This window comes from Leucopleurus acutus, assembly GCF_964270905.1.
Source record: "Leucopleurus acutus genome assembly, chromosome: 7".
NCBI lineage: Eukaryota > Metazoa > Chordata > Mammalia > Artiodactyla > Delphinidae > Leucopleurus > Leucopleurus acutus.
The window spans coordinates 44,640,674-44,712,762 of NC_139150.1; positions in this window are offsets into that span (position 1 = coordinate 44,640,674).

Below are 72,089 nucleotides of genomic sequence, written 5' to 3' on the forward strand. Positions count from 1 at the left end.
TTTTATCCTCCATGGTGCATTCTACATCATGAGTTTTCATCACAAAGTGGCAGAATGAAGTACAATGGCAAATTTGTAAACCTGTTACCAGTGAAAGCTCAGAAACTAGAGTTTAAAATTTCAAGCTAGCCCATAAACTTCCAGTCTCAAATATTTTGAATACCAGTGAGATAAGTGTTCATCTTTCAACCAAACTCTTACAACAAAATGCCTCTTTTCCTGTCAGCTACTGAGGTTTCCAGATAGGAATGAGTGTCCACACAAGTAAAGCATGGAGAAATAAAAGGTTTCCTTAATGTTGAAATTATATAAATATGTAAAAATATACATTGAATAGCAAGATGAACTCCTCTGGAGAGAAGCCATATCTTATCTCTTTGGTCCCAGTGTAGAAGCTGGTACTACACAGTTAATTTACAGTAAAAATCTCATTTCACCATTATTTGATAATGAATCCTGTAGTACTCAGAGTAAACAAGCTTCCATTATGTCAATGTGGAATACAGGTGGACATGTAATACATGCCATCCACATTTGTACGTCATCATGAGCCTGTTTCTCTGACATTTAAAAAATATACCAGCCTGCAATCCCTATCAAATTACCAATGGCATTTTTCACAGAACTAGAACAGAAAATTTTACAATTTGTATGGAAACACAAAAGACCCCAAATAGCCAAGCAATCCTGAGAAAGAAAAATGGAGCTGGAGGAATCAGGATTCCTGACTTCAGACTATACATCAAGGCTACAGTAATCAAGAGAGTATGGTACTGGCACAAAAACAGAAATATAGATCAATGGAACAGGATAGAAAGCCCAGAGATAAACCCATGTACCTATGGTCACCTTATCATTGACAAAGGAGGCAAGAATATACAATGGAGAAAAGACAGGCTCTTCAATAAGTGGTGCTGGGAAAACTGGACAGCTACATGTAAAAGAATGAAATTAGAACACTCCCTAACACCATACACGAAAATAAACTCCAACGGATTAAAGACCTGAATGTAAGGCCAGACACTATTAAACTCTTAGAGGAAAACGTAGGCAGAACACACTTTGACATAAATCACAGCAGGATCTTTTTTGACCCACCTCCTAGAGTAATGAAAATAAAAACAAAAATTAACAAATGGGACCTAATTAAACTTAAAAGCTTTTGCATAGCAAAGGAAACCATAAACAAGATGAAAAGACAACCCTCAGAATGGGAGAAAATATTTGCAAATGAATCAACAGGCAAAGGATTCATCTCCAAAATATACAAACAGCTCATGCAGCTCAATATCAAAAAAACAAACAACCCAATCCAAAAATGGGCAGAAGACCTAAATAGACATTTCTCCAAAGAAGACATACAGATGGTCAACAAATACATGAAAAGATTCTCAACATCACTAATTATTAGAAAAATGCAAATCAAAACTACAATCAGGTGTCACCTCACACCACTCAGAATGGTCATCATTAAAAAATCTACAAACAATAAATGCTGGAGAGGGCGTGGAGAAAAGGGAACCCTCTTGCACTGTTGATGGGAATGTAAATTGATATAGCCACTCTGGAAAACAGTATGGAGGTTCCTTAAAAAACTAAAAATAGAACTACTATATGACCCAGCAATCCCACTACTGGGCATATACCCAGAGAAAACCATAATTCAAAAAGACACATGCACCCAATGTTCATTGCAGCACCATTTACAATAGCCAGGACATGGAAGCAACCTAAATGTCCATCAACAGAGGAATGGATAAAGAAGTTGTGGCACATATATACAATGGAACATTACTCAGCCATAAAAAGAAATGAAATTGGGTAATTTGTAGAGATGTGGATGGACCTAGAGTCTGTCATACAGAGTGAAGTAAGTCAGAAAGAAAAAACAAATATCGTATATTAATGTACATATGTGGAATTCTAGAAAAATGGTATAGATGATCTTATTTGCAAAGCAGAAATAGAGACAGATGTAGAGAACAAAAGTATGGACACCATGGGGGGAAAGCGGGTGGGTGGGATGAATTGGGAGACCAGGATTGACATATATATACTACTGATACTATGTATAAAATAGGTAACTAATAAGAACCTACTGTATAGCTCAGGGAACTCTACTCAGTGCTCTGTGGTGACCTAAACAGGAAGGAAATCCAAAAGAAGTGGGAAGATATATATATATATATAGCTGATTCACTTTGCTGTACAGTAGAAAGTAACACAATATTGTAAAGCAACTATACTCCAATAAAAATTAATTTAAAAAAAAGAAAAACCCTAAAAAATACACACACACACACACACACACACACACACACACACACACACGAGCTTGCCTCTGCCTAAATTTACATGTAACGTTGCTTTACGAGAGCATGCTTGGCATTTTTCTTGGGGAAAATACATATGAACAGATGATCTTTCTTCTTCAGGCCTTCTTGACCATTGTTTTTCAACTAATTAGCCATCTTGATTTTCACTTGCCATGACCACCCTCTCTGCTAATCATTGTTATCCATTCATCATTGCTTTCTCTCTCTAATCTTCCTCTATTCTTTCTCCTAATCTCCATAACTATCTTTTCTTCCTTCTACCACTACCTCCAGCCTCTTTTCCGTTTTCCTTTTTCCTTCTGCCCAGCCTACTTTGATCCTTCCTTCTCCCATTCTTTGCTCAAAAACCACACTCCTTCACATCACTGAGATCAGATGAACTTGACCTTACCTCATATATATGTAAATCCATATACACACATACATACACACCCTATCACTCTGTCTCCTCATTATGAGCTGAATTGCATCCCCTCCCCCAAATTCATATGCGGAAGTCCATTACAACCCCCAGTATCTTAGAATGTGACTATATTTAGAGGTAGAATCTTTAAATAGGTAATTAAGTTAAAATGAAGTCATTAGCATGGGCCCTAACCAAATATGACTGGTAATCTTATAAGAAGAAGAGATTAGGACACAGATGTGCACAGAGAGAAGACCTTGGGAAGACACAGGGTAAAAAAGACAGCCATCTAAAAGCCAAGTAGAGAAGCTTCAGAAGAAACTAACCCTGCCAACACCTTGATCTCAGACTTCCAGCCTCCAGAACTATGAGAAATAAATTTATGTTGCTTAAGCCACACAGCCTGTGGTACTTTGTTATGACAGCTGTACCAAACTAATATACTTCCCAATCCTAACCCACAATAATCTCACTATGCTGTCAATGTATAGCTAAATTGGCTTGCACTGCTCTATCCCTGCATTGTTCAATTCTAGCCTCACTTTTTTGTTATGCTGCAAGAGCTCATGCTGAGATTAAGTCCCAAACACGTGGGACTGGGCATTTGACCCAGTTTTTGTGTAAGCAGCTATCTATCCAGTACCATTGGATGGGCACCAGAAATTCTATCTTCCCACGCCCAATATTCTCCTCTAGCTCTGTTGCTTCCTTCATGTTAAAACATGGGTTTAAACGCAAATGTTACCTAATAAAAGAGCAAGTCATTTGGGACATTTTAGCTTGACTAGAATTAGTCTATCATAGAGTCAGCAAAATACAGCCTATGGGCCAAATCCAGCTGGCCATCTGTTTTTTAAATAAAGTATTATTAGAACACAGCCATACTCATTCATATACATACCATCTATGGCTGATTTCACACTACAATGGCAGAGTTGAGTAGTAGCAAAAGAAACCATATGGCCCACGAAGCCTAATATATTTACTATCTAGTCCTTTACAGAAAAAGTTTGTAGGCCCCTGATCTAGACAAGTAAAAGCTCCCCTAGTCAGATGGTAGGGAACTTGTTTGGGAACGGGTGATACCTTGGTGATATTTCTCTATGAGTGAGTGAAACAGCTGAGGATTTCCCTATGAGTGGAGCTGTAATGGACCCACTTTGCAATTGTTACATTTTGTCCCAACTTTTAGGAACTTTTCATCTTCTTAATATAAAGCATTTCAGAAAGATTTATTTCTGCCTTTCAACCTTATCTACCATTGTTCCCTACTTCTGTGTAATCAGAATAAGAGCTGTCCTCTCATCATACTTTGTATTTTCCAACCTACTGTCTGTGTTGACAATGTTTCCTCTGCAGAATTACATATCCTTCAGGCTCTGCCTTGCAAAGTTCCTCACCAGAATTCTTCTGATCTGTTGGGCTGGCCAAAAAGTTCATTTGGGTTTTCTGTAAGATAGTACAGAAAAACCAGAACGAACTTTGTGGCCAACCCAATACTTTGGAGCCCCATATAGCACATTTCTTTTAGCTTGAAAAGTGCTGACCCCCATTTTAATGTATTCATATATGCACTTCTCTCTACTACTATATTCTGAGCTCTTGAGGGATGGAGACAAATATCCTGTTCAACTTAGTGTCCTCCATAAGGACTTCATCGCTTTTCATACAGTAAACGTGCTATAAATGACCATTAAATTGCTAGCCACATTTCTGTATAGTGACTCACAAAATGCATGCTTCCAATTGCAAGATGGTTGTCTGGAAATGCAAACATGTTAAAAACTAAAGTTGTGGGCTTCCCTGGTGGCGCAGTGGTTGAGAGTCCGCCTGCCGATGCAGGGGACGCGGGTTCGTGCCCCGGTCTGGGAAGATCCCACATGCCGCAGAGCGGCTGGGCCCGTGAGCCATGGCCGCTGAGCCTGCGCGTCTGGAGCCTGTGCTCCATGATGGGAGAGGCCACAATAGTGAGAGGCCCGCATACTGCAAAAACAACAACAAAAAAAACTAAAGTTGGAAGCTTAGAAAAGCAATTTAATAAAACAATATTTTAAAATATCCATACTTTTAGTATACAAGGTAATCAAAAGACAATAATAAAACGTATGCTTTAGGAAAGGAAATAACCTTTTTCCAACTTACTTCCATTTCAAAATAGAGTGCATGCTCCCTCATTTAGAAATCGAGTTCAGAACACTTGTAAAGCTTTTGCGAACTTTTGTTTCCTATCTGTCTTGTTTTGGATTGTCTGGAAGGAGACCCTGAGGCAAGGTTTTAAGTGCAAGTGGTTTACTGGGGAAGTAAGAGGAAAACAGCAAGGGAGTTGGAAAGTGAAGCAAAGAAAGAATGAAGAACAGCTTATAATAAAGGGTGCAGAGTTGAGGCAGCTAGCACATTCAGTGACTGAAGCTTGAGTTTACTTCAGCAGCTCTGGGAGCCAGTGTGAAAATGCTTCAGAGTCATCCCACCCAAAGGACAAGGGAGCTAGGATACCTATACACCAACTCCAATCTGTCTGTGATTGAGGGCTGCTTCCAGGGGTATGCACACTTCCAGGAACTTTCATCCTGCTGTGAGTAGAAAGAAAGATTCAGTGGCATAAAAAAAAAAAAAAAACCCACCCTCAGGTAATTAAGTGCAGATATTGGCAGCTGAAGAGAGCTGGTGTACCCTGCAGTGGCAAGGGCAAGGAGTTATGGGCACAGCATCAACATCGTCTGTTAGACTAACTTGGAGTATTTCATAAATGCTCATTCATTCATTGAACAAGTTACCATTGTGGCCTCTGTTTGTGTCTCCAGCCACCAGGCTGGGTCCTGCAGAAGAGTAGTGAGCCAAAGCAGACACTGTAGCCACACTGATACAGTCTTCCTTCTAGTGGAGAAAGCAGATAATAAACACATAAACCACCAAATAAGATAATTACAGACTGGAATAGATAATTTAAAGGAAAGAAACAGGTTGCTATAATAAAGAATAATCAGGGTACAAACAAACTTAGATAATGTGGTCAAAAAAGACAGACCCAAAGTAAGGGGGCTATAGCAGACTAAGTAAGAACTAATTTCCTTGTTTCAAAGAAAACTAGTGCAGATCCTTTCTCTCTAGGTAAATGGGAGTTTACAGAGACTTAGACTCCCTGGGCGTTATCATCAAAAGTGACTCATGTGACTCCCTGTCTTAGTCCATTGGGGCTGCTCTAACAAAAATACCATAGACTGGGTGGCTTAAACAGCCTCACAGTTCTGGATACTGGGAAATACAAGATCAAGGCCCTGCTAGATTCAGTGTCTGATGAGAGCCTGCTCCCTGGCTCATAGACAGCCATCCTCTTACAGTGTCCTCACATGGCAGAAGGGGCTAGGGAGCTCTCCAGAGATTCTTTTATATAAAGGGCCCTAATCCTATTCATGAGGGCTTGGTCTTCATGATCTAATCACCTCCCAAAGGCCCCACCTCCAAATACTGTCACATTGGAAACTGGGTTTCAACATATGAATTTTGGAGGGTCACAAACATTCAGTCTACAGCACTTTCATTCCCCTAAGACCCAGTGGGGAGGAAAAAAACATCTCAATCAAAGATGAGGGTAGTAATATCAACGCAGATAAAGTGGATATGAAATGACAGGATTACTGAATAAAGCCCCATAAAAAGAACTCATTATCTATCTAGAACAAGCAGCTTCCTGTAGACCCCCAAGATCATATCTCTTCAAAAATCTTTTGAGCAGGCCAGAACTATTCCTCACTAGTCCTAAGTGAAGGGTCTAACCACACTTCTGAATCTCTTAAAACCCAGTATCAACTCTGAAAGAAAACTAAAAGCTGATCCCAAGTGAATCAGACCCAACTGCACCTGACATCTTGAGACACTGAAGTGTGTATAATAGTTTAACACCCATCATGATTATCAAATTGAATCAGCATTCTGAAGGTCTACACAACTACACATAATTTAAGCACGTAACTATTACTGCTTAAAAGATGTATCTTCAGTGACCAAGCAGTGACTTTTAAGCCAGATAAAACACTACCAGGTTACTGAGAGCAATTTTTGCCTTTAAAAATTGCCTTAAAAATGTAGCTGACTTGCCGTCTAAGCATATTCCTCTTTACTGGGAAAGAGGAAGTGGGGAGTGCTGCAAAGGAAGAACTCGGTGATGTTCTCCTTCTGGCTGGATAAAAACCCAACCTTATTACTAAGATGGTCAAGGTATGCTGAAAGCATCAAACTTTCTTCTTTCTCAAAAACAGATTCTGTTGCTCTGTGGTTAAAACCTAATTTCTACCTATATCCTCAAAAGGTCCTTTTAACTTTCCCAGTAGGATGAATAGAAGGTTGGAGATCAGCTTCAAAGTATTGTTCTCACGATGTGATTACGTATAAGGTTCAGTTCTGCCTTTTATTATCCCCAACATGACAATCTGGCACTCCTGGAACTTCAGTCAATGAAGGCCTGTGTGTGATGGGACACAACACAGAACAGTGGCATAGGCCCAGTGATGAAACTCAACTCTACCACTTCTGAGTTAAGTAGCCTTGGGCCTGTCCCTTAATCTCAACAAGGCTCAGTTTCTTCATCTGTAAAATATAAATAATAATGCAAATGTTGTGGGAGTTAAGTAAATTTGCCTAGTTCATTGTCTAGTGCAAAAAGTAACACTACAAGCATTTCTCAAATAAATGTTGAGATTGAAGGACAACCATTTTGGACAAACATTTACAAAAGAATTCTAACCATATTTATTTTACTGCTATAAAATAGACAAAGTTATTCAGTTTTTATGTGAGTAGGGATCCATCTATCTGTGTTTACTCAAACCCAGCAGATCTTCAGTGTTGTTTATTGATTCCTGCATCCACTGTCTGCCTGGATACTACATATCCAAGTGTGGTAACCAGACTCTTAAGATGATGTCCAATGATTCTTGTCTACTGATATTCATGCCCTTCTGCAGTTTCCTCCCATGTTGAAAGGATATTGTGGAAATAATAGTGTGACTTCCAAAGACGGTTCATAAAAGACATTGCAGTTTCAGCCTTGTTTCCTCTTGAGTCACTTATTCTAGAGCAAGCCAGCTGCCATGTTAGGATGACAACTCAGCAGTCCTATGGGGAGGTTCACATGCTGAGGAACTGAAGCCTCTAACCAGCACTAACTTGCCAGCAATGTGAGTGATTTACCTTGAAAGCAGATTCTCTAGTCCCAGTCAAGTCTCCTGGTAACTACAACCACTGCCAACTTTTTGACTGAAATCTCTCTCTGGACCAGAATTAGCTAAGCCACTCTTAAACTTCTAACCCACAGAAACTGTGAAAAAAAAAAAGTTTATTGTTCTAACCCAACTTTTGAGGGAATCTGTCACTCAGCAATAGATAATTATAAACGATGCAAAATCTCATTCCTTCATCCCACAAAATCAATGCTTGTTTTCTATCAGTAGTGAGTGATATGTATCAGTGGTACAAAGCAGTTCATAACATACTTGGTATTTGAAGTGACATGAAAGTCATGTCAGAGTACAAAGATCACAGTTGCTCCATCCTGTTCCTCAAAGCGTCATCAGAAGGTACAAAGCATTTAGCTTTCATCATCACTCAATAGGGGATTTATTTCCAAATATTGATAGCCCTATTAATAATATTAATATCACTATGTTCAAAGAATAATATAACATTTACCCATCTTTACTATGATTTTGCACAAAATTCTGCCTTCAACTGTCTATAGGAGTAACATAGATACCAGTTTGAATACTAGATAAGCCACTGAAATAATAACTAACATTTCTGAATCTCATATTCCTCTTTTGTATAATGTAATTCAATTCACATCATATAGAACTGATGTGAAAATCAGGGATATAATTCATAACACAAGTTGTATGCTCCATGAGTGAAAGCAAGTAACCACGATCACCTCCAAAACCAACATAAGTAATCTCACTGTCAGTGAGCTTTGAGAAATGGGCCTCCTTTACCTGCGATGTCTGGGAATATAATTGGTACAACATTTCTGAAGGATAATGTGTCAAAAGCCAAAGAAACAATGCCCTTCAATTCAGGAATTCTATATCTAAAAATGTATCCTAAAGAAATAGTTGGAAATGTGTCCCAAAATGTATGTAAAAGGTGTTCTTCACAGGATTGTACAAAATAATAACAACTAGAAATAACTTAAATATTCACCAATGTGGAATTGATTAATTTGACCAAAATTGAATCTAACTCAAAAGGGAGCCCTTATATGGGCTATCCAGTAATGCAAGACTTACATGACCTGATTTATGACTTGGACACAGAGACTTCTGGCTAAGGTTTGGTTTTTCTTCTTTCTTACCCAAAGACCCATTAAAATAATAGTCAAAAAATTAAAGTGTATAATCCCACAACAGAAACGAAAATAAGGTTATGGCTAAACAGATGAAAGATTTCAACAAATTTCTGGTAGATATAAGCATGATGTTGAAGCTAGACTCTAACACATATGAAAACTGGAAGTGAGGAGAAAAGAATCTCTGGAAAGTTTCTGGACTCAGAGATTAAAGACAATAAAGTGTGAATGTAAGAAGTGAAGATAAAAACAAGGGGAGTACTTTAAGATCTGGATGCACCATAGTAGCCTACCTACTCACAAACTACAATCTTAACACAGGTTCCCTGGCATACACCTACAGGCAAAAAAATTCTTCTGATCAGAACTGCTGTTGAGGATGAGTGTGTTAGCACCCCAGCAAATGTCCCCTTCATTCACACAATGGGAGCTCCTCTGACAGTGTAACAGTTAGATCCCTGACCACTCAACCCAAAGGAAACTTCTTAGGTTGAACCTACCAGATCACTCTTTAGGTCTCTGTCTTAAATATAAGACTAACTGGATTTTCAAGAAAAATATGCATCAAAGAGAATGATAAAGACAAATATACCGAAAAATTGATTCCAGATGAACAGATATTTCAGAAAAGAAAAGAAAATTTTTGAAGTCCCTAATTGATATCCCTCTAAGAGATACAAGAAGTTATTACTTTCATGAAATGACAACATAATATTATGGAAAGGAAATATCATAGAAAATGAAAGAATTCTTCAATATTAAAACCATAGTTTTGAAGGAGACCTTCAAGATGGCAGAGGAGTAAGACGTGGAGATCACCTTCCTCCCCCCAAATAGGTCAAAAATACATCTACATGTGGAACAACTCTTATAGAACACCTACTGAACGCTGGCAGAAGACTGCAGACTTCTCAAAAGGTAAAAAGTACCCACATACCTGGGTAGGACAAAAGAAAAAAGAAAAAACAGAGAGAAAAAATAGGGACAGGACCTGCACCTCTGGGAGAGAGCTGTGAAGGAGGAAAAGTTTCCACACACTAGGAAGCGCCTTCACTGGTGGGGATGTGGGGTGGGCAGGGGGGAAGCTTCAGAACCACAGAGGAGAGTGCAGCGACAGGGGCGCAGAGGGCAAAGCAGAGAGATTACTGCACAGAGGACCGGTGCCGACCAGCCCGAGAGGCTTGTCTGCTCACCCACTAGGGCGGGCGGGGGCTGGGAGCTGAGGCTCGGGCTTCGGAGGTCAGACCCCAGGGAGAGGACTGGGGTTGGCTGCGTGAAGACAGCCTGAAGGGGGCTACTGCGCCACAGCTAGCCAGGAGGAAGTCAGGGAAAAAGTCAGGACCTGCTGAAGAGGCAAGAGACCATTGTTTCCGGGTGCATGAGGAGAAGGGATTCCTGCTCCATGTGCCCACAGAAGGTAGAGCACTGCCTAAGTATGCTCCAGAGACAGGCGCGAGTGGCGGCTATCAGCTCGAACCCCAGAGACAGGCATAAAACACTAGCGCTGCCGCCACTGCCACCAAGACTCCTGTGTGCAAGCGCAGGTCACTACCACACCAGGAGCCCGTGCAGCCCGCCACCGTCAGGGTCCCGAGATCCAGGACAACTTCCCCAGGAGAACACATGGCACGCCTCAGGCTGTTGCAATGTCACACTGGCCTCTGCCACCGCAGGCTTACCCTGCATTCCAGTTGTGACTACTGTACCCCTCCCTCTCCCCAGCCTGAGTGAGCAAGAGAGCCCTAATCAGCCACTGCTTTAACCAACCTCCTGTCTCGGCGGGGAACAGACACCTGAGGGTGACCAACATGGAGAGGCGGGGCCAAAACCAAAGCTGAACCCCAGGAGCTGTGCAATCAAAGAAGAGAAAGGGAAATTTCTCTGTGCAGCCTCAGGAGCAGTGGATTAAATCCCCACCCACAATCAATTTGATGAACCCCGCATCTGTGGAATACCTGAATAGACAATGAATGTTCCCAAACTTGAAGTAGTGGACTTTGGGACCAACTGTAGACTTGGGGTTTGCTTTCTGCATCTGATTTCTTTCTGGTTTTCATGTTTATCTTAGATTAGTGTTTAGTTCTTGTTATCATTGGTGGATTTGTTTACTGGTTTTGTTGCTCTCTTTTTTGTTTTAATTTTTTTACTTTTTTATTATTTTTTAATATATATATATTTTTTAGTTTTTTTCCTTTTTTCTCTTTTTGTGAGTGTGTATGTGTATGTTTCTTTGTGTGATTTTGTCTGTTTAGTTTTGCTTTTACCATTTGGTTTGGGGTTCTATCTGTTCGTTTTTGGGTTTTTTTTTTTTTTTCCTTTATTTTCTTCCTTTTCTTCTGAGCCACGTGGCTGGCAGGGTCTTGGTGCTCCAGCCAAATGTCAGGCCTGAGCTTCCGAGGTGGGAGAGCCAAGTCCAGGACATTGGACCACCAGAGACCTCCTGGCCCCACGGAATATCAATTGGCAAGAGCTCTCCCAGATATGTCCGTGTCAACACTAAGACACAGCTCCACCCAAGGGCCAGCAAGCTCCAGTGCTGGAGGTCCCATGCCAAACAACTAGGAACACAGGAACACCACAACACCCATTAGCAGAGAGGCTGCCTAAAATCATAATAAGTTCACAGACACCCCAAAACACACCACTGGACGCAGCCCTGCCCACCAGAGGGACAAGTACCAGCCCACCCACCAGAACAAATGCACCAGTCCCTCCCACCAGGAAGCCTACACAAGCCACTGAACCAACATCACCCACTGGGGGCAGACACCAGAAATAAGAGGAACTACAAACCTGTAGCCTGAGAAAAGGAGACCCCAAACACAGTTGGTTAAACAAAATGAGAAGACAAAACTATGCAGCAGATGAAAGAGCAAGGTAAAAACCCACCAGACCAAACAAATGAAGCTGAAATAGGCAGTCTACCTGAAAAAAAATTCAGAGTAATGATAGTAAAGATGACCCAAAATCTTGGAAATAGAATGGAGAAAATACAAGAAACGTTTAACAAGGACCTAGAAGAACTAAAGAGCAAACAAACAATGATGAACACCACAATAAATGAAATTAAAAATTCTCTAGAGGCAATCAATAGCAGAATAACTGAGGCAGAAGAATGGATAAGTGACCCGGAAAATAAAATAGTGGAAATAACTGCCACAGAGCAGAATAAAGAAAAAAGAATGAAAAGAATTAAGGACAGTCTCAGAGACCTCTGGGACAGCATTTAACACACCAACATTCGAATAATAGGGGTCCCAGAAGAAGAAGGGAAAAATAAATTTTCTGAGAAAATATTTGAACACATTACAGTCAAAAACTTCCTTAACATGGGAAAGGAAATAGTCAATCAACTCCAGGAAGTGCAGAGAGTCCCATACAGGACCAAACCCAGGAGAAACATGCCAAGACACATATTAATCAAAGAATTAAAAATTAAATACAAAGAAAAAATATTAAAAACAGCAAGGGAAAAGCAACAAATAACATACAAGGGAATCCCTATAAGGTTAACAGCTGAACTTTCAGCATAAACTCTGCAAGCCAGAAGGAACTGGTAGGACATAGTTAAAGTGATGAAAGGGAAAAACCTACAACCAAGATTACTCTACCCAGCAAGAATCTCATTCGGAATCGATGGAGAAATTAAAACCTTTACAGACAAGAACAGTTAAGAGAATTCAGCACCACCAAACCAGCTTTACAACAAATGCTAAAGGAACTTCTCTAGGCAGGAAACAGAAGAGAAAGAAAAGACTTACAAAAACAAACCCAAAACAATTATAGAAATGGTAATAGGAACATACATATCAATAATTACCTTAATGGTTATTAGATTAAATGCTCCACCCAGACACAGACTAGCTGAATGGATAGAAAAACAATATCAGTATATATACTGTCTAAAAGAAACACACTTCAAACCTAGGGACACATACAGAATGAAAGTGAGGGGATGGAAAAAGATATTCCATGCAAAAAGAAATCAAAAGCTGGAGTAGCAATACTCATATCAGACAAAAGAGACTTTAAAATAAAGACTATTGAGCTTCCCTGGTGGCGCAGTGCTTGAGAGTCCGCCTGCCGATGCAGGGGACATGGGTTCATTCCCCAGTCCGGGAAGATCCCACATGCCGTGGAGCGGCTGGGCCCGTGAGCCATGGCCGCTGAGCCTGTGCGTCCAGAGCCTGTGCTCCACAACGGGAGAGGCCACAACAGTGAGAGGCCCGCGTTCCACAAAAAAATATATAAATAAATAAATAAATAAAGACTATTACAAGAGACAATGAAGGACACTACATAATGATCAAGGGATCAATCCAAGAAGAAGATGTAACAATTGTAAATATTTATGCACCCAACATAGGAGCACCTCTATACATAAGGCAAATGCTAACAGCCATAAAAGGGGAAATGGCCAATAACACAATCATAGTAGGGGATGTTAATACCCACTTTCACCAATGGACAGATCATCCCAAATGAAAATAAATGAGGAAACAGAAGCTTTAAATGACACAATAGACCAGATAGATTTAATTGATATTTATAGGACATTCTATCCAAAAACAACAGATTACACTTTCTTCTAAAGTGCTCATGGAACATTTTCCAGAATAGACCATATCTTGAGTCACAAATCAAGCCTTGGTAAATTTAAGAAAATTGAAATCATATCAAGTATCTTTTCTGACCACCACACTATGAGACTAAATATCAATTACATGAAAAAAAACTGTAAAAAATACAAACACATGGAGGCTAAACAATACACTACTAAATAACCAAGAGATCAAAGAGGAAATCAAAAAATACCTAGAAACAGGGCTTCCCCGGTGGCTCAGTGGTTGAGAGTCCGCCTGCCGATGCAGGTGACATGGGTTCCTGCCCTGGTCTGGGAAGATCCCACATGCCGCGGAGCGGCTGGGCCCGTGAGTCATGGTCGCTGAGCCTGCACGTCTGGAGCCTGTGCTCCGCAACGGGAGAAGCCACAACAGTGAGATGCTTGCGTACTGCAAAAAAAAAAAAAACCTAGAAACAAATGACAATGAAAACACAACGACCCAAAACCTATGCAGTGCACCAAAAGCAGTTCTAAGAGGGAAGTTTATAGCAATACAATCCTACCTTAAGAAACAAGAAACATCTCAAATAAACAACCTAACCTTACACCTGAAGCAATTAGAGAAAAAAGAACAACAACAAAGAAAACCCCACAAAGTTAGCAGAAAGAAAGAAATCATAAAGATCAGATCAGAAATAACTGAAAAAGAAATAAAGGAAACAGTAGCAAAGATCAATAAAACTAAAAGCTGGATCTTTGAGAAGATAAACAAAATTGATAAACAGAATCATAATACAGAATCATTAAGATAGAATCATTAAGAAGAAAAGGGAGAAGACTCAAATCAATAGAATTAGAACTGAAAAAGGTGAAGTAAAAACTGACACTGCAGAAATACAAAGGATCATGAGAGACTACTATAAGCAACTCTATGACAATAAAATGGACAATGTGGAAGAAATGGACAAATTCTTAGACTAATACAACCTTCCAAGACTGAACCAGAAAGAGATAGAAAATATTAACTGACCAATCACAAGCACTGAAATTGTAACTGTGATTCAAAACCTTCCAACAAACAAAAGACCAGGACCAGATGGCTACACAGGCGAATTCTATCAAACATTTAGAGAAGAGCTAACACCCCCAAACTCTTCCAAAATATAGCAGAGGAAGGAACACTCCCAAACTCCTTCTACAAGTCCACCATCACCCTGATACCAAAACCAGACAAAGGTGTCACAAAAAAAGAAAACTACAGGCCAGTATCACTAATGAACACAGATGCAAAAATCCTCAACACAATACTAGCAAACAGAATCCGACAGCACATTAAAAGGATCATACATACATCCTGATCAAGTGGGATTTATCACAGGAATGCAAGGATTCTTCAATATATATAAATCAATCAATGTGATATACCATATTAACAAACTGAAGGTTAAAAACTGTACGATAATCTCATTAGAGGCAAAAAAGCTTTCAACAAAATTCAACACCCATTTATGATAAAAACTCTCCAGAAAGTAGGCATAGAGGGAAGCTACCTCAACATAATAAAGGCCATATATGACAAACTCACAGCCAACATTGTCCTCAATGGTGAAAAACTAAAACCATTTCCTCTAAGATCAGGAACAAGACAAGGATGTCCACTCTGACCACTATTATTCAACATAGTTTTGGAAGTTTTAGCCACAGCAATCAGAGAAGAAAAAGAAATAAAAGGAATCCAAATCAGAAAAGAAGAAGTAAAACTGCCACCGTTTGCAGATGACAAGATACTATATACAGGGAATCCTAAGGAGGCTACCAGAAAACTACTAATCAATGAATTTTGTAAAGTAGAAGGATACAAAATTAATGCACTGAAATCTCTTGCATTCCTATACACTAGCAATGAAAAATCTGAAAGAGAAATTAAGGAAACACTCCCATTTACCACTGCAACAGAAAGAATAAAGTACCTAGGAATAAACCTACCTAAGAAGACAAAAGACCTGTATGCAGAAATCTATAAGACACTGATGAAATTAAAGTCAATACAAACAGATGGAGAGATATACCATGTTCCTGGATTGGAAGAATCAACATCGTGAAAATGACTATATTACCGAAAGCAATCTACATATTCAATGCAACTACCAGTGGCATTTTTCACAGAACTACAACAAAAATTTTTACAATTTGTATGGAAACACAAAAGATCCCGAAGAGCCAAAGCGATCCTGAGGGGAAAAAAAGGAGCTGAAGGAATGAGGCTCCCTGACTTCAGACTATACTACAAAGCTACAGTAATCAAGACAATATGGTACTGGCACAAAAACAGAAATACAGATCAATGGAACAGGATAGAAAACCCAGAGATAAACCCACACACCTATGGTCAATTAATCTAAAACAAAGGAGACAAGAACATATGATGGAGAAAAGACAGCCTCTTCAATAAGTGGTGCTGGGAAAACTGGACAGCTACACGTACAAGAATAAAATCAGAACACTTCCTAACACCATACACAAAAATAAACTCAAAATGGATTAAAGACCTAAATGCAAGGCCAGACACTATAAAACTCATAGAGGAAAACATAGGCAGAACACTCTATAACATAAATTACAGCAAGCTCCTTTTTGACCCACCTCCTAGAGAAATGGAAATAAAAACAAAAATAAACAAATGGAACCTAATTAAACTCAAAAGCTTTTGCACAGCAAGGAAACCATAAACAAGACGAAAAGACAACCCTCAGAATGTGAGAAAATATTTGCAAATGAAGCAACTGACAAGGGATTAATCTCCAAAATATACAAGCAGCTCATGCAGCTCAATATCAAAAAACAAACAACTCAATACAAAAATTGACAGAAGACCTAAATAGACATTTCTCCAAAGAAGATGTACAGATTGCCAACAAACACATGAAAGGATGCTCAACATCACTAATCATTAGAGAAGTGCAAATCAAAACCACAGTGAGGTATCACCTCACACAGGTCAGAATGGCCAGCATCAAAAAATCTACAAAAAATAAATGCTGGAGAGGGTGTGGAGAAAAGGGAACCCTCTTGCACTGTTGGTGGGAATGTAAATTGATAAAACCAGGGCTTCCTTCATGGCGCAGTGGTTAAGAATCTGCCTGCCAATGCAGGGGACACGGGTTTGAGCCCTGGTCCTGAAAGATCCCACATGCCGCGGAGCAACTAAGTCCATGCACCACAACTACTGAGCCTGCGCTCTAGAGCCCATGAGCCACAACTACTGAAGTCCGTGTGCCACAACTACTGAAGCCTGCACACCTAGAGCCTGTGCTCCGCAACAACAGAAGCCGCCGCAATTAGAAGCCCTTGAACCGCAACAAAGAGTAGCCCCCGCTCGCAGCAACTTGAGGAAGCCCACGCTCAGCAACAGAAGACCCAATGCAGCCAATAAGTAAATAAATAAATAAAATCTATTAAAACAAAAAAGAAAAAAAATTTTAAATAAATAAATAAAATTGATACAACCACTACGGAGAACAGTATGGAGGTTTCTTAAAAAACTAAAAATAGAATTACAATATGACCCAGCAATCCCACTACTGGGCATATACCCTGAGAAAACCATAATTCAGAAAGAGACATCTACCACAATGTTCACTGCAGCACTACTTACAATTGCCAGGACATGGAACCAACCTAAGTGTTTATGAACAGATGAATGGATAAAGAAGTTGTGGCACATATATACAATGGAATATTACTCAGCCATAAAAAGAAACTAAATTGAGTTATTTGCAGTGAGGTGGATGGTTACCTAGAGTCTGTCAGACAGAGTGAAGTAAGTCAGAAAGAGAAAAACAAATACCATATGCTAACACATATATATGGAATCCAAAACAAAAAATGGTTCTGATGTACCTAGGAGCAGGACAGGAATAAAGACGCTGACATAGAGAACTGACTTGAGGACACGGGGAGGGGGAATGGTAAGCTGGGACGAAGTGAGAGAGTAGCATTGACATATATACATGACCAAATGTAAAATAGATAGCTAGTGGGAAGCAGCCGCATAGCACAGGGAGATCAGCTCAGTGCTTTGTGACCACCTAGAGGGGTGGGATAGGGAGGGTGGGAGGGAGGCGCAAAAGGGAGGAGATATGGGGATATATATATACATATAGCTCATTCACTTTGTTATACAGCAGGAACTAACACAACATTGTAAAGCAATTACACTCTAATAAAGATGTTAAAATAAATAAAGGACTTAGTGAAAAAAATAAAATTAAACCATAGTTTCAAGTACTACAAGATACTATGACTTTTGTTCAAAACCCAAAAGCAGTCAAAAGATGGATTAAAAATTTGACTATGTAAAAATTTTTAAATATTTGCATGAAGAAAGCATTATAAGCAAAGTCAAAATTAAAATTCCAAACTGGGCGATAATATTTGCAACAGATATAACAAACAAGCTAATCTCGCTAGTATATAAACCACTTTTAACAATCAAGAAGAAAAAGACCAAAATCCCAATAGAAAAATGGGATAAAGAGAAAGCCCATAGAAAGAGAAAGGCAAATGACCATGACACATATGAAAAGAACCTCAATTTCAGTACAGTAAAAGAAATGCAAATTAAAACAACACTGAGATGACATTTCTTACCTATGCAAATGGTAAAAATCCAAAAAGTTGACAATACAGTCAGTTGTTAAAATTGAAGAGAAACAAAAACTTTCATACATTCCTGATGAGAACAGAAAATGGTACCATCCTACAGAGGAATATTTGATAAAAATATAATAAAGTTATATATGGGTTTACCCTTTGGCTCAGCAATCTCACTTTTAGGATTCCACCTGTAGATACACCAACTCAAATACAAAACAACAGGTGCTCAAAATTGTGATTCATTGTAGCATTACTGGCAAAAACAAAATACTATTAGAATCAATTCAAATGCTCATCAGTCAAACACTGGTGCAACAATTATGGTGCATCTACCCCAAAGAAAATAATCTCTAAGAACTGATATGGAATGATTCCAGGATATATTATATTTAGTGAACAAGCAAGGCACAGAACAGTATATATGTTACACTACCTTTCATACTAAAAAGAGAGACAGACATCTAAAAATAGGCAGAAGACTTAAGCAGACATTTCTCCAAAAAAGACATACAGATAGCCAACAGGCACATGACAAGATGTTCAATATCACTAATTATTAGAGAAATGTAAATCAAAACTACAATGAGGTGGGAATTCTCTGGAGGTCCTGTGGTTAAGACTCTGTGCTTCCACTGCAGGGGGCATGGGTTCGATCCCTGGGTGGTGAACTAAGATCCTACATGCCACTTGGCCAAATAAAAGAAAAAAATCTGCAATGAGGTATCACCTCATAACAGTCAGAATGGCAATCGTTAAAATGTCTACAAATAATAGATGCTGGAGCAGGTGTGAACCAAAGGGAACTCTCATACACTGTTGGTGGGAATGTAAACTGGTGTAGCCCCTATGGAGAACAGTATGGATGTTCCTTAAAAAACTAAAAATAGAATTACCATAGGATCCAGCAAATCCAGGATCCGGCATATATCTGGAGAAAACCATAATTTGAAAAGATACATGCACCCCAGTGTTCATAGCAGCACAACTTACAATAGCCAAGACATGAAAACAACTTAAATGTCCATTGACAGAGGAATGGATAAAGAAGATGTGGCATATGTGTGTGTATATATATATATATATATATATATATATATATATACACACACACACACACACATACACACACACACACACACACACACACACACACTGGAATGTTACTCAGCCTTAGAAAAGAATGAAATAATGCTATTTGCAGCAACATGGATGGACCTAGAGATTGTCATACTGAATGAAGTAAGTCAGACAGAGAAAGACAAATATCATATGATAGTGCTTATATGTGGAATTTTAAAAAAATGGTACAAATGAACTTATTTACAAAACAGAAATAAAGTCACAGATGTAGAAAGAAGATATGGTGTATACACACACACACACACACACACACACACACACACACACACACACAATGGAATATTACTCAGCCATAAAAAAGAATGAAATAATGCCATTTGCAGCAACATGGATAGATCTAGAGATTAACATATTAAGTGAAGTAAATCAGACAGAGAAAGACAAATATCATATGACAGTGCTTATATATGGAATCTAAAAAAAAATGATACAAATGAACTTATTTAGAAAACATAAATAGATTCACAAACAGAAAACTAACTTATGGTTACCAAAGGGGATAGCGAGGGGCACGGGGGAGATAAGGTAGGAGTTTGGGATGAACATATATACACTACTATATATAAAATAGGTAAGCAACAAGGTCCTACTGTATAGCACAGGGAACTATACTCAATATCTGGTAATAACCTATAATGGAAAAGAATCTGAAAAAGAATATATATATATGTATATATATAACTGAATCACTTTGCTGTACACTTGAAGTTAACACAAATTGTAAATTAACTATACTTCAACTTAAAAAAAAACTTTATAAAAGAGAGAGAAAATAAGAATATCTATGTAGGTATGCACACGCATGTGCGAGTGTGTTTGATTAATTTTGTCAAAACAAACACAGTCAAGAATACAGTGACTAATGAATGATTACCTCAAGGGGTTAGATAGGAATGCGGTAGGAAGGCTAAGGATGGAAGAAAGGTTTCTCTGAGTAATGATTTTTACGTATGAACCATGTTTATCAGTTAAGGTTTAGTCAGGAGACCAAAGCACACTAGTTATTTGAACAGAGGGAATTTAATATGACAAATTGTTAACTATATGACTGAAAGGGTAAAAAAAGAACACAAATGTATCAGGACAACAATAATTGCAGGAAGCAGCTACCACCTTTATGGCAGAAGAATAATTAGAGACGTTGGAACTATTAAGATTTAGAAATTATTTAAAATTTAGAATTGCTCTGCTGGGCTGAAACTCAGAACTTCTAGGAAGGGTCACTGTTCAGGTGGTGCTGAGGTCTATGAGTTCAAAGGAAGGGCCCATGAGCTGGGGGAGGCTGGTTCTATGAGTATTTGAAAAACTGCAAACTGCCTTCAACTGCTTCTATGGAAGGAACTTATGCTGCAGGCGGGGGAAAGCATGGCTAGAGTGGTATGCACAGGACAAAGAGCTGACAAATAGCCCCACAAGGTAAAAATAGGAAGGAGCAAAGTTCCTTTTAACTCTTCTAGTTCTGCGGTCTCCCTCTAGCATCACCTTTGGAAGATCACAGCAGAGAACCAGCTGGAAAAACAGAAATGTGGTTTGCAGAATCCCAGGCCCAGCATCACAAAGCTGGGTGCAGAAGGCTGAGAATCAGTAGCTTAATAACTGACGCAACATGTGAATGTTTTATATATTCAAAACTTAAATTAAATAAAAAAGAGAAAGCAAACCATAAAATTGAACACCAATACAAACAAATGAACCTAACTGTATAAAATCAATAACCGCACAGAGGAAGAATTATTTCGAGTACAATAAACTGACTGTTTGTTCTTACTGTGATATAGTCCAAGGACAAAAAGAATTGCAAAGATATGTAAAACTTTACTCAGTATGTTTACTGTTGGTAGTAACAGTGCGCTTTAGAAATTATTTTGTGCATATTACAGGATAAAGCAGATGAGTACGTGAATGGTATTGAGAACCAAGATCCTCAGTGTTACAGAAAAGGTGTAACAATATAAAATAAGCTTTTAAAAATCTTATAATGTTAAATTTCAACTGGAAAAAGTATGAATTTTTTTAAAGATTTCTCCCAGTTCTACTTATAGGAAGGGCCTAGATCCAGTGACAACTAGTAGCAATGAACAAGCACCCAGATCTTGGTTTCTAAATACCATATCCCAGTAAAAGCAACCAGGGATCCTTGGAGAGACGGTTGATTCCATATCTGACGTACAGAAAGTACTAGGCAATGTGGGATATGTTGTGTCAAAAAGTAAGAAAGTGCCCAAAGACAAGCTGAGTCATGAGAAAAGGACACAGGGAGCTAGCTTGAATCAGCTCCCAGTGATCAAATTCAGGACAATCTGGCCATTGAAAAGAATAGTGATTATTATTGATTATAACATTTTAAATAAAAAGTCCTTGAAATACACAGTGAAATTCAAAATGAGAGAGAAAGGAGATAAAAACAAAGCTCTTCTCTATAAAAGAACGTCTACTAATAAATGTATAAGGAATTACAGAAGTAGATAATCACCATTTTGTAACTTTTAATATAATTGACTTAGGCCAACATAATCTTTGTTAAAACCATCAGGTGAAAGATCTTTGGAAAAACCTAATCACCTCATAGATAACTTACTGATTGCGAAGGGGAAAATATACCATTTCAGTGGGGAGATCTGAAGGGTATCACCTTAACAAAATGAGCAGACCTAGTAACACTATTACTGGAACAACCTGATATAATATGCCTTCTTATGTGACATAATATGAAATACACAACTTAACCTACAAAATTCTTGTGGCAAACTTTTTAACCTGAATATAATCAATTCTCTGGATCCAATTTAGAGAAAATAAATTGGAAATTTAGCATGGAAAACATGCTAAATGATATCATGAGGATACAATCAGAAAAATCCAGACTGTGGGACACTATACAAGAAAAAAAAATTGGTAGCAATGTGGGGATGAGAAGGTCGGTATACTTTTTCAGGCTAAAAAGAGTCAATCATAGCAACTAAATGCAGTGAATGAATCTAGATTATGTTTTTTAAAATGTATAAAAGATATTCTTTGGACAATTGAGGAAACTGAATATGGGTGGAATATTATACGATGTTATTGAATAATTGTAAATTTTCTTAGTTGTAAAAATGGTATTGTGATATTAGAAACAAATATCCTTATTCTTATGATACTCATTCTAAAATATTCAGGGGTAAGCGCAATTTACTTTCAAATGGTCCACAGCAAAGATATACATGTATATGTAAAGAGAGGGGGAAATGTGGCAAAAAGTTAACACTTATTGAAATTAGGTAGACATTATTAGAATATTTGTTAAATTATTCTTTCAACTTTTCAAGATGTTTAAAATTTTTCATAATAGGGACTTCCCTGGTGGTCCACTGGTTAAGACTCTGTGCTTCCACTGCAGGGGGCATGGGTTCAATTCCTGGTCAGTGAACTAAGATCCTGCATGCCGTGCACATGGCATGGCCAAAAAAAAATTTTAATTTAATTTAATTTAAAAATTTTCTCAAGATAAAATGTTGGGTGGATAAATGTATTGCTACAGAAAAAAACAGAGTTGCAAAATTTTTTAAACTTTAGATTAATGTACAAGCAGAATTCAAGAAATTAGAGGGGAAAAAAAGAGAAAATATAAAGACCAAAAAGATCAGACCAAGAGTTTTAACATCTAACTAACAGGTACAGCAGAAATAGAAAAATGGAAAATGTTGAGTAAAAACCTGTCAAAGAAATAATGGGAAAGTTTTCACAAAGTTGAAAAATATGTCTTCAAACTGAATGGTTCCAATGATTGCTAAGTGGAAGGAATGAAAAGAGACAAACATCTGGACTTATTCTGGTGACATTTCAGACCCCCAAGAATCAACAGAAGAGCCTAAAGTCTTCTGCAGAAAGAAACAACCATCAGACCAGCATCAGTCATAAGACTGAACAACAATGAATGCTAGAAGACCATGGAATAAGTCTTCCAAGTCCAAAGGGAAAATAATTTTGTATTTTTTTTTTTTTTTTTTCCCGGTACGCGGGCCTCTCACTGTTGTGGCCTTTCCCGTTGCAGAGCACAGGCTCTGGACGCGCAGGCTCAGCGGCCATGGCTCACGGGCCCAGCCGCGCCGCGGCATGTGGGATCTTCCCGGACCGGGGCACGAACCCGCGTCCCCTGCATCAGCAGGCGGACTCTCAACCACTGCGCCACCAGGGAAGCCCCGGAAAATAATTTTGAGTATAAAATTCTACAGGCAGCCAACCTATCAGTTCAAGTAATAATGCAAAGTAAAATCATTTGCATCATATGCATATTGCATACATTGTTGTGGGGAGAATTAAGTAGTACCCATGCAAAAGTAGGAGAGGACAACTAGAAGCCTGCACTTGGTTTTTCCTGAAATCTGCTCTAAGCATCCTTTTTCCTTTGCAGATTTTAATTTGTAATAAGCCTTTCTGTAATAAACTATAACCATGAATATAACAGCTTTTATGCGTCCTGTGAATCCTTGAGCAAATCATCAAACCTGAGAGTGGTCTTGGGAACCCTTGACAAGCAAAAAAGAAAAGAAAAAGAATTTACACTTTGCCTTATACTCACCAAAAAATTAATTCAAATGGATCATGAACTTGAATATAAAAGGTAAAGTATAAAACTTCTAGATGAACATTGGAGAATATCTTAGTAACCTCGGTTTAGGCAAAGATTTCTTAAATGTTAACAATAAAATAATGATTCATAGGAGAAAAAACTGATAAACTGAACTTCATCAAATTTAAACACTTTAGCTCTTCAAAATCACAACTAAAAAAAACTTTTTTAAAAATCCACAGACTTTTATATGAACATATGAAAATATAAAAAATATTAAAATGTCTTCAAATCATATATCTAATAAAAACTTGTATCTAGAATATATTAAAAACTCTTACAACTTAATTATAAGAAAACAATCCAATTTAAAAATGGGCAAAACATTTGAATAGACTATTTCACCAAAGAAGGTATACAAATGGCTACTAAGATAAAAAGATACTCAACATCACTAGTCATTAGGAATATGCAAATTAAAACCATATATGATATTGCTGCATGCCCACTAGAATTGCTTTAATCCAAAAGAATTACAATACCAAGTATTGGTAAGGATATGGAGAAATTGCAACTCTTATGCATGACTAGCGGGAATGTAAAATGGTACGGCTACTTTGGAAAACAGTTTGGCTGTTTCTTTCAAAAGTTAAATATATACTTACCATATGACACAGTGATTCTACTCTTTAATTTTCTACCCAAAAGAAATGAAAACATGTCCACACAAAGACTTGTATGCAAATGTTACAGCAGTATTACTACTCATGCTAGCCAAAAACTGGAAGCTGTTCAAATGTCCCTCAACTGGTAGTGAAATGGATAAACGAAACATGGTATATCTGTACAATGGAATACAGTACTACTCAGCAATAGAAAGGTTAGAACTACAACATGGGTGAACCCCAAAAACATTCTAAGTAAAAGAAGCCAGACACAAAAGACTACATATTGTGTGAGTCCAAGAATACTGAAAACGCAAATCTATAGAGACAGAAAGTAGATTAACGCTTGCCTGGAGCTGGTGACAGGGACAGGGATTTACTACAGAGAAACACAAGGGAACTTTTGGGGGGTGATGAAAATGTTCAAAATCTACATGTGGTGATGGTCTCACAACTCTGTAAATTTCCTAAAAAATCATGGAATGTACACTTATAACAGATGAATTTTATGGTATATAAGTTATATCTGAATAAGGCTGTTTTTTAAAAACTCTAGGAAAACCAGAATTCCACATGAGGATATCATGGGCCATATGTGAAATAACTAGGATGAGGTATGATTGTGATTAATTGGTGCAGTGTATGAAAGGAAACTCTTCACCTTGAGAGGAACAGGATTTATAATATTGCAATATAGAAAGAGAACTATAATCAGAGCTTTTTGTTCAGCAATTAACAAATTTAACATTATCATAAAAATGCAAACATTTTTGTATATTAGTTTTCAATTTTTAGAATCAACCTATAGATACAGCATGGAAGACTTTAATCACAGCTACAAAAAATATATTAAAGTTATCTCCCTTATGATATTAAGCCATGTAATGGCTGACCAGAATTGAGGGAGGCTGAAGAAAGGCAAGTGGTGCCAACAGGTCATGTCTAAGAAGAGAGGGATGCTGGGAGTTTGGAGATACAGTTGAAAGTTGATAGAGCCAGAGATAGTGGTTTAATTCTAATACTGGAAATTACAGAGGTAACTAATAGAGAAACTAAAAATAGCGACTTCATCATCAAAACTTAAAGAATATGCTGGGATGATGTAAGTAACCTCTATTCTCATATATAATTATGAGATACCAGAGAGTGACCAAATTTTCCCCGAATTTGCCTCAATTCTTCTCCTTTATAAGCTAAAATAGTTGGGGTTCTCCTGGATTACTGCAGACTCTTCTACTTCTTTAATATAACCATCGTCTCGGTCGCTGTTTAGCTTACACTAATTTTTAAATGTTGTATTCCATTCAATCAAAAGGACACACAGTAAAACACTATGTGAAGATGGACATGTTATATTAAGGGATCTAATTAATTATACCGAGTCTATCTAATAATAAGTCTCAGTATTAGGAAGTCCTCCTGACTGCAGCCATAAAACACCCTCCAATCTTAAGGTTTTATCAGTAATTAATGTGATATTTTGACCTTCATTTGCATTAAACCTTTGTTGACAATTCTCATTTCAAAAATGGTGGGGAAGTGGGGTGCTATTTATTTAGTTCGCGTAAAGATCACATACCACCTACACTATGTTCCCGCTTTTGAAAAATGTATGTGTGTGAGAACACACCAAAAAAGACTTGGAAACAGATATGCTAACATACAATCAGTAATTATTGCTGAGTGATAGCATAATGGGCAAGATTTATTTTCTTCCTTTACTCTCATGGGCTTGAATTATTTTCCCCCAAAAAACTGTATTGATTAAAAATGAGAAAAAAAAATTATTTCCATTTTGGAAATTTGAAAAGCTTGGGCCTCATATCACGGAAAGGCATGATGGCCCAAGGAAGGACAGAGAAGAGGCGCATCTGCTGTTCATCAGCAACCAACTTAATTACAACTCTAAAGCAGTCTTGTATGAGGTAAACCCTGTCTCGGGGCTGGCCAAAATCATCTTTTATGCTCAAAATGCTTATAAGGAAACCTATGCCTAGATTAAATCACATACTTCTCTAGCCATGGTTAGAAACTTTCTGATAATTTTTTCGTAGTAAAATCTTGAAAAACTTTAGCGAGGATCATCACACTTCATTATTTGGAGATCAATAAAGAGAACTAGGAATAGCACATAATATGGCCCTAGTAGAGTCTACCCTGCTGCTAAGTAAAGTTGCTTTCTCTTTTCTTTGGCCAACAGTATGGCTTGCACCCAACCAGTCACTGCTTGGGGCCAGCGTTAGAAAATATTCTCTTCCTAATTTATGTTCCATTGACATTTTACAGTGGCAGGTATTGATCTTGCCTTGTGCTATCAGATCAGATGCTGCAACCCAATTCAGGGCCAGGATCATGACTGTAGGTGATCGGCCTTTAATGTGCAGGAGAAATGGAGGTGGAAAGCTGATTTATTTTGCTTTTGTAGTGTCTTGTATTACAGACACAGAGGTTGGGAGCTTTCCCAGCTAGAATCAGCCATAGAGTAGGGCAGGTGAGCTGCCCCGCTTTCCCAGAGTGCCACAACCATAAAACAAAGTGAACATTCCAGGAGTTACTCGTTTGATCAGAGAGCCAAAAATAGCACTGAGAGCAAAAGAAGAAGGATAATTTTTCTACAGGGTTACTGATGGACTCTAGGAATGGACAAAAAAAAGGATGGAGGAATGACTGACTGATTATATAAAATTAGATAAACTCAAACATCCTTGATATCTTTGTTCCAGAGCTGATAGTAAGAGTGGCTTGACTTGGCTTGACTTAGGCAATGTTCTTCTGTCATATATATTCCTTTATTGTTTTTTTTCTCTGAGTATTTTCTACAGAGACTGACTTCATTGTTAGAGCAGAGGCACATAAGTCAAATCCCACACAACATGTTCCAAGAGGCTGACAACATTATTCTGTTGGGCTGGAATGCTATTGCATTAGATATGCTGGCTATAGGAAGTATGCGAACCACCTGAGCCCTGGAGATCTTATAGTTATAGATAACTTTTTGTGGTATTGGAATTTCTAGAGTAAACTCCCACTGCCTTGTTATACAAATGTGGAAGATAAAAGAGAGGATGTGACGTTTTAGAAACTGTGCATCCCTGCAGAAGAGGAGTAAGTAAGGGGAAATTTAGGTTGGTTTGATTTCCATCCAGAACATGAGAAAAGGGAAATATGGATGACACAATAATGTTGGGTTAGGAATATATGTGTGTCTTTGTGTGTCTTTAAAGCTTTAAATGGATGCAAACTATTATATATAGGATGGATAAACAACAAGGTCCTACTGTATAGCACAGGGAACTATATTCAATTTCCCGGGATAAACCATAATGAAAAAGAATGTAAAAAGAATGTATATATATGTATAACTGAATCACTTTGCTGTACAGCAGAAATTAACACAACATTGTAAATCAACTATGCTTCCATTTAAAAAAAAAAAAGTTTTAAATGACTCTCTAAGTGATTCTAGTGTGCAGCCATAGCTGACAACCGTGGCTCTAGGTCCATCCCTTCCCAGTGTTCTGAATTGAACACAGCAGCTGCTTCAAAGACAATGGTCACTGACATGCTAAACATTTAAATAGAAATATTTTGTTTTTCTACAGAGAAAATAAGTTCTTGGAGAGCAAGAACTGTTTTCTCTTTCCTTTAAATAATTTACCAGCACCTGGCTAAGCAAATAATAAGTCCTCCAGAAATATTTGTTGAAGTAAATTACTATTCTTACTCTGAGAATGGGGTCACTCTGTGACTTAAAATGTAAATAAGATTTTCTCAAATCACCAGTCCCCATACTGCGCAAGGTCCACTGCCTTTACTAATATTTGTATAAATGTTCAGGAGATTCACATTCCCAAAGTCACCTTTGGTGTTAATTTCATGCCCCTGCTCAATTTTTATTTCCTCATCCCCAAAGCATCAAGACCTTCAGCAGAAAGGTATTCCATTCTACATCACACAGCAAACATAAAATCCCACTATAAACTTCCCTATTCTTCAAGTCCTTTCTGTCATCCTAACACGAGAGACTTCTCACCTGTTCTGTCACCCTAGGTAACCTCCTATCATCTTGATGGCTGATGGCTCCTCCCCTCACCACCTCCCCCAACTCACTTCCTCAATGTCTACCTCCTCCCAGCTACCAAGTCTTTCCACTCATGGGGCAGATCTGCTCTCCTGGCCCTACTGCCAAATAGCTTCAAGCCCCACTTTACACCTACCCATTAAGTGTGCCAGTTAACGGAATGGGTATCTATTTTTAGCAACACAAACCAACTGGGAGAGTCCCTGAGATTAGTGGGGGTTTTTTAATAAATTTTATTTATTTATTCATTTGTTTGTTTATTTTTGGCTGCGTTGGGTCTTCATTGCTGCACGCAGGCTTTCTCTAGTTGCTACTAGCAGGGGCTACTCTCTTCATAACAGTGCATGGGCTTCTCATTGCGGTGGCTTCTCCTGTTGCAGAGCACAGGCTCTAGGTGTGCAGGCTTCAGTAATTATGGCACGCGGGCTCAGGAGATGTGGCCTGCAGGCTCTAGAGCACAGGCTCAGTAGTTATGGCGCACGGGCCTAGTTGCTCCACAGCATGTGGGATCTTCCCCGATCAGGGCTCGAACCCATGTCCCCTAAATTGGCAGGCAGATTCTTAACCACTGTGCCACCAGGGAGCCCTGAGATTAGTTTTTAGCAGTAGTTCTTAATTAGGGGTAATACTGCCCCCCTGCAGGAAAAGGCAGAAGGCTGGAGATATGTAATGGAACTGTGGCTTCCCCAGTACTACTCCTTCAGACTTCAAATATAGTTAAACTACATGAGACCTGGGACTTCCCTGGTGGTGCAGTGGTTAAGAATCTGCCTGCCAATGAAGGGGACACGGGTTCGAGCCCTGGTCCCGAAAGATCCTACATGCCGCAGAGCAACTAAGTCTGTTCGTCACAACTACTGAGCCTGCGCTCTAGAGCCCACGAGCCACAACTACTGAGCCCACGCGCCACAACTACTGAAGCCTGTGTGCCTAGAGCCCATGCTCCGCAACAAGAGAAGTTACCGCAATGAAAAGCCCGCACACCACAACAAAGAGTAGCTCCGCTCGTCGCAACTAGAGAAAGCCCGCACGCAGCAACAAAGACCCAATGCAGCCAAAAATAAAAATAAAATTAATTAATTAATTTTAAAAAAATACATGAGACCTAAAACTTGGTTGGAAACTGCAGTACTATTCTATCTTTAATTCAGGACTCTGAATTGGATTGCTAAGGTGCTTCTAAACTTTGAGGCCAACCCCCATTAGGTAAAAAAGAAACATTGGTCGTGTGCTAATGCTGGCTGTGTGGTAGTTTATTTCAAAATAGACTGTGTCTAGAGGCATCTGTTTAGTATTTGAAATACACTTACCAAGAATACCAGCCTCCAAAGGATTTTAGTAAGAACTTCAAATATGGTTATCGAAATCAACACCAGATGGTTTCTTTATTAGCATAAGGATTGTTAGAAATCATTTTTCTCTGGTAAAGTAAATGGAAATCAGATCGACTGTTAAGGCCTCACCAATGTTTCTTGAACCAGAAGAATAAAGTCGGCAATATCCTAAGTATCCTAATGCTTGGGACAGTCTAGAGCTTTGTTTGGTCCTATGTTCTTCCCACTTCACAGAGGACTGTCATCTGACCCAAAAAGAGAGTTAGCATCTAGTCATCAGAGAGGTATTGAATCGGCATCACTAGAACCTCTCATTTAAGATGTCACAGAAATGCCAAAAGTCAGAGAAATAAGGACCTTCTAGGCTTACAAGAACAGGTAGTATGGCTATTTTGATGTCTCCTTACTAATGAAGCTGGGAATGTTTGGCAGAATTTGGCCTAAGGCTGTTTTCAACAGAAAATACCACCTATAGAAAGATTGTGGGGGAAATGGACATATGAGGATTTTGTGGAGTTTTAACAAATGGACCCGAATATTGCTGAAAGGTCAAATTGGCTAAGATCACTTCACCAACCTGAGCCCTCCTGTGTCTAAACAGAAAAACTTGAGCAGCATTGTTCAGACGGCAGTGGCTCCCAATTTGAAGAATCACTGGCTCTTTGTGCCAACCTCACAACCTTAGTGGGTTCAGACACTTGCCCAGGCTCAGGCAGCCAGTTAGGGGTTCAGTTGGGCTGAAAGCCTATGACCTTTTAACCTCTGCTTCACAAAAATTTTAAGCTCTTGGGCATTTCTTTCTCACCACTCCTCAGGAGTTGTTCTGCTGTGTTTTGTTTTGCAGAAGTACAGTGTACAGAAGTACCGTGTTCTACATTATTACAGCAGCACTTTAAGCTCCTCAGCCTTCAGTGTGCATAAGAATCAGTTCAAGGCTTTCTAAAAATGCATGTGCGATTCCCCAACTTTACTGCCTATATTTCACTGCATTTGAGGTGGAACCCCAAAATCTGCAATTTTTTACTTGCATGTTCAGGGGACTTGAATGGAAACGCCCTGGAACTATAGTTGAATAAACATCTTTAGAATTTCACTTGGGCTTCATTAAGGGTAAGGAGGGTTATTCCAGTAGAGAAGGCTAATAAGAATGCTTCTGAACACCCACCTCTGAAAGTTTAGGTGTTAATTTTCAGAGGATGAAGTGACCATTCAAATCATGAAGTCCTTAGAAACATTTATTAAATCTGGGATATATTATTTATTGAATATTATCTGTATTTGCTTTCCTCCCAGTATCTTATCTATTTCTTTTCATATTACTATTCCACTTAGGATGTTGCTTTTCTAAGTCCAGACACTAAAATCTATATATTCCTTCCTCTCAGGCACTTGGTTAGGAAATTTTAAATCTAATTCTGATGTTCCGTTCAAGAAATGGTTCTCAAATATTAATATACAAAAAAGTTGCATAGGAAAAAGAAAGATGCTTCCAGAAGTGATGCTTCTGGAAGCCTCTGTGAAGGCTACAAAAATAACTGGCCTAAGATAACCATGAGTGCAACCCATGCCCCAGGACAGAGGGAGCAAACTGAGCCATAAGGGGATCATACAGTACCAGGCCCTGGTCACACAGGACCATATCCCACCCACAGAGTCATTAAATAACACCCTACAGCAAGAGTATTCTCTTGCATCAGAATCACTTGGGATTGCTGGTAGAAATACAGAGTCCTAGAACATACCCCAGATGTGATGAATCAGAATCCCTGCGAAATAGGCCCCAAAGATGTATTTTAACAAACATCTTTGGTGATCTTATTGACACTAAAGTTTGACTACAACCCCAGAAGGGAACTTTTGCAATCAGATTCATGCCATTTACAAAAATCTCTCAACTGAGTGCCTGCAGTTGTGCCTATGGGCCTTTTTTAAAGAGTTTTGGAACAGAGAAGTGACACTTAAGCAGAAAGAAATGAAACAATAGTAAACATGTGATACTGGGGAGAAATGCAAATACTACAGGAGGTTCTGAGCCAGGAAGATTTAAAGATAAACAAGTGATTTATATCTAAGATAAGGTACTATGGATAAAAGCACTACATTCTAACTAGCTACTTTAAAAAGATAATTAGGGTGTTAAAAAGTGCCAAATGCAGTTCATTTTATTTATTATCATAATGTATATTTTTGACAAAATAAATGATGCCATAAAAATATAGATTCATGACAAGCAAAAGGCGTCAATAATCTGTCTGACGTGCAGAAACTAACCATGGGCTATTTAACAGGAACACGAATGCTAATCACCAAGTATAAAAAGCAGAGGATAAATACTGTGCTCTGCTGAGGGCCATGAACCAGAGCCAGAAACTCCTTTGAACGAGGCAAGATTTCCCATGAGGAGGAGGGTTTGCAAAGCACAGTTTAGGCTGGTATGACTAGTAAAGGAGTCGAATGATCAGAACTGGAAGTGCAGGAGCACGAATCACAGGTTGGTCTCCCCAGCTGAGTTCACCCATGTGTATCACAGGCAGCAGCACAATCGACAACAGCATAGATCATGGATACCTGTGGAATGCTCCAGTTTGAAAGGGAGCTCAGATCATCAAGGTGAACCTCCTCATCTTATAGATAAGAAATGTAGGCAAATAATTTAGTCTCTCTGGCCTGTGATGTCATACCAACTCATCTGGGCCAAGGTAAGACTGCGGCCCAGATGATAAGGCTTCTCATTCAGGGCCCTTTCCTCCATTCAATCTCCTAAAATGTGGCCACTCTGCCAAGTCATAATAGACAATAGAATTTTATATAATGTCTGCCTCAAATTTTTAAAATAAGAATTTTACATAAATCATGTGTAAGTTAAGCCTCAATTATTTATTTAATAACTCCGATGTGTGAAATTCTTGTTAGATATTAGAATTCATCCTTCCCTCTAAAAAACCCAGCAGAGATGTTTCACAAGAGCATGCGTATTATGGTGTGTCTTCTCTTGTGTCTGTGTTGAACTGTTGCTGCATATTAGGATGATAACAGATTCTGATACCACTACATTTACACTTTGCACCTGCTGTCTACTGAGATTTTCAAAAGAACCGGAAAGACATTTCTTGAGGATCTCCCTTAGCAACAATGCTAACAATTCGACAAATGAAATGTTTTAAAACTGGGCTGATCTACCTGCTATTACTATTACTATCGAATATAATAAAGAGAGTTCAGAGACAGAGGCGGTGACTGAAAGTTTACCCACGTGTCTTTTCAAGGAGGAAAAGGGGTCCATTTTCACTCCAGAGAATTCTTCTATAAACTCTGCTCAAGAGGACAATACTCTTCAAACTGTGTACAGCCCACGAGTTCCAGAAAGGTGCTTCCGAATGGATGGTGTCTGGGGACAGGGGCCTACAAAGCGGGGGTTTGGGAAGAGCAAACTGTGGATAAACGGAAACAGTTTATATACTGCGGTCCCATGTAAGCTTTCATTCCTCCCTCCCCCCAAAATTTTTCTGCTGCTGCCAAAAAAGTATCTGAAAACATCACACTAAGTCACCGTATACATCAAAAATTCTAATTTCATAGAATGGCATATATAACACTTTGCAACAACCAAAAGCCTTGGCTTACAACTATACTTATTTCATAGGTATTTGTCTTCCTTCTCTATATATGAATATATCTTAGATCAGGAGAACTTATAAAACTCTTTCAAGGAGATCAAAACCAAAAGAACACTCTATTTAAATAATCGGTTTTTATGGGGTATGTATGTAAACGTGAAAGTCCTAGATACCTGTCAGTCATCTTTTATTTCTCTTCTAAAAAAGACTCAATAATTTCCTGGATGCTGCTCCCTTGAAACCTACCTTAATTATACCCTCATTGGTAAGTTTTCTACACATTGGTTATCACAGCCGTCTATAATACGTGTCTAGTGAAAATGTCACAGGCAGCTCTGTGTGACCTCTATGAGCACCACATAATTAAAGGTCCTGATATATTCTGGGAGGGTCTCTGTGGGGATTTTCACCAGGGGCTCACTGGGCACACAGCTAGCTGAATAGATTAGCCCCTGCTAAAACCATATATCTCCATCACTGCTGAATGGATTAATGGAAAAATAAGCAGCAATAAAATGCTACGGGGATCTGAGAAGTTAAATACATGGTAATAGTCATCCCAATAAAACTGTTCTGGCAATGACCAATGAATCACCTCAACTTAATAGTATCTCCGTCATGCTAGGAAAGCAACAGAAGTGGAGCCAATTCGCACCTTAGAAGCTACTAGAAGCCTTTGTGAACTGCTGCCTTCTTGGGTTATTTTAGACAAGTTCATCCAACAAATATTTACTGCATGTCTGCCAAGTGCTAGGCACTGAGGGAGGTGAGGCCCTCTCTCCGGCTCTGTTCATGAAATGATGAGGGGTTTTATTTCTTTGCCGTGGTTCAATCAGTTTCCCTACCTCAGAGCCCACACTTTAGAACTTGCAAGGGTTACTGAGGTCAGGAAAGGGGCAGAGCGTGTCTCAACAGTTCCCCCCTCAACTCCCCAGCTGTGCTGACCCCTGGACTGCAAACTTCGAGGAAGATCAGCTCAGCGCCTTCCACCATCTCAACCACTGTCCATGAAAATCTTCTCATTTAAAAGTTAACTTGAAGAACCCAGGACGGAAATGCTTTCAACATTCAAATCAAGAAGACAGAGAGAGCAGAAGGGCCTCTTTAATCATTTGCTTATTAGAAAAACCAATTCTGTGAGCATCAACCATACAGAGGTGCTATGTGAGACACAAAGAAATGAGTGAGCAGGACTCTTGCCTGAGAGAACTTAGCAGTCTAAGGGGGAGAAAGAAGTGCTATAAGTAAGACCTTGCCTCAAAGAGGCCACAAAGTGCTTAGAAAAGAAAGAAAAAGAAAACAACGCTTAACTCAGCTGGCAAGACGAGCAAGGATTCACGAAGGAGGGGCTGCACCGAGGAGACTTGAGGCGAGGAAGGGATGACCAGGCCAAGGCCTGACAGCCCCTAAACTCCACGGGCATTTTGTATACTAAGCACATAGAAAGCCAGAGGAAGCATCCATGGGATTTTTTTCCCCTTTCTGTTTGGCTTCATGTTTTTCCACAAGACCTTCCAAATGGGAATCTTAAGCACCATAAGATCATATTTCCATTTTTTCAGATCCAGGGAGATCAGGAATGACCTGACCACTGGGGCATTTTCAGTCACCTTTATAAAAGGCAGAAAAGCCACTTTGAGAAGCCCAAGCTCTAGAGGCTGGAAGGATGATGTCAGATTCCCATCGAAGAGTCAAAATCAAAACATAGAACCTCTTTATCTCCTAAGATCCTCCCTGAGCTACTACCTCTTATTCTCTCCAGCCTCCCTCTACTAAAAGGGTTTTGGTTTCTTCCTTGACTGAAACATAATCATTTTTATGGAAGCCCAAAGTGTGAGATGGCCAAAGGCTAAGAAGGCCAGTGTGGACAGATTTTGAACCCTTATAGCCATCCTCACGAACCCTGCACCAACTTACCTAAGGTCTCCTCAGCAGGCGACTTGCTGTCATCCCTGACTTTGAATTCCTGGGGTGGAGGCCAGGAGCACAGAGATCCATTATTTCCCAAACAGAACTAAGGAGCCTAAGAGCAATGAGCAGAATGACAATATAGCCACCTGTTGATGGGACACTGAATAACCTCTCTGACCACTAGCTGGACAGCAAAGGCACCTTCACTCATGCGAGGGCATTCCCTCAAACAGAGTGTGCAGGTGAGCTGCCTAGCACCCCGTAGCCCTCAGTGCTTTTCCAATTCCTGGCTGCACCTGGGAACTTTGTAAAACTACCAAAACCCAAGCCCCACACCTGACTAATTAAATAAGAATATTTGAGAGATGGTGCTGAGGTGTCATTGTTGTTTGAAAGCTTCCCCAGTTATTCTAATTGAACCACCATGAGCAGTGATCCAATGGAAATGGACGGATCAGCACCTGAGAGGGTTCTCAGGCTTGAGATGCTCTGTCCTCCTGTCTCGTTAGTTTCCAGCAACCCCACACAAGTAATAACAGCACTGAAATGAAAGCCAGGAAGAGATCATTTGCAGCTGAAATCAAGAAGTCTTGTTCCTTTGTAAGAGTCCACAATACCTAACCATGGCAGTGGTTGTGTAGCAGAGCAGACATAACTCTGGAAGTCAAGACTTACTGATCAAAAGAGAGAATGAAAGAGGAGGGATCCCATCAAAAGATACTCCCTTCTCTATTCTCTTTTAATTTTCTCTCCAGAGATTCTGATTTGATTGTGCTGGGGTGGGACTTCAGGTATATATACTTTCTCAAAATTCCTGGGGTAATTTTAATGAATGCTAGGGCTGATATTCCAGCCTTAGTGCACAATCCTTGATGCATGTTAAAAGCACGCAAATTCTCTCTACTACAGGACTTGTCTCCCACAGCTCTGACTGTATCTACAGCTCGCCCTGCTGTTCAGAAGAGGTAGTCACCTGCCTCGAGGACTAATAATCCTGAGCACCGTCTCCAAAGCAGGAAGGTATGAGGCTTCCCAAGACGTCCCCTCCTCTCCAATCAGATAGAAGACGTAATGTAACCATGGTCCTGCGTAGAATAATCAGTTTGACCAAGTGTCACGGTCACAACGTGATCTGGGTTTGGTGTCGCACGTGTACAAAGAGCTATACTCGATTGATTTCGTAGTTTTAGTTCCTTCCCTGGAGCCCCGTGCATTAGGCACACATTCCCTGTTAATTTAGACATATATCACTGGCTGTGAGTCACTGGGAACAGCACACGTCAGCACCAGGGTCCTCTGGACTTGAAACACTCTGTCCACATGGCTTATTTATTTCTAATACAAGGCCACAGACAACATCACTAAAATGAAAGCCAGGGAGAATATCATTAGCAACCAGAAAACCTAGCTCCCTCTTGATAACCCACAACTGCATGTCACGGCACAGGCATTACTGAGGTTGGCAAAAGACCAGGGTTCAAGCCCAGCTCTCCAATATGCTGGCTGTGTGGCTCAGGGTAAGTGAATCTCTGCTAATGAGGCCCACAGTCACCTCATGTCTAAAAGAGACATCAGACAAGGTGCTTCTCCAAAGGGCGAGACTGGATGAAGCAACATAAGGGAGAGCATTTTGTAAAACATTATTTCTCTACCTTTTTTCCCTGGAACTCCTTTCTCTCACAACGCATAAAAATTCAGTTTTAAAGATTTAAATTATTTCCTGCTGTGATATAATTCCCCCACAGATGGGTCCCATTTGATAACCCAGATACCAAGTTGCTGTAATCTAACACATATGAAGGAAGCAGGCTACATGCAGAGGCTACCAATTAACACAGGATTTAGGAAAAGGCAATAATGCAATTAATAAGGAAACAATCACCATTCTCATTTCCGATTCTGTATGGGTGTTAGATTTTATCACAAGGGAAAGTGAAATCATGCAACAAGGCAGACTCTAAATATAAGACACAAAATAGAAAGGACCCGGGTTGTTGACAAAAGTGAGACTATTCCATGACGTAAAGGCAACAACAGGAATGATAGAACAATGTTGTCCAGTGAGAAATGAAAAGGTGTTTATCAGCATAACAGGAGAGGCATGGTTCTTAGCTTCTTCTTTGTTACAGTTCTTCCAAGACCAGGGAAAGCAAATACATTCAGCTGTTGAATGAATTCAGCTGCTAGTCTATAAGCCACCAGATTACAGAAAAGGAATATTACAAAAGAGACCTCTTTCTACATGTTAAATGCAGGTTATTGAAAATGATGCAGAGTATAAAAATGATGAAAATAGTAGCAGGCAGGAAGATTTCTCCTAAATTACAGATGAAGAAACTGAGATTTAGAAGATAATCCTACACTAGGCCAGTACTTCTACCCCAGACTCAGCTCTCCTCACCACACCACAAAGATGCTCTGGAAGATATATTTTCAAACAAATAAAAATACTGGCACCATTCATCTGAAAGACTACTGTTAACCTCAATACAGCCCAAACATAGAGGTAATAGTTATTCACGTGCTGAGTGCATTCTATACCCCAGGCTCTCCGTAAAATAACATATTGACTCATTTAACTCCCAACAACCCTCTGTGTAGATGCCATTATTTCACCGTTTTACAGATGAGGAAAAAGAGGCACAGAGATGGTAAGTAGCTGCCTGAGATCACACAGCTAAGAACTGTCAGAGCCAAGATTCAGGCCCAGGCCGTTGTCTCCAGATACCACATGTACAACCACTATTTGATAACGAAGTGAACCACAGACTGAGCACTGATAATAACTAACTCAAAACTCTGATCGACATCCATGCCATGATTTCTTTTCTTTACTGAAGTAGAGTTGATTTACAATATTATATCAGTTTCAGGTGTACAGCATAATGATTCAATATTCTTATAGATTATACTCCATTAAAAGTTATTACAAAGTAGCGCCTATAACTCCTTGTTGCTGTACAATATATCCTTGTTGCTTATCTATTTTATACATAGTAGTTTGTATCTCTTAATCCCATACCCCTGTCTTGCCTCTCCCCACTGGTAACCACTAGTTTGTTTTCTGTATCTGTGAGTCTGTTTCTCTACATACACTCATTTGTTTTATTTTTTTAAGATTCCACAAATAAGTGATATCATACAGTATTTGTCTCTGTCTGAGTTACTTCACTAAGTATAATATTCTCTAGGTCCATCCATGTTGCTGCAAATGGCATTATTTCATTCTTTTTATGGTTGAGTAATATTCCATTGTATATATGTGTCACATCTTCTTTATCCATTCATCTGTTGATGGACACTTAGGTTGCTTCTGTATCTTGGCTATTGTAAATAGTGCTGCTGTGAACATAGGGGTGCATGTATCTTTTTGAATTAGTTTTCATTTTTTCTGGATAGATACCCAGGAGTGGAATTGCTGGATTATATTTGAGGACCCTCCATACTGTTTTCCACAGTGGCTGTATCAATTTACATTCCCACCAACAGTGTACGAGGGTTCACTTTTCTCTACACCCTCTCCAGCATTTATTACTTGTAGACTTTTCGATGATAGCCATTCTGACAGGTGTGAGGTGATTTCTCATTATTGTTTTAATTTGCATCTCTCTAGTAATTAGCAATGTTGAGCATCTTTTCACATGCCTGTTAGCCATTTGTATGTCTTCTTTGGAAAAAAAGTCTATTCAGGTCTTCTGCCCATTTTTTGATTGGGTTGTTTGTTTTCTTTGATGTTGAGTTGTATGAGCTGTTTATATATTTTGGAGATTAACCCCTTGCTGGTCATGTCATTTACAAATATTTTATCCCCTTCAGTAGGTTGTCTTTTTGTTTTGTTGATGGTTTCCTTTGCTGTGCAAAAGTTTTTAAGTTTAATTAGGTCCCATTTGTTCATTTTTGCTTTTATTTATCTGCCTTAGGAGAAAGATCCAAAAAAATATTGCTATGATTTATGTCAGAGAGTGTTCTGCCTATGTTCTCTTCTGGGAGTTTTACGGTTTCAGGTCTTATATTTAGGTCTTTAATCCATTTTGAATTTATTTTTATATATGGTATATGCCATGATTTCTGAAGCCTCACTGAATCTTATTTAACATCTGAAATTCTTTTTTTTTTTTTTTTTTTTTTTGCGGTACGCAGGCCTCTCACTGTTGTGGCCTCTCCCGTTGCGGACCTCAGGCTCCGGACGCGCAGGCTCAGCGGCCATGGCTCACAGGCCCAGCCGCTCCGCGGCATGTGGGATCCTCCCGGACCGGGGCACGAACCCATGTCCCCTGCATCGGCAGGTGGACTCTCAACCACTGCGCCACCAGGGAAGCCCCAACATCTGAAATGCTTAACAAGCTTACAAAGCAGTCTCACGTACAAGGCCACAAAATTTGGCCCCTGCCTACAGCTCCACCTTCATATTCTGCCATTCTTGCTCTGCTCCAGCCTCACTAGCCTACTTTAGTGCTCTCATCAGGGCCTTTGTACCTGCCATTCCCTGTGTCTAGAATGCTCTTCCCACAACCCTATGCCTGATGACCTCCTACTCAGCCTTCAGCTATCAGTTTAAACGTTACTTCCTCAAGGGGGCTTAACACCATTCTACTTTTCCATAGTGTTTTTTATCAGAATGCTTAATAACTATAGATTTATTTATGTGACTACTGGCATTATACAGGCGAGAGTAGATACAATTCTACTCACCCCTGCACTGGCTGTGCCTAATATGCTCCAGAACACAATAGACATGGAATAAATATTTGTTGGATATGTTAATTCTGGACATTCTTTCACATAATTTTCATGCTAACTCTAGGAAGTGGGTAGTCAAGGGTATATTAAACTCGTTTTACAGCTAAGGATATTTAAAAACAAAGAGGTTTAGGGTGATTTCCATAATCATTCAATGCTGCCTTTCATCCACTCCATGAGAGGAGTTGATAATGGAGCTGTCCTCTATTTTCAACAGCAAATAAGCTGCAGGCTCAGAGGGTCAGGCAAGGATGCTGTCAAGACCAGCTCTATGCCCATTTGCCCAGCATTGGAAAACACTAACGTTCTGTCGTTGTTTGACAGTTACGAAAAGTCCACAGTGTTCTAGGCACCGTATAGAATAAGCCTTTGGTTCCAAACATTACCTAACAACATAAAAATCAAATTCCATCTATTTTGAGGTTCCCTTAGAGTTTAGTCCAAAAGCCTGGGTGAGACTGATTCAGTGTTTGTTTGGAGTCAACAGAAACAGTAACCAAATTCACAAGAAGAATTGTTCACATGGTCTTTGTCAGGTCATTGACCTTTCAGGCCCTTGGACTCCTCATGTGAAAAATGAAAATCCTGGACTTGGTGTCCTCCACAATTTCCTCTTCTCTGAATGCATGGTCTTCCAAACACACTTGTAGATTTGACCGCTCACAACTTGACAGAGTAACTTTTTGAGATACTAATTACGATTTTCTTATGTTTTCACCTTTCCATTCAAGAAGGTAGAAATCAATGTATCTATCCTGTGGAGCACACTAGAAATCAAAAGTTGCCTACATTCAATTCCTTTCCTAGATTTTATTTCCAAAAGAACCAAAACCATATAGGAGAAAAGAATTTGAGAGATGAAAGTTGAAGAGAAAGATGTCTGCAAATGTAGAGAGCAGATGGCTTGTAGACTGCTCCCTGGCAATGCCCAAGAGGCAACAGGACTGCCAAGAAAGAACCTCGTGGGACATGATGAAGGCTAATCTTCTGGGTTGGGGGCTCCCAGGCTCACCAAAGCTCACCACACACCAAGCACAACCCAAAAGCACCAGGTCAGCCAGAGATGAAAAGACCATGTGGCTTGGGACAACGGTGTTCTCACAGTTAACCACTTGTACAGAAGACAAATGACCGAAACAGGCTTGCAAACATCCTGGCACTTGCCTAAGATTGCAGAATGGGGGGTGGGGGCGAGGGCCCAAGCTGAAAAATTGAGTTCATTTCCAGAAAAAAATTTTTTTTTTTTTTTTTGCGGTACGCAGGCCTCTCACTGTTGTGGCCTCTGCCGTTGCGGAGCACAGACTCCGGACGCGCAGGCTCAGCGGCCATGGCTCACGGGCCCAGCCACTCCACGGCATGTGGGATCTTCCCGGACCGGGGCACGAACCCGTGTCCCCTGCATTGGCAGGCGGACTCTCAACCACTGCACCACCAGGGAAGCCCCAGAAAAAAAAAAAAAATTAATACAGTATTTCCTGGACTTCTGAGTTAGTTAACTATAATTCCTACTATTCTCATATGATAACCTGTATCAAGACCAATGGATCTGGTTTCAGTGGAAGCCGTGCAGAGGAGAAAATGTCACAGACAGAGCAACCTGCATGTTCAGAACTGGCTGAAAATAGCAGAAAAGGAAGGTTCCCCTGATTTCTGTAGGGAGGGTATGAAAGGCTTTGACTGTTAACAACTTCTGGCTTTTTCTTCTAACAGAGCATACAATTCGGTTATTTTTTTCTGTTGTCTCAGAGCCTAGCACTTAACAGACACATTTTAAACGATTCGTTCATTCTAATTTTTAGTTACTGGTATAATTTTTCATTTATGTTACATTACTATATTAAGAACTATCTCAGCAATATATTCTCTATGTTCATATAACCATAGCTATTTTGGCCAGACTGTTTTTGGTATCCTATATTTCTCATTGTCAACTGAAAAAACACATCTTACAATTAAAGAGAAACTCCAACTAACATTCCCCAGTAAAGATAAATAACTAGCAAATGCATGAATAAAGTTTCTCTTTATGCTTTTATTGTAAAGAGTAATGACTTGAGACGTGAATACTTTATATACATTAAGAATGGTAAACATTTACATTCTATGCTCTAAAGTTAACCCCCAAAACATCAACATGAATAAGAAACAGAAGCACAATCTCCATTTTATAAAACCAAGACACAAATAACCCAGAGCTGCAATACATTAAGAAAAATCATGGAAGAATGGGTACAACCATTCAGTCAAGAAACAAGCTAACATATATTTTTTTAATTCTCAAGAATTTTAGATACCTGGTAAAGCAGAAGACACAGGTGAGGCAACAGGCTGAAAAGAAAAAGATTATTTGCAAATGTGTTATGAGAAGCAATGAGGCCCTAGGTACCTACCCAACACTAACAGATGAACACCTTCACATTTCCTGCAGGAGATGGGCAGTATGCTGGGGGAAAATGAACAAAAGAAACTGCAGAAGTGAGGACACCAGACACAAAAAAAGGTACTGAACCAAAACCAGTAACTACGTAATTTGAAAGTCTATATGCTGAACAGAGAGACCTCCCCCAAACCCTCTTTTTTGACCAGTTCCAGAATTCCAGCAGTCCAATCTTTACTCCCCAAACAATATATTGGAGAATATTTTCCTGAAAAAGTTGAACCACCCCAGAATAAAGACCTACAGAGACTGACGTGTAAGGGTTTTCAACCGAAAAGCTGGATAATCAGTCAACAACACCAACACACACTGGCTTTCAGTCAGCTTCAAGCCACCACTAGTAAATGTGAATGACGGGCCACGGATCATTTGAGGCAAATAAACAAGGCCTCCAACATGAAAGATAAAGAGAAAATAAATAGATTAAAAAGAGAATTTGGAGAAAACAAGCAATGCAAGGAATGGGAGGCAAACCTTTAAAATAAAAATAGCTATATTATCAGAGGGAAAATAAAAGGTATTGCATTCATGAAAAAGAACAAGATACTATCTTTATAAATGATCAAAGAAAGGAAATAAATTTCAGTATTAAAAATATGACCACCAAAATAGAAATTTCAATTAAACAGAAATTTCAATTAAACAGTGAGTGAGAAGGTTAAGTAAAAGAACTCTTCTAGAAAGTAAAAACAAAGAGACTGGAAAAAAGAACAAAAATAAGAAACTAGAGAACATCAATGCAGGAGACCCATCCTATCCATACAGTAGAAGTTGCAAAAAAGAATAATGCGAGAAAATTTCCAAGTGAAATTTAATGACAAGGATCCACTAAGTGCTCAGACTAATAAATGTAAAAGATTAATGCTGAGGCGTATATTCTGAAATTTGAGAATAGCAGGAATAAGGGAAAAAATTCTAAAAATTTCCAGAAAGGGTTCAGGAATCTGCATTGCATTGCATTGCATGTCCCAACAAGATCCTTAAAAGCTCTGTAGAAAACTACGGAGCAATTCTGAAGAGAAAATTAGTTTCTACCCCAAATTTTATACCCAGGCAAGCTATCAGTTAAGTGTAAGGGAAGAACAAAAAAATTATCAGGTATATAAAGTGTCAAAACTGTTCCTTTCCTTTAGCCTTTTCTAAGGACACTACAGAAGGATATGCTCCAGAAAACCAAAGGAATTACCAAGAGAAAAGGAAAGCAAATGACTCAGCAAAATGGGGAATCCAACACAGAATAAAGCAAAGAGAGCTTCCAGGAATATGGTAAAATGAAATGCAAAGATAATAGTTGTGAATTAGACCAAGCAAGCAACCAGTCTAGAAGGACAGCATGGAGCAGAAGGAGAGGAACCTTGAGGAAAGATATCTACCAGATAATATGAAACTGAAATTTTATCTGACAAGTTTGTGTGGAAACTGAAATAAGAGGTATTTTACAATAGTACTGGAGGGTCAGGGAAACTAACCCATGGTTTCAAATATATATAAGCAAGTCAAAAAAAAAGAGAGAAAGAGTGAGGGAAGGGGGGGGGGGAGAGAGAGAGAGAGAGAGAGAGAGAGAGAGAGAATCATTATCTCCAGGAAAAACAAAAGGTTGTAGTAGAAAGAAAATGCAATCACTTGAATATAGACTTACCCAAACTACATTAAAACAATGAGTGGATAAAAAGAGGGAGTTGATAAAGGGCTAAAATTCTCATCTTCCATAATAGGAAGTCAATAAATGTCTGAGATTGAAGACTAAAGAGACAGATGTAAACTATATTATTTGGAAACATGGAAATAAATACAGAAGATGTAGCTTAAAAAATTAAAGATGGATGCCTCTGGCACTATTTACAAAAGCCAGGACATGGAAGCAACCTAAATGTCCATCAACAGAGGAGTGGATAAAGAAGATGTGGTACATATATACAATGGAATATTAGCCATAAAAAAGAAGGAAATAATGCCATTTGCAGCAACATGGATGAACCCAGAGATTATCATACTGAGTGAAATAAGTCAGACAGAGAAAGACAATATCATATGATATCACTTATATGCGGAATCTAAAAAAAAGGGTAAAAATGAACTTATCTACAAAACAAATAGAGTTACAGATGTAGAAAACAAACTTATGGTTACCAGGGGGTAACGGGGGGGAGGGTTAAATTGGGACATTGGGATTGACATATACACACTACTATATATAAAATGAATAACTAATAAGGACCTACTTATAGCACAGGGAACTCTGCTCAATAGTCTGTAATGGCCTATATGGGAACAGAATCTAAAAAAGAGTGAATATATATATATATATATGTATATGTATAACTAATTCACTTTGTTGTACATCTAAACTAACACAACATTGTAAATCTATACTCTAGTAAAAATTAATATAAAAAAAGACGGATGCCTCTGGAAAGTAGATCAGCAATGGTCAGTGAGGATAGGTGTGAATGGAAATAAAGATCTAAAAAGAAAAATAATAAGGTAAAATAGAAGTCCTTTTTGGATTTTATAAGCTTTTTATCATAATTTGATATTCTAACTATACACATTCATTCTTTTCATAAAAATACAAATTAAATTTTTAAAGACAGCTAATTCCAGGACTTGAGGTTAGTTCATTTATAAGAAATGTAATAATATGAATAAACTCCAAACTCATAGTACTTGGAAAAAAAACACATTTTCCTTTAATTATGAAGACTACTCACTTTCTTTTACTGGAAAGATAATCTATGATTCCTCTTTAATGAGGGGAGTCATGAAATTACAGCCTCCATATTGCTGCAATAACCATCAGCCAGACTAATGGTCAGCAAACTTTGTTAATGTTTTTCATTTTAAAAAGTAAACCATCTTTTAGGGAGCTTCTGAACATTTTGGAAGACCTTTGGAGCTATCCTATATATGGAAAAACTACCAGGATATATCCTTTAGTTACATGAATGTAAGGTAATTATCCAATCATTGCTTTTGGAGAAAAATGGGAGGCCACCTTGTATCTGAATGCAACAACTACTGATTGAGATGTTAACTGAATGTAATCATGTAAACTAAGGGTTTGTTTAACTGGACTATGCCCTTGAGGAGGGAAAAGAAAAAGATGTCCCAGAAGAGAGATTTTTGGTATAATCTATAAGGTTCTCCATGCTCCCCTCACCCGCATGAGACATACATACAATCACATAAATAGGGTTATTTATGACTGGATGATCCACATTTTGAAAACTGTGTTGTGGACTATTGTGATGCTCAGTCTGGACTAGAAAGTTTACACTGGACCATGACTTGAGGCAGCTGGTTAAGACAGCTGTGTTTGCATTTGGAGCAAACTGCCAAAAAAGGGATGAGCCTGGACACAAAAAGTTGATGCTAGAACAGTTCTTGATCTAGCATCCTGAGGAATGACTGCAGGACCAGAGTTATGGCAGATGGGACCTCAACCACCACGGTGATTCCTACCAAGGACAGAGTCTTGCTCAGTACTCTGGATTACCTGATCTTGGAGGTTACACTGTGTCCCACCAGAAGCAGAAATTGCAGCAAAGAGGCTGGACTCTTCAGCAGCCTGAACATTTTATTGATGGTGTCCTTAACTGACTCCTTTGGACTTAGTAAGTAAACCTGGGGGGTCCCAGAAAATATCAGAGAAGAGAACTTCTGAAGAAAAATGAACTTTTCATGTGTTAGGATGGGGAATACAAAGCCATATTCATTTGAATAGCAAATATGCTGTGGCTTTATTATATCCTAAGCTGATGAGGTGGATGTATATAGCAGTTTATTTTGTACTGATGCTGTTATAGGTTGGGGAAGAGGGGGTATTTTTTTAAGAACACCTTTAATCAAGCCATGAAGAATCAAGCACTGTTAGTATTTGGGGATCTTTATTTTCAGAAATGTTTCCTGTATAAATGTACAAATGCATATAGGAGCAGAGTTAATTCCCTCCCAAATGAGATAATACTATACAAACTGTTTTACAGTCTGTTTTTTACTTGAAAAAATAATGTGATAACATTACATGTTAAATATAGGTCTATATCATTTAAAGTAATTGTTTTCCATTGAATGAATGTATCATACCTTATTAATCAGTTCCATGTTAATGAATAATTGAACATCTTCAATTTTAAAACATAATAAATAGCATTATAGAGAACACCCATTATGTCCATTCTTTGTATCACTACCCTCATTATCTCTTCCAGAACTGTTGCAATGGTCTCATAAATAGCATCATTTTGTCTGGTCTTGGCTCTTTTAAAATAATTCTCAGGGTTTCCCTGGTGCCACAGTGGTTAAGAATCCGCCTGCCAATGCAGGGGACATGGGTTCAAGGCCTGGTCCGGGAAGATCCCACTTGCCACAGAGCAACCAAGCCCGTGTGCCACAACTACTGAGCCTGCACACTAGATCCTGTGAGCCACAACTACTGAGCCCACGTGCCACAACTACTGAAGCCCGTGTGCCTAGAGCCCGTGCTCTGCAACAAGATAAGCCACCACAATGAGAAGCCCACACATCGCAATGAAGAGTAGCCCCCGCTTGCAGCAACTAGAGAAAGCCAGAGCACAGCAATGAAGATCCAACACAGCCAAAAATAAATTAATTAATTTAAAAAAAATAATAATAAGAAGAAGAAATAAAAAATAAAATAATTCTCTACTAAATAGCAGCCTCTCTAAACCAGTTTCACTATGAAATAGTGTCCAAGTTACAAATAAGAGATAGAATTCTTCATGACCTAGACTCTGCTGACATTACTTATAATTTGATTTGGAGTGCAGTATTCTTTTTATAACCTGAAATGAAGATCAATCTCTGTTTGGAGAGGACTACCCTCTTCATCATTTGAGAAACTATCGTATTCAGTTATAGAAGGCATCCATTAGTTTACCCAAGCCCACAGCATTGTTCAGTAGGGCCACACTCTAGGGCATGCAGGACCCTGGGAAATATTAGATTTTTAAATGTATTGTAAAATTCATGGCTTCACATGAAGTATAGGGAATAATGGGTAGAGAAAGGTATTTAGAATTAACTGATTGTCCAATCGGTGCATGTGAAGATTCTTCAGAGTGTCCAGGCACGATTTCTTCCTGTTCAGGTCCATCAGGTCTTCTTTTCTGTCACTGTCAAATGTGTCATGCATAGAAAATGTCCTATCTCCACCATGAGAAAAAGTAGCCACACACTTATTCACCATGCCCTAGCTCTTCAGAAACTCTTTGTGTTGAAACAACATAAGTCGTCTTGCCTTTGCAGTTCCCTAATACCATTTATTTAGTGCTGATTATTTCATTACTCATAACACTGCATTATCCATTGCACTGCCCATGAAGCTGGCTTCTAATGATTGTCTCCAAGGTTGTTACTGTGGTTCACTGATGAAGACCATAAACAAAAGATTTACCCAGAATAAGAAGGGAAAATGTGGACAAAAATTTGTTTTCTGGCCCCATTAAATTTGCCATTCAAAATTTGATAGCATAAACATAGAACAACATATCTTCCAACCATGTCTTCCTGTAATCACTGCATTCTTAGAATGTGAACTCTCTCCACATTAACCACACACCTGCCCCCCACACACTGACACCTATAAGGAAGATAGGTGGGGGCCCATGGGTGCTAGAAGAGGAGCTGACCCATACACACAAGGAATGTTCATCCCTTATGACCAACCTGAGAGAGCACAAATGTCACCATATCGATTGGAGGCAAGAAAGAACATGGATGTGAAGGTGCCACTGGTGTCACAGATCAAAGGTCTTGAAAGCCCATGGAGAACATAGACACATCATGCCTGGAGACTGTCTGACAAGTGGTGGAGCCCTCAGAAAAGTAGAGTGACCAGCCTGGGCACTAATGGAGGGGCATACCCAGGATAAAGGATACCTGGCCCCACCCCTGCCATGATTATGTGCTATAGATTAGAGGTGACACTACGGTCAAGACACATGGGTGAGCAAGAGAAGACACACAAGCCCACACACATGGCTCAAGCCCAAGGTGGACTGTTGGAAATCCAGACCAGAGCTCACTTTGAGTCTGGTGTGATGAAAGTCACCTAAAGTCAGCATGTCAGCATCATTCTGGTGGCACAATCTCATGTGATCTCACAAAAAAAAAATTAAAAAAAAAATACTGCAACAGGAGCAATCTGCCGTCCTCCTGGAACCAGCCAACCACAGGCCCCAGGACAACTCCACAGGCATGAGTTCACTGGGGCATCTGGTCAATGCCATCTGTACCACAACCCTGGCCAACCCCAGGCACAAGACAGTCTTACAAATTTTCAATCAAGGTATTCTAAAGCATGGGGCCCTCTGAGGCCTGGGACCCAGGCAGGCACCCTACTTGCCCTAGTCTAAGGTGAGTATTGTTGTTCACATTCTATTACATATCTCATTCATTTCACGGTCTTTAGTTAAGCACCCTTTTTAAGTTTGCCTAGTTAAGTCAACAGATGAATCAAGCACAGCTAGTAATCTAACAAGCACTACTGATATAAATATCTGTCCCAAATTTTAAATAAAAAATTCTGATCCTCCAAAATTAAACAGAGAATTACCATATAACCCAGCAATTCTACTCTAAGTTAAAAGAACTGAAGAGAGCTACTCAAACAAGTACTTATACATCCTGCTCATAACAGCACTATTCATATTTGCAATAGCCAAAAGGTGGAAATAGTCCAGATGTACATCAATGGATGAATGGATAAACAAAGTGTGATATATACATACAGTGGAATACTATTCAGTCATAAAAAGGAATGAAGTACTGATTCATGCTACAATGTGAATGGACCTCAAAAGCATCATCTTAAGTGAATGAAACAAAACACAAAAGGACAAATATTATGACTTCATTTATATGAAATACCCAGAAGAGGTAAATCCATAGACACAGAACACAGACTGGTGGTTGCCAGGGGCAAGAAGGAAAAGGAAATTGAATATAACTTCTTAACAGTTTAGGCGTTTCCTTTTGGGGTGATGACAATATTTTGGAACTAGATAGAGGTGGTGCTTATTGACAACATTATGAATATACTAAATGCCACTGAATTGCTTGCTTTAAAATGGTTAATTCTGGGCTTCCCTGGTGGTGCAGTGGTTAAGAATCCTCCTGCCAATGCAGGGGACATGGGTTCGAGCCCTGGTCCAGGAAGATCCCACATGCCACAGAACAACTAGGTCCGTGCGCCACAACTACTGCGCCGGTGCTCTAGAGCCCGCGAGCCACAACTACTGAGCCTGCGTGCCACAACTACTGAAGCCCGTGCGCCTAGAGCCTGTGTTCCGCAACAAGAGAAGTCACCACAATACGAGGCCCATGCACCGCAATGAAGAGTAGCCCCCGCTCTTCACAACTAGAGAAAGCCCGTGTGCAGCAACAAAGACCCAACACAGCCAAAAATAAATTATTTTTTTAATGGCTAATTTTATGTTGTGTGAATTTCACTTCAATTTTTTTAAAATCTCAATCTTAAAAGATATTTATTTACAACATATTGATATTAAGTTGTTATACTCACAGAGTCACTCCAACTGTGATAATTTGTGGTCATATTTATGATTATTATTTCTCATAGAACAAAATATCACTGAGAATATACCCCAAAATACATCTAGTTGGGCTAGTTTTCAGAGAAAGGAAATAGTGTTGAGGTGAAACATTGCTGAAAAGAAGAAAATCTATAGGGAAAAACCTGAAAAAAAGAAATTATATTTGTTTCTTTACTTAAGAAAGTGACGTTTTTAATCAAGAACTTTTAATGTATCAAGGAAAAGAAACACACTCCAGCAGTTGGCCTTGGGAACCACAGAATAATCAGAAACCCATTTTATAACCAAAACCTTAAAAATATTACCTTAGCATGGTGGTCCTCGATAAAGATAACTGCTATCTGTTCAACAACAACTATATTACAACCAAAGATTTAAAGCAAGCACAACCTACAAATTTGCTGTGTTCTTTTGTATGCTGTTCAAGAGATATTCACTGGAGAGATGAAGCAGCAATATAATTAATTCATATACGAGTTTAATCTTATTACAGCCATTACCTTCTAAGTGGAGATATAATTCAAACAATGCTATATTTCTTTTTAGACTGTTCTTATCAATTTCAGATATTAAAATAATTATTTTAAGCTGTTATAGCCCACAGGCAAAATGAAATAGCATAGAAACTATAAAGCTTTGTAAAACAAAACATGTAAGTAGTCAAACTGGGCTTATCACATCCCTGCCAGATAAAGAGGCTGGTCATCAGTCAAGAAATAAACACATGAATCCTGAAGGAAGGAACGTTTGCATTTCTATAATGCAAAATTACTCCTGCACTACAAGATCATGTTGTGGAAGAAACTTAATGTATTTCTCCCCAAAACAATTTTTTAAAGTACTTCAATCCTTGGATTCTTTTGCACAAAAATGAAACAAAAATCATCTACTTTCAGACTATAATAAATTTTTAGGAGTAATTGTTCTTCAAAGAGATAAAAAGCTCCACTATTAATGTGCATGAGTTTCTAGATAATATTAAAAGCAATGCAATTACAGTTATGGTAATTGATATGGTTCTTACCTGATAATGATCAGGGGTCAAGAGTTTAAAACATAAAGCAGAACATGCTTTTCCCTTTTTAAAGTCAAGTAAGCAATTTGAAGGTTGGCTCTGCGACTGCAGACCCTGGACTCTCTCTTCCCTAACCGAGGTGGGAATGGGAGAGTGCTGCTAAGAAATTCCATGTCCCTTCTTCTCTCATTAAATGCTCTTATCTCCCCCAAACCAGAGCTGTTCTTTCCTTAGGAAAAGAGTGTAATTCTCAGTTATCTAGGCAAGTGAGAGTCATGCATAACAAGGATAAATTAATTTCACAGTTAATTTCAAACCCCAGTTTCAGCCCCATTTTATTAGTGTTCTACGCTTACTTAATAGATTGACTAAACAAAATCCTTAAATTAAGATAAATAAACAAATAATCTTTTAATTCATTCAAAGTGATGGCACCTTATAAAACTGTGGAGCCCTCTCAAGGTCCCATTGTGCAGTTTGTGTGTGTGTGTGTGCGGTACGCTGGCCTCTCACTGTTGTGGCCTCTCCCGTTGCAGAGCACAGGCTCCGGACGCACAGGCTCAGTGGCCATGGCTCACGGGCCCAGCTGCTCCACGACATGTGGGATCCTCCCGGACCGGGGCACGAATCCGCATCCCCTGCATCGGCAGGCGGACTCTCAACCACTGCGCCACCAGGAAAGCCCCCATTGTGCAGTTTTGAGCTTGCTGTTTTGTCCCTGCTGCTAATTGACCCCCTGACCTGGAGCCCTGTGCTACACTTTCTGACAGTGGAAGCTGTACAGAGCATAATTTAATTGGACCATTTGGGTTTTCATTTGTTTGGGTATTTATGAACCAAATTCACTGGAGCCAGAGAATTTACCCAGGTGTAAGAAATACGGAGCAAGATCATTACCTTTAATGTGACAGATAACAGGAAACTCTAAGAAAAAAAAAAAGCTTAAAGGGAAGTCAATTTTTCGACAGCCTGGAGATCACAGTTTACTGTGCTTATGACAGTATCTAGATCAGTTCTGAGCCTTTAATGACACAATGTGATTCTTTGTATGAACCAGAAAAAAAACTATGGCATTACCATATTAAAACACTGGCATATTTAAAAATCAGTGAGTAAACAGGGAAATGTTAACAGTGTTTTTAATCAAAGTTATCTTGGGGTGCTGAGATTATGGTATTTTCTGTACTTGTCTGTATTTTTAAGTTTTCCCCCAAATAAAATACATTGCTCTCATAAGTTTAAAAAAAAATCAATGATAATTTGTTACTTAATTTTAAAAATTAGTAGCATGTACTCTCACTGACCCAGAATTTTCAACTGGTTCCAGGAAAGAAGCCGAGTGTGCAGATATCCAGGCTCTTTATCCAAACTTCGGTTATATTTTCTTTAATAAAGCTTCACTTAAGGTTTTTTAAATGATTCCACTGATTTTTTTAAAAAATTGATTGGACGCCATTCATCTGTTTCAGATAGTTTCTCGGAATTTACTGTAGACAAAGTTCTGTGTTGAGAGAACTGTCACACAGAGGTTGTGATTTTTCTCTTGTCCTCCGACTCCTCCCAAATATGCCCCTCTATGCATCCACTTTTCATTGTTCTTTTTCTCCCATGAGTAAGCCTCAGCCCTAGCCTAGTTTTTCCAGCTCTTACTCATCTTGATTCAGCGTCACAGGGTCAAGAAACTGAGCAGGCAGAGACAGAACTTTTCTTAGAGGATGGGAGAGGACGGAACACTATATATACTTACACGTTAATTTACTACTTGTCTCCATTGTGTCCTTGGGTATTTGGGGGTGTAGGAGAGAGGATAGCTGAAGTCAGCTGAAAGGTTTTTGGTGATAAAAAGATAGATGGGGGGAAAGGGGTTTTAAGAAGCATGACTATAGGTTATAAAAAAGGATTCTTTTTGATGTTTTTAAGAAACTCTAAGATTTGATAGTAATCAATTGCAATTTTTTGTCAGACTGCTATTTCTTTGCATTTATACTTAATAAAGACACGATGCTCTTGTTATAAATAGGTTCCAACCATATGGGTGGTAGGAGCAAGAATGAAAGAAAATCTAGATGGATCTAGACATAAAACTCTCTGGGTCCTCAGCATGCAAATGTCTCTAAGGAGACTCAGTGTGCCTCTGAATCTATTGTGGTTAGCACCAATACGTGGTTAGCACATATAAAATTTGAGGTGTGCCACTTACATTTGGATAACTTCCAATGTTCCTTTTAAGACAATGACTCATACAGATCCATACAGAGACAGAGATACACACACACACACACACACACACACTCTTTGTCTTTTATGTGGACCAGGAAATGCTTATCTCTGTGTCTGGCTAGTTTTTAGGGGACAAAGAGTTGAGCTAATCATTCATGAGACACAGCATGTAAAGTTGGACAGTCTGTGTCCGGCACTGTCAGCAGGTTCAAGCCAAGGGGGAAAGGTCAGTGCTCTGCCTTGTCACAGGTGAACAAAGGAGTCATCTGAGAATCTTACAAGAGTCATGAGAAAGAGTGAAGCGTAGATGGCAAGTCGTATCTCAGTCATATGGAGAAGGTGGTTCTTTGGGGCAAGCTGTTCCCAAAAGATAAAAGAGTGAGGGGTGGGCTTCCCTGGTGGCGCAGTGGTTGAGAGTCCGCCTGCCGATGCAGGGGACACGGGTTCGTGCCCCGGTCCGGGAAGATCCCACATGCCGCGGAGCGGCTGGGCCCGTGAGCCATGGCCGCTGAGCCTGCGCGTCCGGAGCCTGTGCTCTGCAACGGGAGAGGCCACGACAGTGAGAGGCCCGCATACCACAAAAAAAAAAAAAAAAAAAAAAAAAAAGAGTGAGGGGTTCTCTTAACTGCGGTGTTCTCAGGGCTCAGGCAAAGTTCAACCTCGCCAGGTTCAGTGAACTTCTGAAGGGGAAAATAATTGAGCACCTGAGACTCTCACATAAAAAACACAACTTCATTGTATCACTGGTTACAGAGGCTGGTGTGACTAGTTAATATCTGTAAGCAAAACTCATCTGAGTAACACTTGAGCATTTTACCACTTGTAGAATTTGAAAAACATTTAGATTAATTCCTTTCCATTGCTCGGCAATAGAATGAATATGATGAAATCTGAACGTATCTAACAGGCAAAAAGGCATGTTGGTGACCAAACTGCATTATAAATGTCATTCAGTCCAAAAAACAAGTTTTTTAGTGACACAGCATGGTACAGAAGAAAGAACACAGATGGACTTGGGTTCAAATCCAGGGTCCATCATTTATTAGCAGTGTGACTTTGGATGATTTAACCTCTCTAAGCCTGTTACGGAAAAAAGGAATAAGAAGACTTACCTTGCAAGAGTCCCTTGATTATAGATCATGAATGTGAAGCTCCAGTGAGAGCCTGCCTGAATGTTGCAGGTACTCAGTGATGGAACCTCACTCTGGCCAAGGCTGAGGGGTCCCACACTCAATCAATGAATGCCCTCACCCAATTTGAGGAGGGTTGTGTGTATGTGAGTATTTCATAAGCATTTGAGTCTATGTACATTAAGTTAAACTCTCTCCAGTGAATGAAATTAAAGATGTAAATCTTGGGAACTATCAATGGTCATATCTCATGACATATGGGGAAAGTCTGCGCTAAGAAAGATGAATGAAGCTGAACCCAGAGAAAAGTCGGAAGGGAGAGACTAAGAGTCTTGACATTGTTCAAGTCCTTGGTTCTAATTATCCTTCTGTCCAGCTTCACCCTTCCTATAGCTTGGCTATGCTGAAGGCTGGGCTTCTGTCACTTATATGCCACAGAGTTCTAATCAATACAGGCAGCAATTATTGTTCTTCTAATAATAAGCAAAATGGCATAAGTCAAAGAACGACAGCTGAGAATAAACAGTCTCTTCCCAACTTTATCTCCTACTTAATAATTTATTCCATCACTAATTGTCTGCTTCAGACTGTCTAACAGAAATCAAAGAATATTAAATATAGTTGATATTTTTTCAAAAGATATTTTTTCCTACATATTTGGCTTCACTTTCTTGGAATTCTTCTTCAAAGAGTAAATTTCATCTTGACTCTAGTTCTCATCTTCCCAGTGGAGCTTTTAAACTAAGCTAATGGTTTTGATGTACATCCAACTCAAGCTGCATAGTATACTATGATACAGCCTGTTCCATCTGGGAAACACTTAGAGATAAAGGAAATAATCTGATTATTTGCTTCATACTAACTGCTGCTCTGAAAATTAGTTTTTTAATGTAGAAAATAAGACCATATTTAATGCTTCTTATCTGGCTTAGGCTTTTTAGATATTCAAAGGACTCCAACTGAACATTGACATGTAGTAAAACAGGGCAGTTATATATAATAGAGAAATTTCAGACTATGCAAGTAAGAATACATTCATGTTGCTATCCTGCATCTAGAGTTATTCTTAAGAGTTGTTTTCAGGGACTTAAGAACCTAAATAATCAGAGATAAGAATAAGGCACCTAAGAACTTACTAGGAAATACTAAATTCATTCTGATTTTATATACTCTGGGTAGCACTAAACAGATAAGGCCAGACACACCTTCAACAGTAATTTGAACAGTGTTTCATGGACAGAATGTACTGTGAGCTAAACCACTGTAAAAAAAAAAAATGTAGCCTACATACAGGATCCCAAAAAGAACAACAAAAACACAGATTTATGTAACTGTACACCCCTGTCATGCATAAGATGCTTCTGAAATGAGAACCCTGCTATCAACACTAGTACTTGGTTTTAAGAGTTTTAAGTTGTCTGAGTTTATACTTTTAGTTACCTTTAGAAAATGTTTAAGCAAAATGTTTTACAACTTTCAGAAAACTTATTAGAATGTCAACCTATTTTATAATTAAAATAAAATACATAAAACCAACAAAACTTTGCCTTCTTTGTCAAAAAGTAGTTACTGCTTTAATTCCTAGCCAGAAGAAATCAAGCAAATGCATACACACATGGTTTCAAAATCCTGCCCATACCCCCTTCACCTACCCAGAGGTCACTTGCAGACAGTTCCATTTACCACTATGGCTTCCCGCAGCATCTCCTTACTTGAGGGCATCCTCTGACCACACAAGGAGGTAAGGCACAGACTGGAAGTACCAGGAAGTAAATGCTCCAGGAGCAACTCTTAACTAGTAAGGGTGGGAGCTGCTGGAAAACCCAAAATTCCTCATCACTCAGGGTGACATTCGGAAGCTCATTGCATCCCATTTTGAAGGGCAGGACTTATCTTGCCTCCCTTCCCTGTCTCATTTCCCCACCCCCTCACAGGACCTCCCACAGATGCTACTTGCACCCAAATCCTGGTCATAGTATGTGCTTTGGGGAGAACCTAAACAAAGACCATCTCCAAGCAGCTATATTCACTCTGCATTGCTCCCTTCCCTTCTTACTACCACCTCCCTGCTTTAAACACCCAATCAGTACAAAGAAAGCTTATCTCTACAGGTCATTTTAAAAAATAGTTGATCTCTATTACACTGAGAAGAGACACCCAGGAATAATGGACCATCCCCTTTGCTATCCAAGAATTTCACTTTTGGTAATGTACCCACACAAACACACACAAACCTGGAAGTCACATTATAAAATAGCAAGTAGATTCTTCTCATAAATATATGAAGACTACCCAACTGTATTTGTAAAGCTGAATTCATGATAAAGCCATTCCTAGACAGAGATGCACAATCAATACTTATTCATGGATGAACAGATAAGAGAATGAATGAATGACTACCTTTCAATTGTAGAATTGAGCACATGAGTCATGAAAGCAGGATAAAAATTAGAAAGGAACATAGAATTGAACATAAGGGCCCAAGTAGAAAAGCCTAGCTCCAGCTCTATCACTGACAATGTAACACATACAATGTCACAATCACATATGAGCTTCACCTCGAATCAAGAGTGTCAGACAAGCCAGCATTAAGAGCTTTGGCCCACAAGTCAGGACAGCTGGACCGGAGATCAAGCTCGCCAGTGATTTGACGTTTGGCAAATTACAATCTCTACTGGAATAAATCCTGGAGTGATACTTATGCATTACAGATTATTATTAAAATGAAAAGAAAACATGGCCTTGAAAATGTAATTAATTAGGTTCTATACCCAAGGTAATTACCTGAGGACCTTCAGTTCTATTTGTTTTCTTTAAAGAAAGAGGATAATGCAAACTCTTGGAATGGGAATTTTGGGGGGTTTATTACCAGTAGAAAGTTATTCAAACTGAACTCTTAGGTGGAAAGCCAATTTATATATGTTCATTTATTCAATCAACAAATATTTATTGTGAACCAGGCATTGTTCAAAGTACAGCAGTGAACACAATAGACATAAAACCCAGACCTTGTGGAATTTACAACTTAGAAGAAGTGCTCTGGCTGAAGTGTATTATTAGCTGGGAGAGGCAAGGGGAACAGTCCCTGGGGCTTTTCAGGATGCCTAAGAATCATCTGGAGCACTCGTGTAACTCCCCCCCTACACTCCTCCAGCATCTGATTCTCTGGATCTCAAGAAAGGAAATCAGAACACTCACCAAGTACTCCAAACTGCCCGATGCAGGTGATACAGACCACACTGTGAGAAACACTGCCCTCAAGTTTCCTATGGCACCATTTACAAACTCCATGCCTAGACGATTTCTCTAGGAGCCAGCCTTTCCGTCTTGATTCTCATATGGTTGTCAATAAACATATTTGATGTATGCCCCCAGTGAACTAGAACCTGGGAAATTTATCATTTATTAAGAGATATACTTTGTGCCAAAGTCATAGTTAAATAAAAACAAAGTACTTTAGGCCTCATATATCAGATCCTAAAAGTATCCATAAGAGTAAATTGGACAAATGAATACTTGTTAGCTGCTCCTCAACCGAGTTCCCCAAGCACTTGGCACACACCTTGTACACTTACCCTAAGTATCATAAAGTATCTGTTTCTACCAGTGTTTCCTACTCCTGAGTGGTTGTTCATCAAATATGAGAACTGTGATTTATGTTAGTCTTTGTGTCCACAGTGCTACCACAGTCTTGTTACATGGTAGACACTAAATACTTGTGAATAAATGAGGCAATAAATGAATGAACAAATGAACTGACAGGTAAATAAACAGCCTGGCTTGCATTAGTTTTCTCATCTGGCAAATGATCTCCTTCTACATGATATGAACAACTTCCCTTCCAAATCTCTAATCCTAATATTGAAAGAAGAAAAATCAGGAATAAAGAGAAAAACCAGCCAAATATTAACTGCTGCAATTAAACCTGCAAAAATTAAACCTGTAAACATATATCTACCAAAGAGAAAGCTTGTTATAATAAGGCACTTTATAAGAGTTTGCTGGTCCTCCAACACTAGAGTTATACAAAGTTTCCATAGCACATCCTCTTTCTACTGTAAAAACTTTTAACCAATAAAGTAATTCCAAGAATTTGATAATGATGATGACAACGATGATGATGAGATGAAAAGAAAAGCCTCCGTTTTCTTAGGTATCACTGCCCTCTGCTGGATACAATGAGAAGCTTCCACATAAATGTACATAATTTTCCAGACTCTGGCTAGGAAGGGACTTTTAAGGTTACCCTTAGGTGCTTTGTGACCGCCTGGAGGGGTGGGATAGGGATGGTGGGAGGGAGAGAGACGCAAGAGGGAAGAGATATGGGAACATATGTATATGTATAACTGATTCACTTTGTTATAAAGCAGAAACTAACACACCATTGTAAAGCAATTATACTCCAATAAAGATGTAAAACAATAAAAAAATAAAATAAAGTAAAGTTACCCTTATGTAGTCAAACCCAGGGCTAAGATGAGACTAAGGATCAGTATTTGATTTTCCTTTTTGCATAAGACTCCACTATGGTTTGGCATGCCATTGTTATTGATCCCGTCTTTATTCAAAATTGTGATATTTTGTTCCTCATGGATTATTCTGCATTAATTTCCATTTTTTAAATATGTATTAAAATATTGTTTATCTTGAGTATTGAGTCTTTTTTGTGTCCTCCTAAATTTTTCACAGAAGATGACTACCTCACTTGCCTCACCCCAGTCCCAGCCCTGATTAAAAGTGCCTCCTCAAAGTGGTTGGCCTGCTGTGAACACTTCAGGGACAGCTTCCCTCACTAGGTCAAGGTTCCCTAAGCCAGGCTCCCACAGGGCCAGGTACCTTTCCTTGCATAATTGCTGGATAAACACCCATCTCCCACTCTAGACTCAGAACTCTATGAAAGTGGGAACCACAGCTGGTATTTGTTCTAAGCATGGGATTTCCAGGCCCTAGCACAGACCTAGCACATCATAAACCTCCATAAATATAAGTTGAATGAAAGGATAAACAAATACCACCAAGGAAAGAAGGAAGAACTGTGTAGCAGACTCTTCCATCTTCGGAAGATCTTACCATAGAGCAAAGGTACAAGTAACAAGAACAACTGCCATTTGTTGATTGCTTACTGCACAGCAGACACTGTGCTAAGTAACACATGATCTCACTTAATCCACGCAACTCCCTATGATACATGTACCTTTATCACACACATTACAGCAGAGGAGGAACCTAAGACCTAGAGAAATACAGAAACCAGAAACATTTCTTCCTGCAGTTTTCACACTGGTTCTAGAACTTTTCCTCAATGACACTTTTATATATCACGTAAACATAATTCCAACTCCCACCAAAAAAAGTGTTATATATCTGTTGAAGGGCACTACAGTAAGATCTTCAAGGGATAAAAAGAAAAAGTAGAACACATTTCTCTCTGGGATCCTCAGTGGAGAGGATTTTTTAAGTATGCAAATGATAATTTAAAAATACATAGCTCAGTAAAGTCAAGGTCATAAGAGAAGGAGTAAGTGTAAGTTCAAATGAGAGAATGGGTATAATCGGGTTGGAGGGATCAAGAATCCCTTCATAGGAGGTGGCAGCATGTCAAATATGCCTTGAAGGAGGGATAAAATATTAACAGGCAAAATTAAGGAAGAGAGGGAGAGGGAGAGCAATTTAGAAAGAGGCAATGGTCCAAGCGCAGTGAGAGAGGCAGGAGCCTGTGGGTGTGTGGGTGTGTGTCAGAAGGAGTGCTCCAGTTTGCAGGGTGGCAGACTGGAGCACATTACCGAGGGCTCTCTGGGCCAGCCTGAGGTATCTGTATTTAAGTATTTCCTACTAGAAAGAAAGAGGATTTTTGAGCACAACTTTCCTCCCCCACTGAAAGCTCAAACCAGCCTCCCCCACTGAAAGCCAGCAATTCAGCTTGCTAGTAGTTCCTTGGGCTATCCATCCCAGCTATTGCTGCTTCTAGAATTTGCTACCTGCTGGGACCACAAAGGCGGGTGAAAGGGTCTGGAAGCACTGGTACGATGGGTGAGGGTGATCCCGGTGGCCGCTAAGCAGACCGAGGCAATGGGGAAGGCAGCAGCACCTTCCCTTCCCCACACTGCTCCACCGGGACCTGGGCTGGAAAACAGAGCAAGTAGGCAGCAGTCACCTTGGTGGTGGCAATGTGGGTGGAGCTGGGACTTGGGGTCTCCAGGTCCCTTCATGTGAGAGGTACTAACATCTGGATACACACCCATCCCAGGCACTTTTGGCTGCAACAAAGGCAATGAGAAAGTCCTTGGAAAGACCTTGATGGAATTCCCGGTATAGAACCATGGCTCTAAATGCAACATGATTTAGTCAGGGATAACCACAAAACATTTTTTTTTTCTAAAATCAACAGACAATTTAGAAATTATTAGAACTGGATGAACGATTAACACTAGAATTTACAGCACTTGTTTTATGACATAAAGTTCAGTTAGAGAATAAGAAATACATTTCTCATCATATCTTGGTCACAAATCAAGCCTTGGTAAATTTAAGAAAATTGAAATCATATCAAGTATCTTTTCCGACCACAAAGCTATGAGACTAGATATCAATTACAGGAAAAAATCTGTAAAAAATACAAACACATGGAGGCTAAACAATACACTACTTAATAACCAAGAGATCACTGAAGAAGTCAAAGAGGAAGTCAAAAAATACCTAGAAACAAATGACAATGAAAACACGACGATCTAAAACCTATGGGATGCAGCAAAAGCAGTTCTAAGAGGGAAGTTTACGGCAATACAATCCTACCTTAAGAAATAAGAAACATCTCAAATAAACAACCTAAACTTACACCTAAAACAATTAGAGAAAGAAGAAAAAAAAAAACCCAAAGTTAGCAGAAGGAAAGAAATCATCAGAAAAAAATGAAAAAGAAATGAAGGAAATGAGAGCAAAGATCAATAAAACTAAAAGCTGGTTCTTTGAGAAGATAAACAAAATTGATAAACCATTAGCCAGACTCAACAAAAAAAAAAAAGAGAGAAGACTCAAATCAATAGAATTAGAAATGAAAAAGGAGAAGTATCAACTGACACTGCAGAAATACAAAGGATCATGAGAGATTACTACAAGCAACTCTATGCCAATAAAATGGACAACCTGGAAGAAAGGGACAAATTCTTAGAAATGCACAACCTTCTGAGACTGAACCAGGAAGCAATAGAAAATATAAACAGACCAATAACAAGCACTGAGATTGAAACTGTGATTAAAAATCTTCCAACAAACAAAAGCCCAGGACCAGATGGCATCATAGGTGAATTCTATCAAACATTTAGAGAAGAGCTAACACCTATCCTTCTCAAACTCTTCCAAAGTATAGCAGAGGGAGGAATATTCCCAAACTCATTCTACGAGGCCACCATCACCCTGATACCAAAATAAGACAAAGATGTCACAAAGAAAGAAAACTACAGGCCAATATCACTGATGAACATAGATGCAAAAATCCTCAACAAAATACTAGCAAACAGAATCAAACTGCACATTAAAAGGATTATACACCATGATCAAGTAGGGTTTATCCAGGAATGCAAGGATTCTTCAATATATGCAAATCAATTAATGTGATATACCATATTAACAAATTGAAGGAGAAAAACCATACAATTACCTCAATAGATGCAGAGAAAGCTTTCGACAAAACTCAATGCCCATTTATGATAAAAACCCTCCAGAAAGTAGGCATAGAGGGAACTTACCTCAACATAATAAAGGCCATATATGACAAACCCACAGCCAACATCGTCCTCAATGGTGAAAAACTGAAACCACTTCCACTAAGATCAGGAACAAGACAAGGTTGCCCACTCTCACCACTATTATTCAATATCGTTTTGGAAGTTTTACCCACAGCAATCAGAGAAGAAAAAGAAATACAAGGAATCCAAATTGGAAAAGAAGAAGTAAAGATGTCACTGTTTGCAGGTGACATGATACTATACATAGAGAATACTAAAGATGCTACCAGAAAACTAGTAGAGCTAATCAATGAATTTGGTAAAGTAGCAGGATACGAAATTAAGGCACAGAAATCTCTTGCATTCTTATACACTAATGATGAAAAATCTGAAAGTGAAATTAAGCAAACACTCCCATTTACCACTGCAACAAAAAGAATAAAATACCTAGGAATAAACCTACCTAAGGAGAAAAAAGACCTGTATGAAGAAAACTATAAGACACTGATGAAAGAAATTAAAGATGATACATATAGATGGAGAGATACACCATATTCTTGGATTGGAAGAATCAACATTGTGAAAATGACTATACTACCCAAAGCAATCTACAGATTCAATGCAATCCCTGTCAAACTACCAATGCCATTTTTCACAGAACTAGAACAAAAAATTTCACAATTTGTATGGAAACACAAAAGACCCCGAATAGCCAAAGCAATCTTGAGAGAGAAAAACGGAGCTGGAGGAATCAGGCTCCCTGACTTCAGACGATACTACAAAACCACAGTAATCAAGACAGTATGGTACTGGCACAAAAAGAGAAACATAGACCAATGGAACAGGATAGAAAGCGCAGAGATAAACCCACGCACATATGGTCACCTTATCTTCGATAAAGGAGGCAAGAATATACAGTGGAGAAAAGACAGCCTCTTCAATAAGCGGTGCTGGGAAAACTGGACAGCTACATGTAAAAGAATGAAATTAGAACACTCCCTAACACCATACACAAAAATAAACTCAAAATGGATTAAACACCTAAATGTAACACCAGACACTATAACACTCTTAGAGGAAAACATCAGCAGAACACTCTATGACATAAATCACAGCAAGATCCTTTTTGACCCACCTCCTAGAGAAATGGAAATAAAAACAAAAATAAACAAATGGGACCTAATGAAACTTAAAAGCTTTTGCACAGCAAAGGAAACCATAAACAAGACAAAAAGACAACCCTCAGAATGGGAGAAAATATTTGCAAATGAAGCAACTGACAAAGGATTAATCTGCAAAATTTACAAGCAGCTCATGCAGCTCTATATCAAAAAAACAAACAACCCCATCCAAAAACGAGCAGAAGACCTAAATAGACATTTCTCTGAAGAAGACATACAGATTGCCAACAAACACATGAAAGAATGCTCAACATCATTGATCATTAGAGAAATGCAAATCAAAACTACAATGAGATATCATCTCTCATCTCACCACTCAGAATGGCCATCATCAAAAAATCTACAAACAATAAATGCTGGAGAGGGTGTGGAGAAAAGGGAACCCTCTTGCACTGTTGGTGGGAATGTAAATTGATACGGCCACTATGGAGAACAGTATGGAGGTTCCTTAAAAAACTAAAAATAGAACTATCATACGACCCAGCAATCCCACTACTGGGCATACACCCTGAGAAAACCATAGTTCAAAAAGAGTCATGTACCACAATGTTCACTGCAGCTCTATTTACAAGAGCCAGGACTTGGAAGCAACCTAAGTGTCCTTCGACAGATGAATGGATAAAGAAGATGTGGCACATATATACAATGGAATATTACTCAACCATAGAAAGAAATGAAACTGAGTTATTTGTAGTGAGGTGGATGGACCTAGAGTCTGTCATACAGAGTGAAGTAAGTCAGAAAGAGAAAAACAAATACTGTATGCTAACACATATATATGGAATCTAAAAAAAAAAAAATGGTTATGAAGAACCTAGCGGCAAGAAGGGAATAAAGACGCACAACTACTAGGGAATGGACTTGAGGACATGGGGAGGGGGAAGGGGAAGTTGGGACAAAGTGAGAGAGTGGCATGGACATACATACACTACCAGACATAAAATAGATAGCTAGTGGGAAGTAGCCGCATAGCACAAGGAGATCAGCTCCATGCTTAGTGACCACCTAGAGGGGTGGGATAGGGAGGGTGGGAGGGAGGGAGACGAAAGAGGGAAGAGATATGGGGATATATGTATATGTATAACTGATTCACTTTGTTATAAAGCAGAAACTAACACACCATTGTAAAGCAATTATACTCCAATAAAGATGTTTTAAAAAAATACATTTTTTAATTTCTTATTCACCTATTTATGTATATAAGCATAGCAGTTGCTGACTGTTTCAAACATCACTCACGTTTATAGGCATTCGTTTCCATGGAGACAGGGAACGGTCAGGGAGGGGCCTGTGCAGGAAATGAGGGTATACAAAGACAAACCTCCCTCCTACACACTGGCTGACCTCACCTGGGTGTATCCATGACCCTTAGCTCCTACCCCACTGACCTCTGTGCTATGGTATCTCCAGCCAACTCCTCTAAGGCACATGTTGATATAATGTGCATCTAGTTTGCTTTTTCCTTCAGAGGTGGAAGAGACTGTAACCAGAACACAAGAGCTTTATTGACTGATTAACTTACCTAAAGGTTAGGTAAGATGTATTCATTCATTTTGAATCATGTAATTATTGAAGTCTTGCTATGTGCCAAACACTGTGCTAGACTCTGGGGACACAGTAATGTGTGACAGGTAAGTATCTAAGGAGGAAGGACCTCAAGCCAGCCTTAGAGGGTAGGAAAAGCTTTCCAGAGAAACTGCTGTCAACACTGAAACCTGAGAGATGAACAAACATTAGCTGGACTCTGGAACTGCTGGGGAAGAGAAAGGGAAGAAGAAAGGAGGGGAGGGAGGAAGGCGAAGGAGAGCACAACTGCTGCTCCTGCAGAAAGGACAGCAGTGCAAAGGCCTGGGAGGCGGGGAGAGAGAGAGAAAAGGGCAGGAGGAAGGAGCATGGTTCTTTGGGGAACTGGGTTGTTTTTAAGGCTGGAGCACTGAGCACAAGGTGGGGAGTAGCGAGAGCAGACTAGGGTGGCAAGCAAGGCCCAGCTCACAAAGGGCCTTGAGAGCCAATTAAGGGATCTGAGCTTCATCATGACAGTAATGGAAGGACACAGACAAGACTTAAAAGAGGAGTGACATGATCAGGTTTGCATTTGAGAAAGGACACCCTAGCTGAAGCATAGGGACTAGATGGGACACAGGTAGACTAGAAGCAGGGAGACAAGTAACGATGCTTGCTGTGGTCAATAGAGTGAAAGGAAATGGTGTCCAGAACTAAATTAATTACCACAGGAGTTGAGAAGTAGGTGTTTTAAACACTATTTATTAGGAAGAATGGGAAAACCTTGATGATTGATGGATGGTGTTACTGACCAAATGTTTGTGTCCCCCCCAAAATTCCTATGTTTAAGCCCTAATTCTCGGTGTGCCTAGATTTGGAGATAGAACCTCTAAGGAAGTAATTAAGGTTAAGAGAGGTCATAAGGATGACCTGATCTGATGAAATTAGTCTTTATAAGAAGAGACACCAGAGGGAGCTTTCTCTGCCTCCCTCTGTCTCTGTCTCTCTGTGTGTCTGTCTCTCTCTTTCTCTCCCCTATGTGAACACACAGTGAGAAGGCAGCCATGTGCAAGCCAGGAAGACAGCTCTCACCAGAAGCCAAATGTGCCAGCACCTTGCTCTTGGACTTCCCAGCCTAAAAAATTTTGAGAAAATAAATTTCTGTTGTTTAAGTCCCCCAGAACATAACAGAATACTGTGGTATTTTGTTATAGCAGCCTAAGCAGACTAATACAGATGGGAATTCAGGGAAGGGAAGGAGTCCAATGGAACATCCAGGGCTCTAGCTTGGTCACTGGATGGCTTGGGGTACCAGCCACTGATAGAGAGGCACAGGACAAACAGGCTTATGGAGAAGAATAATGAGTTCAGGTCTGAGCAGACAGAGTTTGAGAGATTACAGGATATGCTTGTGGAGATGTCCAGTGAGCAGATACATCAATCTGGAGCTCAGGAGAAAAAAAGCTCTACCAGAGATACAGATTTGAGAATAATCAGCATAAAGGTAATAATCAAAGCCTTGAAAAGAAATGAGATTTCTCAGGAAGAATATGAGAATGAATAAAAAGAAAAAAAATTTAGGACATAAGTCAAAAGATCACAACTATTTAAGGAGTGGGAAAAGGAAAAAGAAGAGCTCTTAAGAAAGATTAAAAGAGAAAGGACAAATCCAAGAAACCACAGTGGACAAAGCAAAGGGGGAGGGAGATATCAAGAAGGAGGGCATGAGCAATAGTGTCCAGATGTTGATGGGAGATTAAGTTAGGCAAGGGCAGAGAAGGGATCCAGGGGTTAAGCAGCAAGGAGGATGCTGATGACTTCGAAAAGAGAACCTTCAGAGGAGTGGAGGGGCTGCCCCTGGGGTGCAGAGTTAAGGGCTGAATATGCAGAACAAACGCTAAGAGAAATGGAGGGAAAACAACGTGAGAAATAAGAGCAATGCATATTTGCAAATTTTTGTACCCTTGAGTTGTAACTTTTTTAATAGATGTAAATAGTAGGACAGAATTCATTACTAGAGGCGTAAAGAGATACTTTATTCATGCCACGCTATTTTTTTTTTTTTTTTTTTTTTTTTTGTGGTACGCAGGCCTCTCACTGTTGTGGCCTCTCCCGTTGCAGGACACACAGGCTCAGCGGCCATGGCTCACGGGCCTAGTCGCTCCGCAGCATGTGGGATCTTCCCGGACTGGGGCACGAACCCGTGTCCCCTGCATCGGCAGGCGGACTCTCAGCCACTGCGCCACCAGGGAAGCCCCATGCCATGCTATTTTTTAAATTAGGCGACTTGGCAGGTTAGAAATGAAGTCACATTTCAACCTCATGTGGAACTAGACTGGCATATTTTGTTCATGTTTTGTTTAATAGAAACGAAGCCTCATGAATCTCTGAACTTTCAAAACTGTTACTTCTGTTTATTTCTGAAGTGGCTTGAGAGCAACTATAAATGTGTTCTGAAGACAGGCAAATTCCGGGAAATTTATCTCTGTGTATTGTAATGGTGGTTGTCATTATTGTTATTTGGAGATAATAATATTCTGTACATCATCAAATGATCTTATTGACCCAGAACCTTATTCAACTATGGTTGAGATAGAAATCTCTGAGTCTAGGAAGAAACTCACCCCATCCCTCTCCCTCATCTTTTCTCTCCTTCTGTCCCTCATCCACATGTGAAGACCCCTAAATCAGCAGCTATCAAGATCACAGCTACTGTCATTTTGAGGTGACTCTGTTTACCTGTGCATTTTAATTCCTCTGAAAGAAGTCCTTTCCTGCTCTTAAATCCTTAGATGAAATGAGGATTCTGTCACTCTCCTCCTCCCTCTAAATTCTAGAACGTGGTCCATCTCAGACCCACTACCTTCACACTTTCCCTCTGATTCTCTTCTGCCCAACTCCAGGCAGACGTTATACAGTCTTTATGCAGGACACTTTGGTCTTTGCAAGGTCTTGATTTCAAAAATACAAGTTAAAATCAGCTCTGTGTCAGCCCATCCCCATGGCATGAAGGTGAATTTCATAACACATCAAGCTGACACAGAGGTACAAATTCTATGGGGGGGAGGGGCAGGGTAGGGAGGAATATTAGTTTATTTCTCAAAATATTATCTTGCCACCTAAACAAATAAAAGAAGAAAGAAGGAAAGAATAGGGAAAAGGCAGTTGGATATAATATGAAAACCTAAAGCACCCATCAATCAACATCATAATCACTGGGGACAATTCTGGTATATATCTTTTCAGTTCATTATCTATTTATATGTACATGTATATATTTCTACTATTCCTAACTTTTGCTACCTGTAGCTTGCAACCTGCTTTATTTAATTTAATCATTCATCTCTCTCTTGCACAACAACATTATTTAATTCTGGAAATCCCTGCAAAGTGAGCAAACAGTAATTTTTATATTTTCATTAATTTTAATGGGGAAAATTATGATACATTTCATCCCAACCTATAATACCCAGACAATTTTCACACTGCTGACTGAAAAATGAAAACAAGTTATATAAGCAATAGACAACAATATATGAAATGATATGAATATGGTTTGTACATTGGCTGAAATAGAATAAAGATTTGTTATTCTCACAAAATGAGGAAGAGTCTTGATAGTAGGTATTGACTGGGCACTGCTTGAGGGAGTCACTCTTTCAGAAGATGAATTCTCCATGTACCATTTTCTTTACCAGATTTTCAAACTTTGGGGTATTCATGGTCATTATTTTGCACTGAAATGGGACCTAGATATAAGTTATAACACTGGAAACCATTTTTCAGGCAAAATAAAGGCTAAATCTGCCAGTCCTTAGTAACATATGGAAAGAGCACACAGAGATGCTATATCTTTACTGCACTTGATTAGTGAACATGTAAAAAGCAATCATTTTGGAACCCCCAAATATGGTGCCCAATTCACTGTTTCATATTATATTATTTGATTAGAAACTATTGTGTTGAGAAAATTGGTGAGTGTTCATTAGCCTAAAATCATAATGTTTCTTATAGCATATTTATTTAGTATTGCTTGGGTGAAAAACAAATACTTTTTTTAAAGAGCTGTCTGAAAAATGTTAAATATGTTAACACTGTTAAATAAATATGTTAAAAAATATTAAAACTGTTAAATAGGCAAAAAAAGAATTAAATGAACATCTTATGAAGCAAATCTATATATGAAAATATCAGTTCATGCCAATAAACATTAGTCTATAGCAGTATTTGAAATGGCTGAAAAAATTACGTTATGTAAATTTACCATAACTCATTTAAACAATTCCCAATTGTTAGAAATTTAGTGAATTTTTTTTTGGATTTTATTGTTATAAACAACACAATTGATGAACATTCTTGTTGTTATGTCTCCTAGGAGGTTTTTCATGTGCAAGAAGTATCTTTGACCTCGAGCTAGATCCTAATTCTTCTGATTCCAAGTTAATATTTTTTTCTCTATGCCAAAATGGGGAGAGTTAAGCCACATTAGATTTGCTACACACAGATTCTGCACAAATACAGAAACAAATATGCAGATTCCCATGAACATACACACAGAAGTTTATACTGATTGCCCAATTCAGTTGAATGCAATTCCCACTCCAGAGAACTCGACTGACAGTTTATTAAATAATATGCTTTTTGAGACATACAATCAAGAAAAAATGCAGTTCTTGCCTAACTTACATTGTCCTAATGGCTTGGATCGGGAATCCCTTCTGACTCAATGTCTGTGGGCCAGAGCCTCTTTAAGAGTTTTCCAGCTTTCCTTACTTAACCAAGTAGGGGGAAAACTGTGTTGTGCTTACACACACACCAAAAAACTGCCTGGCTCTAATTCTTCTGCCTTTATCTTTGTCTCTTTATTGACTCATAAACGTAATTAACATGGAAAAACTTTGGTGAACCATATGGCAACAGTGCTCAGCACTAATCATGTTACATGCATACACACACACACACACACACACACGTTACCTGGGTAACTGCACACAGAGGCAGAAATGAACCTGGTGACAAATGTAACTGAAGCAAGACTCCATGGCCTTTGAAAAGTATAATCTAGTATGAATAGAAAAGAAAGCTGAACGTGTTTTCATATACAGAGAAATAAATGGCCTCAAATCCTACTTCCAACTCAGATGTAACATTTTCCTGATGAACCATAGGTCCTGGCCAAGCAGAATGCTGTGTCATAAACAAGTTTTCTATAGATGCTACCAATCTATTTCAAATTCAACACGTTCCTTTAGCTTCTCTCTCCAGTAGTTCACATAAAATATACAGCATATTAATACAATTTATCCCTCTTGTTCAAGAAGGATACAGCAAGGTTTACATCAATTCTGTCAAGAGAGTACAAAATTGGTGAGGTGAATTGATTTCCCATTTACTGTCTCTGAAGTTGATTTCCTTGAAAATGAGATGTGTTTGGATTTAACCTTCATAAATAGCAAATCAATGACCATTTCACTTTCCTTCATTCTCTTATAAGGAGGCAGCCTAGGGCTCCCCAGACACAGAAGCAGAAATGCCAAAGAGGTGCTACTGCTGCTTAAGGGACCGCTGGAGTTTGTAGTTTGCACAATCCCACAACCCTCACAGCAATCACCAGCAGCTTCCAGCAACCACCTGCTACTGTGCAAGCCAAAAACAGAAAATGTATCTTTTCCTCTCACTTCTGAACTCTCACAAATGCCTCTCAATGACAGAACCTAAGAGGAAGCCAGTTGGCAAAGGAGCCTGGGAAATGTAGTTTGTAGACTCCCAGATGCTACAGTACAGAACCAAGTATGCAAGAGGAAGTGCCCAGCTTAGAGACAACAGATAAGTAAGTAGCATACTTCTAAAGTAAAAAACAGAAGCGGAAAAACAAAATAGAATTAAGGCGTTCAGAGGAAACAAAATACAGGGAACAGGAAACAAAACAACAATTATTAAAGTAATAATTAACAACTTCAAAAAAATAAGAGAATGTATAACCTTCATACAACAGAACTCTTAAGCTAAGGGAACTTTCAAAAAGAAAATGGAAGAATTCTTGAAAAATTAAAATCGTCATAACCAAAATTAAAAATAAAATTCAGGGCTTCCCTGGTGGCGCAGTGGTTGAGAGTCCGCCTGCCGATGCAGGGGACCCGGGTTCGTGCCCCGGTCTGGGAAGATCCCACATGCCGCGGAGCGGCTGGGCCCGTGAGCCATGGCCGCTGAGCCTGTGCGTCCGGAGCCTGTGCTCCGCAACGGGAGAGGCCACAACAGTGAGAGGCCCGCGTAATGCAAAAACAAAATAAAAAATAAATAAATAATAAAATTCAAAAGAAGGCTGGGAAGGTTAAGGCAAAAAACTTCCCATTAAGTTTTTTTCCTTTTTAATACTGATAGAAAGTAAAGACAGGAAAATTAGAGTATATTTTGAGGAGTTTGTTATCTGAATAATAGAAATTCCAGAAAAAGAGAATATCAACAAAAAATAGTGAAGGGGAAACTATAAAAGATATAATAGAAGAAATTTTCTCAGAACTGAAGAAAATAAATCTACAGTTTGAAAAGGCCCATGAAGTACCCCAAAATACCAAGACACTTCATCATAAAATTTAGCATACCAGGAATAAAAAGAAGATCACAAAAGTTTAAATAGAAAAAAAGGAGGATACATCAAAGATTCAGGAATAAGAATATCATCAGACATCTAACAAGCAAAAATAAGGGCAGAGGGGGGCATAGAAAATGTCATCAAAATTCTGAGGAAGCAATTTTTTCCAAATTAGAATTCTTTCCCATCTCCATTATCAAACAAAAAATAAAAGACTTTTTAGAATATAAGGTACTCTTCAGATAATATATCTCTCAAGAATTGTTTCCCAGAAAGCTATTATAGTGTAAATTCCAGCCAAAAAAAAAGAAACAAACCAAGAAGCCACAAGATCCAGAAAACAAGGAGTTAAACAAGGAGAGAGGTGAAGG